General features: G+C 38.9%; 1 protein-coding gene and 1 long non-coding RNA gene across 5 annotated transcripts; one reads left to right on the forward strand and one right to left on the reverse strand.

Moving 5' to 3' along the window:
- Window positions 1-27,420: 27,420 nt before the first annotated feature.
- LOC122422749 lies at window positions 27,421-39,627 on the reverse strand. Its single transcript, XR_006263947.1, has 3 exons — window positions 39,015-39,627; window positions 31,738-31,854; window positions 27,421-27,611 (listed from the first exon to the last, which is right to left on the reverse strand). It is a non-coding gene; the product is annotated as an uncharacterized LOC122422749 (long non-coding RNA).
- Window positions 39,628-39,763: 136 nt separating this feature from the next.
- PTP4A1 (protein tyrosine phosphatase 4A1) lies at window positions 39,764-48,104 on the forward strand. Of its 4 annotated transcripts, none has more exons than XM_043439375.1 (6): window positions 39,764-39,965; window positions 42,832-43,380; window positions 44,586-44,678; window positions 44,969-45,099; window positions 45,935-46,009; window positions 46,736-48,104. In XM_043439375.1, exons 2-6 carry the CDS (start codon window positions 43,276-43,278, stop codon window positions 46,914-46,916), a joined length of 585 nt encoding a protein of 194 aa, XP_043295310.1. In that variant the 5' UTR covers window positions 39,764-39,965; window positions 42,832-43,275; the 3' UTR covers window positions 46,917-48,104. The 4 variants fall into 4 exon arrangements, with proteins under 4 accessions (XP_043295310.1, XP_043295307.1, XP_043295309.1 ...); XM_043439372.1 differs by having other exon boundaries at window positions 39,767-39,965; window positions 46,732-48,104; XM_043439374.1 differs by having other exon boundaries at window positions 39,767-39,965; window positions 42,835-43,380; window positions 46,732-48,104.
- Window positions 48,105-57,308: the final 9,204 nt, after the last annotated feature.

The raw sequence follows: 57,308 nt of genomic DNA on the forward strand, positions 1-57,308 counted from the left end.
ATATTAGAAATTATAAAGAATTTTATTTTATACAATATACATCATAGGTGTTGATGGAGAATTTAAAAAATCAGGGGTAGCATCCCTTCATCCTCAGTCATAGACTATGTCCAAAATTATGTCATAAAAAGAAGTCTATTTATGCAAGCTGATGGTTTTTAAAGAATTCATTGAGATGATTTTCACAAATCTACAGATTAAATTAATTAAATTAATCAAATATTCTGTTTTCTACAAATCTATTGCTGCCAGAACAATCTTAGATTGCAATTTTACTTTTCTTAATAAAAGCAATACCAATTTTGTTGACTTTATTTACTTTCATAGTTACTTGTACCTAAACTCACAGCCTAGGTATCTTGAGGCTCTGACAGAAAAGGCATGAATAAGATCTATAATTGCTAGGTACAAATTTACCTTCTTAGGCATCTCACCTGCAAAGAAAGAATTAGCAAGGGAATCTTGTAGTGGTAAAAGATAAAGACCATATTCACTCCACCAGGATACATTTTTGAGATTGAGTATGTAGGAATCAGCATTAAAATTTTACAAGTAAACAAAGGTAATGCTCGGAGATGTCAAATAACTTGACCAAGGTCACACAGTTTGTGAGCAGCTAAACTAGAATCTGATTTCAGATCTAACTCTGTGACTGGGCTCTTTCCAGCAAGACACCCAACCTCTAGCATGTACTCAAAACAGGGAGCGTGAAAGCAGGACTTTACCTTTAAGTCCTGCCAACATTTGCCAACATTGAGAAATTCTCATTAAGAAATTTCAGCTCCAAGAAAACATATTCAGTATCATTCAGATTTGAGAAGAAAAGAGAGCATGTGTCTACTATGACAGACTTCCTGTAGGAGCTGGGCAGCACTCCCGTTATTAAACACATTAGTATTTCTATAGCGAAGCGTATGAATATTCACACTAAGAAGGATAAAGACTATAAAAGCCATGCATCAGCTCAGTGGTTTTCATTGCTAAATGAGTTCCGGTCAGGTTAGGTCTTTAATTTCTGAAATACTTCCTCCTTTCATAGCTTTTTGGATTTCACGATTGAAAGTAAAGGATAGAGACCTTTACTGTGTCCTGTCTTACCAGGTGAGGGAAATACTAATGATCCCAGAACTGACTTTCCGCTAACAGAGTGAAGATACTGTTTGTGCCAAGTGTGTTCCACATACTTGGCACAAGTTTGTTTCCTGCTTTGTGACTCAATTACAGCTCATTATGCTATCAGTTGAATTAAAAGTAGGCCATGAAAATGAAATACAGGTCAGTCTACTAAAACCCAGGTAAGCTATTAAGTAATTCATGTGTGACAGTCCTAATTCAATGTTAAAACTATAGTTAACTTCCAACTTTCATGCTTAACTTACAAATAAACAATTGAGAAAACTAGAAGTCATTATAGATTATTTGTCCCTGAAAGTCAATCATCAGTGTATTATCAAAGTTCACTCTATTCAGATTAAAAACATTTGCTACCATACTTTGCTTTGAAAAATAGACTTTAAATAAAAATTTAGCCCATTAAAATTCAGCAGACAATTATTTCTACCCTATACTATATAAACCTATGGGGTGATTTAATGTGTCACCATCTGTCATCTATTGAGGAGCCTCTATATCTGGATCCAACATACTTTAAAACTATAAATAAATTTGCAAGTAAGCATATAGGCATATAGCTATCAAATAAAATTTACATCATTACACTTATATCATTATATTCTAATATTCATTGATACTCTTTTCTTCTTTTATGTGTGTATCTGTTTACTTCAGTCTTCCTTGATTCTACAACTAGGAATATTTTCCCATGTAATTCTTATTTTTAGATATTTAAAATAGGTTGAGCGTAGCATTTAGATTTATCAATTAATATTGCTAAAGACTAGGAAAAATAGTAAAACACAAAAAATGAAAGTAGACATCTGAAAAAGATTTTGGCACAACAGTTATTCCCCTTTCTTAATGAGACCTGTGTTTATCAAAGTCCAGGTGACAATAGTTATTCACTTCTAGTTTTTCTCTTATAAAGGGGTAAGGAAGCAAAATGAGTGCAATTATCTCAGAAAATTAATTAGTGGAGTGGAGTGTTTCACAATCTCTTGTTCTAACTTGATTCAGGGATTTATCTTAGAAAAACTAGAGCAACATTTCTGACAGTGCAATTTGAAGATTCCCTGAATCAGTGTCTCCCTGTTAGGTTCTGCAAATAGAGGGCACAAGAGAGAGAATGGAAATGGAGGAAATGGAGGAAGGAGAGAGGTCGGATTATTTGCTGTTCCTGTCAGTGTCCCCCCACTAAGGCTCTTCATCCCAGATGTGGTTGACTTGAATAACAGAGGGTTCCAGTTTCCACTTCATTTCCATCTCATAAAACCAGCCCCACGGTGCTCCCTCAGAGCACCAGCATCTGCTGCAATCTGGGACCACTCCTCGGGCTCTCGCCTACACTCCTGAGGCCTCAGGACTCCTCCACCCTCCTTATTTCCCCCTACCATCCCCAAGGAGCTCCTCACATCAGAGGTCTGCATTCCTCCTCCAAATTCCAGGTTCTAATGACCCACCTGTGATCCTTTGCTCTCTCAGGCCCAGGGGTGGTATCTGCTTCCTGCAGTTACTCTCTTTGTGTTGAGTTTGTTCCTTTTCAGTCCTCCAATACCTATATCTCCAATTCCCCATATAAATGATCTCTTAAAATAGTGGTTTTGGCTTCTTTTTTCCTGACTGGGACCCTGACTGATACAAATGTTTGAATGCTTGAGTTCTAGTTACCTGGAGGGTTAAGAAGACAAGCAATCCCCTAGCCAGTGAATCACTCACAATTTTCACACTCCTGTTTTGGCCCCAGTAAATAAAACACTCAACTACTACATTGTATTGCTTAAGAAATTTCAGGACATGTACACACCAGAACTGAAATTCTGTTATCACACATGAAAAGTGCTTATATAATCTTCCCACGTTCATAGCTAGTCCAGTTCTCCACAGGACTGACCCACAATGAGCCTATGAGTGGAACAAACTTTTTTTTTTCAAAAACGTTTTTTATCCTTATTAAGGCCTTCCATAGGAAGCATTACTTGCATTATCTGCAAAACAAAGATTAAACCTTGACCTTGTATTTGAATCATCCATCGGGTTACACCTACACAATTCTTGAAACTCATTTCCTCCTGAGCTAGTTGTTTCCTGCCACACTTTATGTATGAATTCTTGCCTCCCTACCTTGGTTCAGGCAGTTTTCTCTGCCTGGGAGTCCTCATGGAATATACAGAGACATAGAGCAGTGCACATAGTTGGAACTTAACACATGTTGAAACTGGCTTCCATTGCCTTTCTCTAGATTATTCTGATTTGAACTGCCATAGCAGTTACTTTGTGGGCTTCCCTGGTAGCTCAGTTGGTAAAGAATCCACCTGCAATGTGGGAGACCTGGGTTCGATCCCTGGGTTGGGAAGATCCCCTGGAGGAGGGTATGGCAACCCACTCTAGTATTCTTGCCTGGAGAATCCCCATGGACTGAGGAGCCTGGTGGGCTACAGTTATTGGGGTTGCAAGGAGCCAGTCACAAATCAAGCCCCACAGTGCCTCACAGACCTTGCATAGAATAGTGACAAGTGTGTGTTTGTTGAGTGAATAAATGATCTGTGAATGGCCATCTACTTTTTTTTGTCATTCCTTTCTTCTCCACTGTATTGTAGATATCTCATATTTTTTGGCAAATGTAGATGATATAAATAATACCTATATGCTTTATACTATTTCCACAGTGATATAAAATAATTTTTTGTCTAGATATGCATAATACTTCCCATATATTACCTGTTTCAATTTGGGTGCCAAATCTGTGGAACCACTTTCCATTTTAACTAAAGAAAGTAAGGGTCTAAGAGTGGGTAACATTGAGTCAGTGCTATTCCCGGAATTTGACAAGGGCTTCTTTCAAACATATTACAAGTCTCTGGGGAAGTCAATAGCAGACAGTGATGATGCTGGTGCTGAGCTCACCTGACAGATTGTCCTTCTTCCTTTCCAGAGAATTGCTTCAACTCCAGGACCCACCTGAGAGTGGTGACTCAGGATTCCAAGCAACAGTGCAGACCATGTGCTAGGATTCTGACCACAAGTGTCATGCATGGTCAGGCCACAGAGCCAGACTTCTGCTGGAGTTAGACAAGCATCCATGTGTTCAAGAAAGGAACCTAATGGGCCCTTGGAGTACTCCCCAGCCAGGAGGATGACTTTGGGAAGAGGAAGGTAGGCAGCAGAGAGGTAAGTGTGGCTTCCCCATGTTCCCCTCCTTCCTACCTTAAAGCTGAGTAGTCGCTGGGCAACCCAGTCTTTTATATTGGTTCACAAGGTCTAGCGAGTCACTGACATTCTAACTGGCCTGCAAGATTTCAAACACACTGGCCACATAGAGGGTACAGATGACTTGAACACATTGAATGCATTTTCTCTTCCTGTTAAGCTCTCTGAAAAATAGAATTCATATATGCCTTTGCTGGCACCCTCCACAGAGATTTGTAGTGAAGAACACATCATTATAAAAATATATTTTAATAACTTTATGGAGTACTCAAATAATTTCAACAGGTACCAAGGTTCTCTGGTCTCAAAAAATATTATAATTAATATCTACTTTCTCCCTGGAAAATATTTGATTCACAAGATGTCCATATTGTGAAACAAATATTAGACTGAAACAAAGATCAAACCTGGTAAAACTTAATTTCCTACATCAATTCAAGTAGATAATGTCTCTCAAACTTTTAAGCAAAAAAGTTGCCAACATTGTATGATGTTTTCACCCATCTGGCCTCACCTGTCTTTTCCTAACCATCTGGTCTTCCCTTTCTACCTCTCTCCCTTCTAATTCTTCCTCCTTCCTTTCCTTTTGTGGACTAGGGGCTTAACCTTTAAGAAACTGCTTTATTTGCTGCACTTTCCCTGAAGCCTGATCTGAGCAGTCAATTCTGTTTGAATAAAATAAAAGAAAATGAAGTTTCACAGACAAAGGATGGTGGGGAGAATTACGAATTGTATTGCACAGTTCATGGTCCCCGAATTTATGCAGTCAGCAGATAACAAAGAACAGTTTTTTTTTAGTTATCTATCATCCACCCATATCCTATACTGATAAAATATGTGCATCAGAAGGCTAAAATGATAAATTAAGTGTAAAAATATGTCTGCAGTTATGATAAATTCACATTTTCACTGTTAGAGAAACATGACATTTTGACACTATAAATAATTATGTAATTTGGCTTTTCACCATTATAGGTGTTTTTATAGGACTATGAGCAATGTTTTACTTTCTGATAAAAACAAAATTAGAATCGTGAAGATTAACAGTTGTTGGAGATAGGGCAAGGATAAGAAGAGTATTAATTCTTGAAAATGAGCAGACAAAAAAAATCAATGCAAACAAACTGGCAGAAGGAAGTCAAACTGGAACCATGCAAAATGATGTAATGATGAAATGCAATTGTTAAAATAGCCCTAAGGTTCATTTACTCTTTCACCAGAGTCAGCAGACCCTCTCAAGGGAAGAAAAAATACAGGTATAACCCTGTAAGAGAGTGGTGGACACCACTATGGAGAAATCTAGTCTACGAAAGTGGCACAAAGGTTAACACCTAAATATTAATATATTTGATGTTTGCAGCCAGGGTTGGTTTGCACTGCCTTTTAGTCCCAAGTTATAGTTTAAGTAGATGGCCCAAGGAGATGTTTCAGATTGCCTTGAAGACTCAGGCACCCAAATACAAATGTTGCCTCAAACAGCCGCATAGACAGTTTACTGTACACCACCAGGGGTGCCATTCACATAGATTGTAACATGAAAGGGCAACCTGATTTTGCAAGGTGAGGCAGTCCTTCAGGGTAAACTGCTGGGGTTACTTAGAATAAGAGAAGAAAGCAGGATATAAATTTGAGTATAAAGTATAACTTTTTTTTTTCAAATAAAACAGAAAAATGACCAGAAGGAACTACACACAAATAATAAAATGTCTAGAATTATGCCTGAATTCACTTTTCCTTATTCCTAGTTTTCTGTATTTTCACATTGAATAAATTGGCAGCTTTTAAACAAATTAACAGCATTTAATAAATTAGTAGCTGAAAACATCCAAATTAATACTATTTATAACTTCAATGTTACAACATGTCAAAGATGTAATGGTTAGAATGGCTTTTATGCAGATGGAAAATCTGTTAAAAATTTGGCACTATTTTCCTACGTGTATTTACATTTCAAACTAACTAGTTTTGTATTTTAAATTATTCGGTAAAACGTAAGGGTTGATTGGCTTTGCTTTTGAAAGCTGCGACTGTATTATAAATGCAGGGAACTTGCAGCCATGCCTCCAGAGGCAGACCATGTTTCAAGCACAGTTCCCTTCACGCTGGGGTTCTGTCCGTGCTGCCAGCCTCTTGGGCTGGCATCTGTCTAGATCTCATATCCGCCAGCAGGAGCTGTAACCGCGCGATTTTTGGTCATAGCCAAAGGAGAGAGGAATTATCCATCCCTAAACCAATCACAGGCAAGAGGAGATTAATCAGAACTGAGCCTGGACCAGGGATCACTACAATCACTGCTATACACTGAGAAAAGGGCAAGTACAGGTTTTGTGAAGCCTGGAGTTATACAATCTGGGGATTCTCTTTAAGTGATACAGTTTTAAAAATACAAATTTGCTAAGAAAGTAAACATTTATTTAGAATGAAAGGAACAGAGTATGAATATATAAAAGATGACAAATGCCATAGACATCACAAAATTTGAAAAGAGCATAACATTTTTGTTAATTTACCTCTTAGCATGTCTCTTCATACCTTTATCTACAATGTTTTGGCCACATTTTCTTGAATTGCCTCTTCATGTGATAATTGTATAGTCAATAAAGGAAACATAAAGAAATACAATTATCTTTCCTCTAGTATATATAATTTGAAATTGTCATCATTATTATCATTTCAAAAACTTTCTTTTAGCATCACAATTTGCTGTCAGTGATGTCATATAAATTTTCAGGAATATTATCAAATTTTGGTAGAACTCTATCAATTATTTTCTTCACATATAATCATAATAGAATTTTCTACAGCTTCTGGATCCATACCTCTCAAATATAAAATCTCCTCCACTGTTCACATACTACCAGCCCCAGGCACTACATGACTTGCTCACAGCTTCATACAGCCTATGCCTGGGTTGGCACAGCACAATGGAAGTTGGGACTATTTCTGGAAGCCACTTCTACACCAGGGCAGCTAACTGTACATGAGAGCTGGAAAACCAGGTAAATACATGCCATTAAATCCAAACAAAAATATTCCCTATACACCGTCCTGTTAATTAGATCCCAGAATTACACCTAGGCACATCACCCAGTTGAAGTATAAGAGTGTAACGGAGGTATAAGACAGTGAAACAAGATCAGTCTTAGCTGACCAGAGTTAAAATATCCCATTGATACGAATTTTACAAAAGCATATGACCATGTCTAATCGGTATTCAAGTTCCATAAAATTGTATTCTACTTGGGAACAGGATATGGGAAAAGGTAAGATAATGCACAATAGATTTTCTGTTATGATGGTCAAATTATATCTATTCATTAATTAGATATTAATTTGTTAATGTATTACATTCCTAATGTCTATATCCTATGGCATGAGGGAGAAGGAGTAGACACAGAAATATATCACCAGGCCCTGCCTTTGAAGAACTACTGACCTGATAGGGGAATCACAATCTATCGGCATTAATTTTCTGCTTTAAAATACTTGATAGAGTAAAAGAAAACAATAAAATAAATATATCTTGGCATTAATAATATCTTAATTTCACATTATACACATTAATTGCATGAGATAATAAAGGCTAGTGTATAGCTATTTGAAAAATAATTTGGTTGGTGAATCATACTGACATTATGCAAGGTATACTGCCCACCAAGTTATGGCATTCATTGTTTCATCATGTATACAAACTTGTTTAGCAATTCCATCTGTTGTGTGGTTGACAGATTGGAGCATATGATGATTATCTACATATGATAGTGAATTGGAATAAATAGCTATTATTAATACTTTGGAAGACAAGATTAGAATTTTAAATAAACTTGCAAAGCTGAAAAGGTGTCATAAAAAGACTGATAAATGATTGTATTGAGAAATGTGTGGTAAAGTACAATTAGAATATTTTTTAACTACACAAACAAAATGTAGCAAATTCTTTAACTTTTGCAGAAATCACCATCTATCACAAATTGAATGCACTTCAGTAAGTATAGCAATTACATTTTTTAAATGTTTTGTTTTGGAGGTAGTTTAACAACAGTGTAATTGAAAGGCTGACACCACACTTGTGGCAGAAAGTGAAAAAGAACTAAAGAGCATCTTGATGAAAGTGAAAGAGGAGAGTGAAAAAGTTGGCTTAAAGCTCAACATTCAGAAAACTAAGATCATGGCATCTGGTCCCATCACATCACTTCATGGCAAATAGATGGGGAAACAGTGGAAACAGTGACAAACTTTATTTTGGGGGGCTTCAAAAATCACTGCAGATGGTAACTGCAGCCATGAAATTAAAAGATGCTTGCCCCTTGGAAGAAAAGTTATGACCAACCCTAGACAGCATATTAAAAAGCAGAGACATTACTTTGCCAGGAAAGGTCCTTCTAGTCAAAGCTATGGTTTTTCCAATAGTCATGTATGGATGTGAGAGCCGGACCATAGTGAAAGCTGAGCACCAAAGAATTCATGCTTTTGAACTGTGGTGTTGGAGAAGACTTGAGAGTCCCCTGGACTGCAAGGAGATGCAACCAGTCCATCCTAAAGGAAATTAGTCCTGAATATTCATTGGAAGGTCTGATGCTGAAGCTGATACTTTGGCCACCTGATGTGAAGAGCTGACTCATTTGCAAAGACCCTGATGCTCGGAAAGATTGAAGGCAGGAGAAGAAGGGGACAACAGAGGATGAGATGGTTGGATGGCATCACTGACTCAATGGATTTGAGTTTGAGTAAACTCTGGGAGTTGGTGATGGACAGGGAGGCCTGGCATGCTGCAGTCCAGGGTAGTAAAGAGTCAGACACGACTGAATGACTGAACTGAACTGAACTGAATTGAAAGGAAACTGAACTGAACTGAATTGAAAGGAAACTGAAAATATTTTCACACTACATTTGGTACCGTGCAATCTCTCCTGGATCTCCAAAAAAATTCTGGAGAATTTCTTTCTTTTTTTTTTTTTTTTTTTTGGCTATACCAAACACTCGGCCCCTGCAGTGGAAGGACAGAGTCTTAACCACTGGACTGTCAGGAAATCTCTGAGGGAATGGCTTTTTGAGGGTCTTTGGCTAGAGTTTCTGCATCTGACAGATTTCTATCATATTTTTTCCCAAGTGGAAGAAATGTCAGAGCAGTGACATGGGGGGCTTAAAATTGGGGTCTTTTGAAGTCAGTTTAACCAGTACTTATAAAACATTTATATATAACATTGCACTAAATACTATAGGCAGTAAGATACATATTTTATGTATCTGTGGGTAAAAGAGGATTTGGAGAGATTAAAAACACAAAAACATGCATTTTCGTTCTTAATTGAATAGTAACAAATTTCACTTATTCCAAAACTACAGCTAGCGACATTAGTCAATTATATATGTCATTATGATTTCTCTAAGGGCAATATTATGAGATAATTTGAGGTTAATACAAATATAGAAAGTGCTATAAAAATAAGTGTGCTACCCAGAGCAATATCACAGACAGAGTAGCTGGCTTCTCTAGTTTTCAGTGGCAAAGAATCTGGCTGCCAGTGCAGGAGACACAGGTTTGATCTCTGTGTCAGTAAGATCCCCTGGAGGAGGAAATGGCAACCTACCCAGTTTCTTGCCTGGGAAATCCCATGGACAGAGAAGACTGGAAGGCTACAGTCTATGGGGTCACAAAGAGTCGGACACAACTTAGCAACTAAACAACAACAATGATGAGTTAGTTACAAGTACTGTGCCCCATGTATACCAAAGGATCAGACAGCCTTCCAGAACACCATAACTAGTTAAAAGTCAATACATATATTTATTTTTTGCACAAGACATTTAATTACTCTGCTGCTTTGCTGGTATTTGAAAGTCAATCATAATGGCTTAAGGGTCTCCCCTTTCTGCAAGTGGGAAATATATTAAAGAATTGGATAAAAACAATAAGATTAGAAAACATCTGAACCCAAGAATTCCATGGGAAACAAATTACCATTTATATTTTATCCACATGATTTTATGTAATTTTAAAGATAACATAGGAATGATTTATAATGTTTTCCCAGATGCATTAGCCATATTTTATCAAGGATATTAAATACTCTTAAAAAATTTCCTACTCTATAGAAAATAAGTATCATGACAGGGAAATCAATCTTAATCATTATTTACTAGGCAAGGTTTTAATAGATTATCTCTTTTAAAAAATACAGCCACTGTGGAGAACAGTGTGGAGATTCCTTTAAAAACTGGAGATAGAACTGCCATATGACCCAGCAATCCCACTGCTGGGCATACACATTGAGGAAACCAGAATTGAAAGAGACACATGTACCCTAATGTTCATCACAGCACTATTTATAATAGCCAGGACATGGAAGCAACCTAGATCTCCATCAGCAGATGAATGGATAAGAAAGCTGTGGTACATATACACAATGGAATATTACTCAGCCATTAAAAAGAATACATTTGAGTCAGTTCTAATGAGGTGGATGAAACTGGAGCCTATTATACAGAGTGAAGTAAGCCAGAAAGAAAAACACCAATACAGTATACTAATGCATATATGTGGAATTTAGAAAGATGGTAATGATAACCCTGTATGTGAGACAGCAAAAGAGACACAGATGTATAGAACAGTCTTTTGGACTGTGTGGGAGAGGGCGAGGGTGGGATGATATGGGAGAATGGCACTGAAACATGTAAATTATCATATGTGAAACGAATCGCCAGTCCAGGCTCGATGCATGATACAGGGTGCTCGGGGCTGGTGCACTGGGATGACCCAGAGGGATGGGATGGGGAGGGAGGTGGGAGGGTGGTTCAGGATGGGGAACACATGTACATCTATGGAGGATTCATGTCAATGTATGGAAAAATCAATACAATATTGTAACGTAAAAAAATAAATAAATAAATCAGATCCTGAAAAAAATAAATAAAATAAAACAAAATAATAATAAATTTAAGGTTTAAGGGTATAAAGTCTTAGCAGTACAGGGCCTTTTTGTACCTTGAAGTTTCTTCAAAAGCACTCCAGATATTAAATTCTCTGAGAAAACTCTCTGTGACTGTAACTCTCAGATTAATGTCACTACTTCAGATGGGATTTTTTAAATTATATAATTATAAAAGTCCACAAATCAAATGAGTGTGAAATGTTTACTGCTCTATCAGTAAACAAGGATGTCATAGTCATCAGTGATTTCAGCCCTCCAAATGTGAAGTTCTGAGTCCTAAGGATGACCAGACAGGAGAAAAATATGTGTTATCCAGCAGCCATCAGGCTGCAGCCACTCCCTACAGTGAACACTGAGGAAACTCAAGATGTAAAAACGCAGGATACTGGCCTCAGATAACTGAGATGCAAATGAAAGGAATGATTTCAGTGAGTCCAAACTCTTGCATCTTCCCATACATAAAAAAGTGCTAAGTTCCTTAACTTGAGATATCTGGTTTCTTTAATTCACAATTTTTTTATGTTCAGACTATCTGCCTTTTGTTGCAAACTTCTATATAACCTGACTACCCCTTCCCCCAACTGCCTCCTCAGAGCAGCTCTCTCTGAGTTATTTGAGATGCTCTCGGGATTGAAATCCTAAAAATTCCAACTGAATAAAAATTAACTCTCAACTTTTAGGTTGTGACTGCTTTTTTTAAGTCAACATGAGTTAGCAGGGAAGAGTTGGAGAGGACAGAATGGGAGTAGGGGCTTAGAGGTAAGGTTAAAATGTTTTTTTAAAAAAAGACTAAAACAAGGGTTTTCTAATGACAAACTAATGATAACAAAATGGAATGAATTTAGGGAGAATAAAGTTCTTAATCATTCTGAAATCTAAAAATTATTTTTTAATGGGAAAGTGTCAGTATTTTCTGGATGGGACAAAATTTACCTAACAGTGATTTTCGAGTGTTCACTAGAGCAGTGCAGTGGTTCTGAAAATGTGGTCACTGGGCCAGCAGCTTCAGCATCCCCCGGGCACTTGTTAGAAATGCAAATTATCAGGCCAGATCCCAGACCTACTGAATAAGAAACTCTGGGTGGGGCCCAGTAATCAAATGTTAACAAAGTCCAAAGGTGATTCTAATGCTCCAAAGTGGTAGAGAACCAAATTAGTAACACTTGGGAACTTATAGAACTACCAATGCCCAAGCTGGTCTGTAGCAATTAAATCAAAATCTCTGAGGCTGTGGCCTTGGCATCATTATGGTTTTCAACACTCCTCAGGCACTTCCATGTTGGTTACAGAATCACTTCCTTAGAAAGCCTTCATCAACCCAAGAGAGAGAAAAGAGCCAACTGACAAGAGCTCCAAATTTAACCCTCCTCAACAGGATTAATTAAATCTTGAACTGGTTTGTTTTACTTCTTTTTCAATGAAAGATTTTCTTGAAAGAAGTGTGAAACCACAAGCAGAATACAGTCAGGACTGATTAATTCTATTTAAATTTATTAACACGTTTGTCAGTATGTTGTAGGGAGAAGTCAATTCTGATTCCATGTTGAAACTGTTTCTTTGACTTGATTTTCATTGAATTGTTATCATAATCATTCATAATGTCCTGCCTCATAGAATCCTGCCCCTCTTCCTGATTGTTAAGCTAAAGTGCCTTTGTTCATAAACCTGTCCACCTGTAGGTTGCAGGAAGAAAGAAATTAACACACCCACCTGTGTGAGGCTTGCCATTCTAGGATATATCTGCAAGATTAATGGCCTTTTTAATTTTGTTTCCTCACCTCTCCCCCATTTTTGATCCATAAAAGAACTTGGCTTCCAGACCCTGACAAGATGGTTATATTGAGACATTAATCTGCCATCTTCTTGGTCTGCTGATTTTCCAAATAAAGTCTAATTCCTTACCTCCACATCTAGTCCCTCAGATTTATTGATTTCTTGTGCAGCAAACAGTGAGCTTAAACTCAGTAACAAGTATATCCAAACTCTGAAGAAATAGGGACCCTAGGTTTAATTTTTGTATGTGCAGAAATGAGAGGTGGGTGGTGACCATCCTGGTCCACGGGGTACAGTGAGGACACCTCAACAGCTGAGAATATGGAGAAAGGGCCAGGGCTCCAGTGAAGGGGAGGGTAGAAGAGTTGTACTATTAGAATTCAGACTGGCCCAAACAAGGGTTTAAAACAACAAAAACCTGCTATGGCTGCATCAGTGAGAATTTACCTGAGGCTACCCTTGTACAGCCAAATGGAGATTAGTTAGACATAAAAATTAGTTATCTGTGAAATTATTCTGCAAAATCACGGGGAACCTTTTAAAAATTTGCTGATGTTGAATATACATACAAATTTCCAGGCACTTACCTCAGCAGATGGTACCCAATCATCCCCACTAAAGGTTCTCTGGAATGTGAAATGCAGTGTTTATCAGTAAATTATTCAAGAGACGTTGCTTTTAGGTGTTCCCTGGGAGCTAACCTGAAGAGAAACAGACAGAAATCCAAGACTCTTCTATTATTTTCTCTTCACCAAGATTTCGAGAAATTTTATTGAAACTGTAGCAAACATTGCTATAAGGATTTCCATTCTTCATAAGAAAATTAACAACCAAAAACTGAGGCTAATTCACCGATGGGTTTATTAAACATAAATTTTTAATATTCTGATTTAAAAGAAATTAGACAGAAATTAGTTTCACTTTCAAGTGAAGATACCAAGTGATGTAGTTACATGACCCAGTATTTTTCTGTAGCATTATACCAAATAATAAGATTTGATTTGGAGATTTGATTTACACATAAAAAATCCTGCAAATACAAAGAATTAGCATCAAAAAAAAAAAAATGAAAAAGTATAGTTGGGAATCTCAAACGCATGATTTCTTATTTTTAAGATAGCATCAAAATGTGTTTTAGTTTTTCCCTGGAGCAATAGTTCAAAAGCTTTATCTGCACCGCAGTCACCAGAGACATAGGTCACTGAGCCCTACTCCTGGAGTTTGTGAGTACAGCGATCTAGAGTGCAGACAAATATTGCATTTATAACAAATTCAATGGTGATGTTAAGGCTCTTGTACTAGGGACCACACTTGGAGAAGCACAGATTTAGAGCACTAAGGATATTCCAGCATGTAAAATTTGTTTAAAATTGCATGCCATATAAGATTCACAGAGATAAAGCATAAGTAAATAAATGTACTTGACCTACCACCTAACCTAAGAAATTAAACATTACAATGACACTTTGCGACTTCATGTACAGTATGTGCCAGGCTTCCCAGTTCTTCACTATCTCCCAGAGTTTGCTCAGACTAATGTCCATCCAGTTGGTAATGCCATACAACCATATATCATCCTCTGTCACTTCCTTTTCCTCCTGCCCTCAATCTTTCCCAAGGTCAATATCTTTTCCAATGAGTCAGCTCTTCTGATCAGATGGCCAAAATACTGGAGCTTCAGCATCAGTTCCTACCAATGAATTATTCAGGGTAGATTTCCTTTAAATTGACTGGTTTAAATCTCCTTGTCCAAGAGATCTCAAGAGTTTTCTCCAGTAACACAATTCGAAAACGTCAGTTCTTTGGCAATCAGTCTTCTTTATGGTTCAAATCTCACATCTAAACATGACTGCTGGAAAAACCATACAGACCATACAGACCTTTGCAGCAAAGTGATGACTCTGCTTTTTATTACTCTGTCTAGGTCTTTCATAGCTTTCTTTCCAAGGAGCAAGTGTCTTTTAATTTTGTGGCTGCAGTCACCACCTGCAGTGATTTTGGAAACAAAGAAAATAAAATCTGTCGCTGTTTCCACTTTTCCCCCTTCTATTTGCTGTTAAGTGATGGGACCAGGTGCCATAATCTTCGATTTTTGAATGTTGAATTTAAATCCAGTTTTCTCACTCTTCTCTTTAACCCTCATCAAGAGGCTCCATTAAAGTTGTACCATCTGCATATCGGAGGTTATTGATATTTCTCCCAGAAATCTTGATTCCAGCTTCTGCTTCATCCAGCCCAGCATTTTGCATGATGTACTCTGCATATAAGTTAAATAAATAGGGTAACAATATACAGCCTTGACATCCTCCTTTCCCAATTTTGAACCAGTCCATTGTTCCAAGTCTGTTTCTAACTATTGCTTCTTACTTGCATACAGGTTTCTCCAGAGACAGATAAAGTAGTCAAGTAGTCCCACCTCTTTAAGAATTTTTCAGTCTGTTGTGATCCACTAAGTCAAAGATTTTTTGCATAGTCAGTGGAGCAGAAGTTGATGTTTCTCTGGATTCCCTTGCTTTGTCTATTATTCAATGAATGCTGGAAAGTTGGTATCTGCTTCCTCTGCCTTTTCTAAATCCAACTTGTACATCTGGAAGTTCTCAGTTCACACACTATTGAAGCCTAGCCAAAAGGATTTTGAACATTACCTGTGAGCACTGCTGAGTTTTTGTAACTTGCTGGCATTTTGAGCACAGAACTTCAACAGCATCATCTTTTAGGATCTGAAATAGTTCATCTGGAATTCTATCACCTCCACTAGCTGTGTTCATAGGAATGCTTCCTAAAGCCCACTTGACTTCACACTCCAAGATGTCTGGCTCTAGGTGAGTGATCACAACATCATGGTTACCTGAGTCACTAAGACTTTCTTGGTATAGGTCTTCTGTGTATTCTTGCCATCTCTTTTTAATCTCCTCTACTTCTGTTAGGCCCTGCCATTTATATCCTTTATTTTGCCCATCTCTGCATGACATATTCTCTGGATATCTCTAATTGTCTTAAAGAGATCTCCAGTCTTTCCCATTCTATTGTTTTCCTCTATTTCATTGCACTGTTCACTTGGGATGGCATTCTTATCTCTCTTTATTATTCTCTGGGATCCTGCATTCAGCTGAGTATATCTTTCCCTTTCTCCTTTACCTTTCACTTCTCTTCTTTTCTCAGCTATTTGAAAGGCCTCCTCAGAAAATATCATGAACAGTATGAAAAGGCAAAAAGATAAGACACTGAAAGATGAACTCCCCAACATGCTAGTGGAGAAGTCAGGAGAAAAAGCTCCAGAAGGAATAAAGAGGCTAAGCCAAAGCGGAAACAATGCCCAGTTGTGGATATGTCTGGTGGTAAAAGCAAAGTCCAGTGATGTAAAGAACAATATTTCATAGGAACCTGGAATGTTAGGTCCATGAATCAAGGTAAATTGGAAGTGGTCAAACAGGAGATGGCAAGAGTGAACATCAACATTTTAGGAATCAATGAACTAAAATGGACCAGAATGGGTTGATTTAATTCAGATGACCATTATATCTCCTACTGTGAGCAAGAATCCCTTAGAAGAAATGGAGTAGCCCTTATAGTCAACAAGAGTCTAAAATGCAGCACTTGGGTGCAATCTCAAAAATGAAAGAATGATCTTGGTTTGTTTCCAAGGCAAACCATTCAGTATCATCATAATACAAGTCTATGCCCCAACCACTAATGCCAAAAGGTGAAGCTGAATGATTCTATGAAGACATACAAGACCTACTATAACACCAAAAAAAAAAAAGTCCTTTTTATCATAGGGAACTGGAATGCAAAACTAGGAGATCAAGAGATACCTGGAGTAACAGGAAAGTTTGGCCTAGGAGTACAAAATGAAGCAGGGCAAAGGCTAACAGTTTTGCCAAGAGAACCTATTGGACTTGTAAACACCCTCTTTCAACAACACAAAAGATGACTCTAAACATGGACATGATCAGATAGTCAACACCGAAATCAGATTGATTATATTCTTTGCACCCAAAGATGGAGAAGCTCTATACAGTCAGCAAAAACAACATGTGGATCTGCCTGTGGCTCAGATAATGAACTCCTCATTGCCAAATTCAGACTTAAATTGAATAAAGTAGGGAAAACCACTAGATCATGCAGGTATGCACTAAATCAAATCCTTTATGATTATACAGTGGGAGTGACAAATAGATTCAAGGGATTAGATCTGACAGAGTGCCTGAAGAACTATGGACAGAGGTTTGTGACATCATACAGTAGGATATGATCAAAACCATCCCCAAGAAAAAGAAATGCAGCAAGGCAAAATGACTGTCTGAGGAGGCCTTACAAATAGCTGAGAAAGGAAGAGATGTGAAAGGCAAAGGAGAAAATGAACGATATACTTATCTGAATGCAGAGTTCCAAAAAATACGAAGGAGAGATAAGAAACCCTTCCTAAGTAAACAATGCAAAGAAATAGAGGAAGACAATAGAATGAAAAAGACTAGAGATCTCTTCAAGAAAATCAGAGATACCAAAGAACATTCCATGCAAAGATGAGCACAAGAAAGGAGAAAAATGGTACGGACCTAACAGAAGCAGAAGATATTAAGAGGTGACAAGAATACACAGAAAATGAGAGTGAAAGTGAAGTCGCTCAGTCATGTCCGACTCTTTGCAACCCGTGGACTGTAGCCCACCAGGCTCCTCCATCCATGGGATTCTCCAGGCAAGAATACTGGGGTGAGTTGCCATTTCCTTCTCCAGGGGATCTTCCTGACCCAGGGGTCGATCCCAGGTCTCCCACATTACAGGCAGATGCTTTAACCTCTGAGCCACCAGGGAAGAATACAGAAGAACTATACAGAAAGATTTTTATGACCAGATAACCACCATGGTATGATCCCTCACCTACAGCCAGACATCTTGGATGCAAAATCAAATGGGCCTTAGGAAGCATCACTATGAACAAAGCTAGTGAAGTTGATGAAATTCCAGCTGAGCTATTTCATATCCTAAAAGTGATGCTGTTAAAGTCCTGCACTCAATATGCTAGCAAATTAAGAAAACTCAGCAGTGGCCACAGGACTGGAAAAGTTCAGTTATCATTCCAATCCCAAAGAAGGGCAATGCCAAAAAGATGTTCAAATTAATGCACAATTGCCCTCATTTCACATGCTAGCAAAGTAATGCTTAAAATTCTTGAAGCTAGGCTTCAATAGTACATGAATGGAGAACTTTCAGTGTATGAGCTGGATTTAGAAAAGGTGGAGGAACCAGAGATCATATTGCCAAAATCCACTGGATCATAGAAAAAGCAAGAGAATTCCAGGAAAACACCTACTTCTGCTTCATTGACTACGCTAAAGCCTTTGAGTGTGTGGATCACAACAAACTGTGGAAAATTCATCAAGAGATGGGAATACCAGAGCACCTTACCTGCCTCCTGTGTAAACCTGTATGCAGGTCAAGAAGCAACAGTTAGAACTGGATGTAGAACAACGGGCTGATTCCAAATTGGGAAAGGAGTATGTCAAAGCTGTTTATTGTCACCCTGCTTATTTAACTTATTTGCAGAGTACATCATGCAAAATGCTGGGCTGGATGAAGCAGAAGCTGTAATCAAGATTCCTGGAGAACGATCAATAACCTCAGATAATGCAGATGATAGCACCCTTATGGCAGAAAGTGAAGAGGAACTAAAGAGCCTCTTGATGAATGTGAAAGAGGAGAGTGAAACAGCTGGCTTAAAACTCAACAATCAAAAAACAAAGATCAGGATATCAGGTCCCATCACTTCATGGCAAATAGCAGAGACATTACTTTGCCAACAAAGGTCCATCTAGTCAAGGCTATGGTTTTTCCAGTAGTCATGTATGGATGTGAAAGTTGGACTGTGAAGAAAGCTGAGCACTGAAAAATTGATGCTTTTGAACTGTGATGTTGGAGAAGACTCTTGAGAGTCCCTTGGACTGCAAGGAGATCCAACAAGTCCATCCTAAAGGAGATCAGTCCTGGGTGTCCATTGGAAGGACTGATGCTGAAGTTGAAACTCCAGTACTTTGGCTACCTCATGCGAAGAGTTGACTCATTGGAAAAGACCCTGATGCTGGGAGGGATTGGGGGCAGGAGGAGAAGGGGACGACAGAGGATGAGATGGCTGGATGGCATCACTGACTCGATGGGCATGAGTTTGAGTAAACTCAGGGAGTTGGTGATGGATAGGGAGGCCTGGCGTGCTGCGATTCATGGGGTATCAAAGAGTTGGACACGACTGAGTGACTGAACTGAACTGAACTGAACTGAACTGAACTAAAGGGACTCTCAAGAGTCTTCTCCAGCACCACAGTTCAAAAGCATCAATTCTTTGGCGCTCAGCTTTCTTCGCCGTCCAACTCTCACATCCATACACGACTACTGGAAAAACCACAGCCTTGACTAGACAGACCTTTGTTGGCAAAGTACTGTCTCTGCTTTTAAATATGCTATCTAGGTTGGTCAAAACTTTCCTTCCAAGGAGTAAGCGCCTTTTAATTTCATGGCTGCAATCACCATCTGCAGTGATTTTGGAGCCCAAAACAATAAAGTCTGAAACTGTTTCCACTGTTTCCCCATCTATTTCCTATGAAGTGATGGGACCAGATGCCATGATGGCCATCATCAAAAAGTCTACAAACAATAAATGCTGGAGAGGTTGTGGAGAAAAGGGAACTCTCTTGCACTGTTGGTGGGAATGTAAATTGATATAGCCACTATGAAAGACAGTATGGAGATTCCTTTAAAAACTAGGAATAAAAGTACCATATGACCCAGCAATCCCACTCCTAGATATATACCCTGAGGAAACCAAAATTAAAAGAGACACCTGTATCCCATTGTTCATTGCAGCACTATTTACAATAGCTAGAACATGGAAGCAACTTAGATGTCCATCGACAGATGAAAGGATAAAGAAGTTGTGGTACATATACACAATGGAATATTATTCAACCATAAAAGGGAATACATTTGAGAAAGTTCTGATGAGGTGGATGAACCTAGAATGTATTTTACAGGCTGAAGTGAGTCAGAAAGAGAAAAATAAATACCATATTGTAACACATATATTGGAATCTAGAAAAATGATACTGAAGAATTTATTTACAGGACAGCAATGGAGAAAGACATAGAGATTAGACATATGGATATGGGGTGAGGGGAGGAGAGGGTGAGATGTGTGGAAAGAGTAATATGGAAATCTACATTACCACATGTAAAATAGATAGCCAATGGGAATTTGCTGTATGGCTCAGGAAATTCAAACAGGGGTTCAGTATCAATCTAGAGTGGTGGGATAGGGCAGGAAATGGGAGGTTCAAAAGGGAGGAGATATATGGATACCTATGGCTGATTCACGTTGAGGTTTGACAGAAAACAACAAAATTCTGTAAATCAATTATCCTTCAATTAAAAAGTAAATTAAAAAAATATTGCACAGAAAAAAAAAACACCTATGATGCAGATGAGTGCATGGTATATAAACCAATATTTTAGATTTAATAGATCTAAAGTAAAAAATAAAAAAAATAAATTAAAAAAAAAAGAACAGACCTTTCTTGGGATAACCAAACCTACACCAAGAGAACAGACTGGAGGGAAGGTGAGTAGACCATACCAATGTTTGTGAAAGCATTCTCAAGTCTTAGAAACTGTCAATAATCATTCTCTCCAAGGAGATTTGGGGTGCAGATGTGGATGGGGAGTTTGCTTTTGAATATATGTACAGCATTTGACTATTAGAATTATGTGCATAGTTTGTTTTTCTGTTAAAAAATGCTTCATTTTGTTAAGAAGTAATTTGAATCCTTCATCACCAAATTACATGTGATCATATTTCTATAGCCCAAATATCAATAGAACAAATATTTGACATCAGACATATTCCATATAATTGGGGGAACTATGATCAAAAAATTTATGTTTTGATTATCAAAGGATTATCAAAGTTTGAAGCCAGGTCCGATAAGAGCTTTGCAATGCTTGCTCTGTCACTCAGTCTTGTCTGACTCCATGGACTATAGCTTGACAGGCTCCTCTTTCCTTGGGATTTTCCAGGCAAGAATACTGGAGTGGATTTCTGTTTCCTCCTCCAAGGGATCTTCCTGACCCAGGGATCAAACCTGAGTTTCTTGGGCCTCTTGCACTGACAGATGGATTATTTACCAACTATGCCACCTGAGTTGTAATGTCTGGTCACTGGCAAGTTTAAAAATCAGTGCTTCTCATAATTTAAAAAAAAATCAACCTGATAATTAAAAGGTTAACCATAATTTATTTTCTTAATAATCTGAAATTATCTTTGCTCTGGGAATATAATTATATTAAAACAATACTTGATTACGATTACCTGGGTCTTTTTTGTTTTTGCCATACTGCTTGACTTACAGAATCTCAGTTCCTCGACCAGGTATTGAACCCCAGCCATTGGCATTGAAAGCAGAGTCTTAACCACTGGACCACCAGAGAACTCCCAACCTTAGTTTTCTTCTTCTTTTTTCTTTTTACATATGGATAGAGTTTTTCTCATATATGAAAGCAATACAAGGCACTGTGGATAATTTGAAATATAAAAGTATACAATATAGAATGTCCAAAACCTATACTATTTCAGAAATAGCCATTATATGCAGTTTGATGTTTTCCTTTAGACTTTTTCTTTGAATGTACTACAAATATTGTTTCAAAATTAGGATTATGTCATAAAGTTATAATATACATTTAACATTGCCTCAGGACCATATCTCTTTTCAGTATTCTTGGGAAATGATATATCATACATATAAATATGATTTTGTTGTTGTTGTTTAGTCACTAAGTTGTATCTGACTCTTTGCGACCCATGGACTGTAGCATGCCAGGTTCCTCTGTTCATGGAATTTACCAGGCAGGAATACTAGAGTGGGTTGCCATTTTCTTCTCCAGGGCATCTTCCTGACCCAGAGATGGAACATAAGTCTTCTGCACTGGCAAGCAGATTCTTTACTGCTGAGCTACCTGAGAAGCCCATGATATATGATAGCTGCATAGGATTCTTCATACAAACTTACCCGATTGTATTTAACTGGTCCTCAAAGCTCAAAGGAAATGTTTGATTAAATTCAAACCATCTTTTTTCATAAGAGATACTATTCAACTTCAAACAATAGTTGACCCTTGAGCAATGCAGAGGTTAGGGATACTGACCCTCCTCACAGTTGAAAATCCACCCATAACTTATGTTCAGCACTATGTACAGAGGATGAGATGGTTGGATGGACATGAGATTGAGTAGGCTCTGGGAGTTGGTGATGGACAGGGAAGCCTGGGGTGCTGCAGTCCATGGGGTCACAAAGAGTCAGACATGACTGAGTGACTGAACTGATGTACCTGTGGTTTTCCTCAATATTTGCAGCTCCAAATCCAGTTTCAACCAACCTGAGACTGAGTGGTACTATTAGTATTTACTATTTTTAAAAATCCACATTTAAGTGGACCCACACAGTTCAAATCTGTGTTGTTTAAGGTTTTTTGCTAAATCAAGTAAGTCTCCAGTAATCATATTATAAGACATTGAATGGAGCCTTTTGAAGATACCAATGCCACTCTTGGTTACTCAAGTTTGAACAGAATCTGCTCTGGTAACTGAATGCTGATGTGCTCAGTCATGGCCAACTCTTTGCGACTCCATGGACTGTATAGCCTGTCGGGTTCCTCTGTCCATGGAATTTTCCAGGCAGGAATACTGCAGTAGGTTGCCATTTCCTTCTCCAAGGTTATTGAATGGTGGTGTGTAAAATGCAGTGTGTTGGCCTCCATGCTCCATAGTGAAAGCCAAAGGTCAATATACTTCCTATTTATGAATAACCAATTACATGGGTAGTCTAAAGAGAGAATTCTTATTGGCTAAGACAAGTTAATGAGACTTGACTTGGAATCTTATCATGTAGTATAGCTACTTTAGTGCTACAGTGTAGCTAGATCTTCTCTGGCCATTACACATATTTTGATCTTAATGCCCCCAACAAAAGCATCTCACCTAAGGAATATGTCTTTATTGGTGACTGATTGCATTATCTCTGATTACATCATGGGATAGGAATTCAGTGTCTTGGTGTATAAGAGCAAGATTCATGTCAATGTATGCAAAAACCACTACAATATTGTAAAGTAATTAGCCTCCAACTAATAAAAATAAATGAAAAAATAAAAAAAAATAAAGAGGGATATTGAATGAACCTAAAAAAAAAAAGAGCAAGAAGTGTGATTTAAAATTCATACAGCAGTTGTAGGGAAGGAAATGATGGTGTGAACAGTTAAAACTTTTGCCTAGTTAGAGAATATAATTGTAATGGGGAAATTAACTTATTTGATTCGGATTGTTTAAAAGGTAATTGTTACAATTGTTTAAAGCAGAAAATAAGAAAGTATAATAGTAGGGCCTTAAAGTTAGTGATATCGTATCAGTAGACATTATTTTAAGAAACTTACAAGTCCATTTGGAAGTTCCCAGTTATCAATCTAGAAATGTTCATAGACATAAACTGTACTTTTTTTTTTCTTTTCTTTTTTTTTTTTTGGTAATTCATTAATATTAAAAAAGCAAAATACTAGAAGCACAAATATTCATATTAACAGATGACAGACTCCTCTCAGCAGAGACAACAAAAAAGACTTTACAATTCTTCTCACCAGAAGTGTAGTTACAATTCAGTCTTGCAGTCTTTTTTTGTTTTCAAGCACACTTCATTACAATAGAATTTTTCTCTATTCTTGCCAAGTTTTTGATCCCTCTACAAAAATTCAACCAATATGAAAAGTGTTCATGTTCTTTTCATCCAATTATCATAATACTAGTATTTGATTCAAAATCTGGGACCAGAAATTCTTATACTCCGTCTTCCAGACTCTAGTCCGGTCTTAAGAAGACTCTTTGCTTTCACTCCCACATTTCAACCCTGGCAGTATTAGGCATCACTTCTTCTTATATACATATACAATATATACAAGTATTTATTTGGCTGTGCCAGGTCTTAGAATCTTTAGTTGCAGCATGTGGGATCTAGTTTGCTGAGGGATTGAACCCAGGTCCCCTGTTTTGAGAGCGCAGAGTCCCACTGGGGAAGTCCCACTTCCCCATCAGGGAAGTCCTAGGCATCACTTCTCAGGGTTCCCATAGTGCCCAGCAGAAAACATGTTATATATTTTATCTTGCCATACTGTAATTGTTTACACAGGGGTCACTTTTGAGGACAGCATTTTTTCACAGTTGTATTACTCCCCCCGCCCCCCGACCCCCGGCCGCCCAACCCCGATCTCCATCCCTTAGATCAGTGCATAGTAAATGCTCACAGAAACTTTTGTCAGATCCATCCAAGACTGTTCTTAGAGGCAATACAGGCAGTTCTGAAACATATGGTATGGTTTCTGCTAAAGATGTTAACATGTGGCTGATATCAGAACAGAGCCAATCAAAGCAGTAATTGTTCCAGGTATTTGTAGAAAACTCAGACCTCCATTTCTTTTCATCTTTCCATTCCCGGAACAATTGCTGTTCATTTCTAGTAATACAAAGTTAGTGCTAACTGACCCTTCCTTCTTCAATGGAGAACACAGTTGTCTCAGCAAAGAAAATGGGCTGCATAGAGCTCAGTACATCTTTGTGTTTGTGTGTGTGTGTGTGTGTGTGTGTGTGTGTGTGTGTGTGTGTGTGTGTGTTGGGACTTTATGCCATGATCTTAGTTTTTTGTTGTTTTTTTTTTTTTCATTTATTTTTATTAGTTGGAGTACTAATACTACTACAATACTTTACAGTATTGTAGTGGTTTTTGTCATACATTGACATGAATCAGCCATGGATTTACATGTGGTCCCCATCCCGATCCCCCCTCCCGCCTCCCTCTCCATCCCATCCCTCTGGGTCTTCCCAGTGCACCAGCTCTGAGCACTTGTCTCATGCATCCAACCTGGGCTGGTGATCTGTTTCACCCTTGATAGTATACTTGTTTCAATGCTGTTCTCTCTGAACATCCCACCCTCGCCTTCTCCCACAGAGTCTAAAAGTCTGTTCTGTGCATATGTGCCTCTTTTTCTATTTTGCATATAGGGTTATCATTATCATCTTTTTAAATTCCATATATATGCATTAGTATACTGTATTGGTCTTTATCTTTCTGGCTTACTTCACTCTGTATAATGGGCTCCAGTTTCATCCATCTCATTAGAACTGATTCAAACGAATTATTTTTAATGGCTGAGTAATAGTCCATGGTGTATACGTACCACAGCTTCCTTATCCATTCGTCTGCTGATGGGCATCTAGGTTGCTTCCATGTCCTGGATATTATAAACAGTGCTGCGATGAACATTGGGGTAAACAAGTCTCTTTCAGATCTGGTTTCCTCACTGTGTATGCCCAGGAGTGGGATTGCTGGGTCATATGGCAGTTCTATTTCCAGTTTTTTAAGGAATCTTGAGAAGAAACTGCCCTGAGACAGGTGAAGACACAGGTGTGACTCATCATAGCAACCATCTCCACCATTAGAGGATTGAGTCAGATTTTCACAGTAAAAATAAGGACATTGGAGAGTTCATTGGAAATCAGAGCATTTAAGAATTCAATCTTCATGCCATTAAAGCACATTTAGACCTATAGGAGGTAAAATCCTTAAAATTGTGTCCCCCTCTCTCCTGTCTCTTCAGATATCAATTTGTATAAGTGTCATGGGCCTCAGTTACCAGAAGTATTATTACACCTGCTAAGTTGCTTCTGCAATCACAACTCTTGGAACCACAGGGAGTTTTGTGTGCCCCAATGCACTAGAAATAGGTGATTTTGTCTTCCTGTGTGACAGACTACCAAAGGCATGCTTTCACTCTGCCTAATGATGAGCTACCCTAGAGCAGCAGCATGTGGGACCTTTTAGCATTCACAGATCCCAACTTGTGAATCAGAATCCCAGGTGCCTCTAAAGAGTTTGATATCCACAGCCTCAGAGGAGATTTCAGCATTTGTTTAACCTGTGGATCCTGGTTTTCTGAGAAAAATAATGAGTCTGGGAGCAGGTTTCAGTTTTGACTAGCTTAGTTATAAGTGTTTCAACCTTTTTTTATGGAAGATGGGGTAGCCAACTCTCCTTCCAATACCTTATTAGAATTAGTAATAAATGCAATTAGATAATATAAAGGAAATCATTTGTGAGTTAACTTGCATGGAGATACAAATTATGTTCCTGTTAGGACTTCCCCTTGGCTCTGATATGACTTTACCACATTCTGTGAGCATTTGGTGAGTCACTTATTCTCTCTAGGGCTCTGTTCCCTGAGTTATAATTGGATAATCTTCTATGCCTTTCAAGTTCCATCTTGATATGGCTCTAAAATTCTCTCATCTTCTTATATTTGGAAAAACACCATCCTTCATCCCCTGAGTGTATTTGCTGCCTCTCATCATTCTAACAGCTTCTGAATCTCAGCTGCTTCAAAAAGGCACACAGATAAAAACACTTTACAATAACCTTATGCAATAACCATGGGAGACAGACAGGCTGGGCCACATAGAGTGATTTGAAAAGATAAAAAGCCCCTATAAAAATGAAACATTTTGTTACGTAGAATCAAGGGATCCAAGAATTAAAACAAACAAACAAGCAAACCTTGAAGAGCCATGTTTAATGATTTCATAATCATAAATTGTGTGCATGATTGTAGGATAAAATCCTAAATAGGATACAACTACCACAAGATGTTAGCCATTCTGAATGAAGTCTTACATGTCCAGTAGCCAGAATTTTCCCCTCTCAAAAAGTATTTAAGGAAAACTATTATAAATATTATAAAATCTGTTCTTAAATAACTATCATTACCAATGATTCGTCAGCACCTTCAGTATATGTAGCAATTCCTCACCAGTCAACAGAACACATGCCACATTCTTTTCAAACTTTAATACTAATTAACATCCTTTGGTAAAATAGGCAAGACAAAGGAAAACTTTCCTTAAATTTTTAAAAAGTTAACCCCATCTTCAAGTACACATTTTGGCAAATCTAAAATCTTAATCACACTAATAGAACAACTAAAAATTATTATAAAGAATTTGCTTTAGGTGCCATGTTAAGTTTTTTCTCAGACCATAACTCCTCTCTGCCTTACAGTGCACCAAAGGGAGGATGGCGCCAATGGGGAAGTCAAGTCTAGAATTCTCTGTGCAAATTCAGTCAGTTCAGCTGCGCAGTCGTGTCCGACTCTGTGACGCCATGGACTGCAGGACGCCAGGCTTCACTGTTCATCAGCAACTCCTGGAGCTTACTCAAACTCATGTCCATCGAGTCGGTGATGCCATTCAACCATCTCATCCTCTGTCGTCCCCTTCTCCTCCCTTTAATCTTTTCCAGCATCAAGGTTTTTTACAATGAGTCAGTTCTTCTAATCAGTTCTTCGAATCAGTTCTTCAAAACTCGAAAGTATTGGAGTTTCAGCCATCAGTCCTTCCAATGAATATTCAGGACTGATTTCAGGACTGATTTCCTGAATCTGTACTCAATAATTTATTTCTGAGTCACTGATACTACTTGTGAGTTCTTTTGTCTTGTTATTCTTTATAAGGAATAAAAAGTAAGATTATTCTAAACAGTCATGTAAAACTAAGATATTAATAATCTTTTAGGAAAAATACTCAAATATATCAATAACAATCAAAAAAGATAGTAAACAATCTGTCTTTGATACTATCCAAGATAAGCCAGCCTGCTATCATGACTTTCTTGATTTCACATTCTAACCTCATTATCTGCTGCTAGATCCTATTTTTTGGGTTCTGTGTCCTCCCAACCACCAGCAATGTCATCTAAACATCTTTAAATCAAGCATGAAGCAATACCACAAAATATGGAATTGTTTATTAAATATTATGTGCCAAGTAATGTGTTAGGCACAGGGAAATTAATAGGACCTAGCTTCTGCCTTGGAAAGTTTCATGGGGTATGAGACAGACAGATGGAGTTTACAAAATTGGCTATCATAATGCAATGAATGCTTCAATAGAGGTATGCACAAGATACCGTGGAAGCACAGGGAAGGGGGTACCTACATCGATATGCAACCAGGAAAACTTCATAAGCTAATTAATTGTAGAGTTTTAGGGGACGTGGAAAGAGAACATTTCAGGTAAAAGGAACTGCAGACCATGCCATGAGAAAGCATGGCAAACATTTTGGAAACCACAATTTATTTCAAAGACTAGAGAGGAACAGTAGAGAAGGAAGTAGCACTGGGAAGTCAAAGGCATAATTTAGAGAGTCTTAAGTGTCAGCTAATTTGGACTTTCTCTATAAGTTAATAGAGGGCCACTGAAAAATTCTAAGTAGGAGAAAGACAAGATCAGATTAGCTTTTCTTAAAAAGACATTGAATTTTTTAAAAATACAGGATGGATCAGATGGAGACAAGACTAGCAGTCATTGAATCAAGCTATTTCAGTACATCTTAGCATAAATTGTTAAAGGGATGAATGAAGGAAGGGAGAACAAATGAAGGAAGCTTGACAGTAAAAAGTGGAGGGAGAGGACCACTTTCTGAGATTTTTAGTAGACAGACGCTATAGAAATCGGCAGCCAATTATAATTGAAGTAATCCTTCAGCAATCCAAGTCTCTGCCCCAACTAGTAATGCTGAAGAAGCTGAAGTTGATTGGCTCTATGAAGACCTACAAGACCTTCTAAAACCAACACCAAAAAATGATGTCCTTTTCATCATAGGGGACTAGAATGCAAAAGTAGGAAGTCAAGAGACACCTGGAGTAACAGACAAATCTGGCTTTGGAGTACAGAATGAAGCAGGGAAAAGGCTAAAAGAGTTTTGCCAGGAGAACGCACTGGTCATACCAAACACCCTCTTCCAACAACACAAGAAAACAACTCTACACATGGACATCACCAGATGATCAATACCAAAATCAGATTGATTATATTCTTTGCATCCAAAGATGGAAAAGCTCTATACAGTCAGCAAAAACAAGACTGGAAGCTGACTGTGGCTCAGATCATAAACTCCTTATTGCCAAATTCAGACTTAAATTGAAGAAAGTAGGGAAAACCACTAGACCATTCAGGTATGACCTAAATCAAATCCCTTATGATTATACAGTGGAAGTGACAGATTCGAGTGATTAGATCTGATAGACAGAATGCCTGAAGAACTGTGGACAGAGGTTCGTGACATCATACAGTAGGATATGATCAAAACCATCCCCAAGAAAAGAAATGCAAAAAGGCAAAATGGTTGTCTGAGGAGGCCTTAAAAATAGCTGAAAAAAGAGAAGCTAAAGGCAAAGGATAAAAGGAAAGATATACCCACTTAAATGCAGAGTTCCAAAGAATTGCAAGGAGGGATAAGAAAGCCTTCCTCAGTGATCAATGCAAAGAAATAGAGGAAAACAATAGGATGGGAAAGACTAGAGACCTTCAAAGAAAATTAGAGATAGCAAGGGAATATTTCATGCAAAGATGGGCACAATAAAGGACAGAAATGGTATGGACCTAAAAGGAACAGATGATATTAAAAAGAGGTGGCAAGAATACATAGAAAAACTAAACAAAAAAGATCTTCATGACCCAGATAATCATGATGGTGTGATCTCTCACCTTGAGCCAGACATGCTAGAATGGGCAGTCAAGTGGACCTTAGGAAGCATCACTACCAACAATGCTGGTGGAGGTGATAAAATTCCAGTTAAGCTATTTCAAATTCTAAAAGATGACTCTATGAAAGTACTGCACTCAATATGCCAGCAAATTAGGAAAACTCAGCAGTGGCCACAGAACTGGAAAAGTTTAGTTATCACTCCAGTTCCAAAGAAGGGCAATGCCAAAGAATGTTCAAACTGCCTCACAATTGCACTCATCTCACATGCTAGCAAAGTAATGATCAAAATTCTCCAAACCAGGCATTAACAATACATGAACTGTGCACTTCCAGATGTTCAAGCTGGATTTAGAACAGGCAGAGGAACCAGAGATCAAATTGCCAACATCCATTGCATCATAGAAAAAGCAAGAGAATTCCAGAAAAACATCTACTTTTGCTTTACTGATTATGCCAAAGCCTTTGACTGTGTGGATCACAACAAACTGCGGGAAATTCGAGAGATGGGAATACACCTTACCTGCCTCCTGAGAAATCTGTATACATGTAAAGAAGCAACAGTTAGAATCAGACATGGAACAACAGACTGGTTCAGAATTGGCAAAGGAGTACAGCAAGGCTGTATATTGTCACCCTGCTCATTTAACTTATATGCAGAGTACATCATGCGAAATGCCAGGATGGATGAAGCAGAAGCTGGAATAAAGATTGCTGGGAGAAATATCCATAACCTCAGATATGCAGATGCCACCACCTTTGTGGCAGAAAGCAAAGAAGAGCTAAAGAACCTCTTGATGAAAGTGAAAGAGGAGAGTGAAAAAGTTGGCTTAAAGCTCAACATTCAAAAAGCAAAGGTCTTGGCACCCGGTCCCATCACTCTATAGCAAATAGATGGGGAAATAGTAGAAACAGTGGCTGACTTTATTTTGGGGGGCTCCAAAATCACTGCAGATGGTGACTGTAGCCGTGAAATTAAAAGACACCTACTCCATGGGAGAAAAGTTATGACCAACCTAGACAGCATATTAAAAACCAGAGACAATACTTTGCTGACGAAGTTCTGTCTAGTCAAAGGTATGGCTTTTCCAGTAGCCATATATAGATATAAGAGTTGGATTATAAAGAAGCCTGAGCACTGAAGAATTGATGCTTTTAACTGTGGTGTTGGAGAAGACGCTTGAGAAACTCACAGACTGCAAGATCAAACCAGTCAATCCTAAAGGAAATCAGTCCTGAATATTCATTGGAAAGTCTGATGCTGAAGCTGAAACTCCCAACAGTTTGGCCACCTTCATCAGATGCAAAGAACTGATTCCTTGGAAAAGACCCTGATGCTGGGAAAGATTGAAGGCAGGACGAGAAGGGGACAACAGAGGATGAGATGGTAGGATAGGCTGATTTGATGGACATGCATTCCAGGAGTTAGTGATGGACAGGGAAGCCTGGTGTGCTGCAGTCCATGGTGTCGCAAAGAGTCAGACACGACTGAGCGACTGAACTGAACTATAAGTGAATAGAAGGAAGGAGGCTAGCATGACTGCCAGGTTTCTGGCTGGGGCATCTGATGGCCTGAGACAAAAGTCACTGGTATCAAGACAACAAAACAAAAACAACTGTCTCATAGGGAAGGGAGATTATTGACTCAGCTTTGGCCATGAATTATGAGGTACTTGGAGTTCATACCATGAAAATATGTATATGGTACTCAAGACAGAAGTCTACTGGAAGCACAGGTAATGTTTGGAAGTTGAAACCAAAGAAATCTTCTAAATGACTCTGAGACTGTAGAGTATAAGAGTATACCAGAGAAAAAATAATAAATATCCTTAAACATATCAACACTTGGAAATTAGGAAGACAGGGAGAGATAAACCAGGATCCCCCAGAGTGGTAGATGAAACAAGAGGGTTTCAAAAAAAAATAAAGAATGTGTTTTCTCATCTGCCAAGTAGGTTGTCAGATAATGCTCATAAAGTGTTTATCACAAAGCCTGTCCATAGAGCAGGATGATGGGCTTTGGACAAGACATATCCAAGATAGTAAGACTCTATGGCAATGTGAGGTTAGATGGTTTTGCTCACCTCTGTTCCCTTTCTCATTGGCAAGAACACTGGAGAGAAGAGACGTTGATCATTGATATTCACAATGTCCATCAGTGAGGAATTAACCAGTGGAATTTCATCAAAATCAATTCAGGTCTACAAATAACATGTTAATGAAGAAAAATATATTTTATTAATTTACTCATTTTAATTGGAGGCTAATTACTTCTTATAACTATAAATACTCCTCTGTAACAACTTTTCGAAGCCATTTAAAATTAATTGAAAGGATCATATGACATGTAAACATCAGGAACTTGTATAGAGTTATTTGGGGAAGCAACAGTGCATAAAACTATTCAACAGAATTCCATTTCCATCATTACTTGTGAAAAATAGTGAACTTACTTTACACAATGAATACTAAATATAAGCAGAAGGGCTTAAATAGCAGTAGAAAGTTAATCTGGGTTAAAGAATACATTTCCCGAAGACTATAAGTCTGTAAGTTTGTTGTTGACATACTTTTCCTCGCTGTCATCTGATGCTGTAAATATTAATAACATTTTCAGTTTCCTTTTTAACTCTATGGAAGTGTGCTGCAGTAACTCTAAGATGTCCTGACTGGCACAGACCCATATATCCCTAAACATATTTATATATTTGTAAAACCACAATCATAGTTCTTAAAGCTTATTAAAGGAATCTGAGAAATAGTATGAATGGTTTCTTTCCTCTTGATGACAGCAACCCAGGATGGACAGACGAGGAATAAATAATATTGTCAGGTATCAGTCACCAATCATTTTGGTACCAGGGATTGATTCCATGGAAGGCAATTTTCTGCCAGAGAGTAGAGGGGTGGTGGTGGTGTGGGGATGATTCAAGTGCATACATTTATTGATTTTGTTGAGCAGGATGCAGAGTTCAGGCAGTAATGTGAATGATATAGAGTGGTTATAAATACAGACGAGGCTTCACTTGCTTGTCTGCCAATTGCCTCCTGCTGCGCAGCCTGGTTACTGGCCCTGCTGTGCAGAACTGGTACTGATCTGTGGTCTTGGGGTTGGGGCACCTGAGATCATGGAGCAGCCTCATGCATCAAAGACTAAAGGAAGGTACCCATAGCAATTATTTTCATTAAATAATCAATTTCCAAAGTTTTCAGCAGTATTTCTTAATAAGTGAATTAAAAATGAAAATTTCAAATACTTAAAAGTACCAGCTTAATTTATAAAATTCAATTCAATAGACATAAAGTTACCCTATCAAGTTGCTATAAAAGTTTTAAATATCTTTATACTTATCTTTTCTCAGACCAGCAACAAAGAGTGTGTAGGTTGGTTGGTTCTAGATTACCGACCAAACTTTGAGTAGGATTGGTCTAGAAAACAATTTCTCTTGAAATATTCATGAGAATGAGAAGAGGATGGAATTTCAGTAACTTATTACATAATCATATTTTGTGACTCCCTTTCACCAAACTCATAGAAGATAACGTATAGACCAGAACACAAACCAGCATGTTCACTGTATACAGATTTAGCGCCTCTTCCCTAGATAGTGTTGGATAAATACTGACAACCCTCAAATCTTTAGGCTCTACTGTTCTATATACCTGGTTATCATCTTGCTTCAGTTCTCATAATCTTCCTCCAGATGGATATAATAAAACTGATTTAATTTCTGCTTACAGTCACATTCCAATTTGACTTCTTACATAATACAAAAACTACCTTTGACTCAAGTTCTAGATGTTTCCAAATGTCAATCATACATTTACAAGTAATCTTTTGGTTTATAACCACAGATATGGTATATAGACACCCTCATTGTGGCAGAGTTTCTGGTGCAATTTTCTAAAGAATTTTTTAAGCAAAAAAGGGAAAAGGAAATGGAAAATTTCTTTTTATTTAAATTCTCAGGGATTTTCTCACTGGTTGGACATTATATTCCTACAAGTGATGGCAAATAAGTTCACCTTAAAAGTAAATTATAATGGGATTAATTCCCTGGGAACATGGATTCAGAAAAAGATGGTTGTTATATTTTGACAACTGGAGTCAGATTAGGATAACCTGGTGCCTCCATCTCTACTGCAGAGATTATAACAAGGCTACAGATCTATCAGAACAACCTCTTCTGGGACAAATTCTAGCTCCGTTTCAAATTGCCACACAAATGTCCCTTCCTCTCTTTCTTTTTTTGTAATGACTATTTATTAATACATGTATCACATATGTTCACAATAGCAATGCATCTTGTTGGCATATGAGACAGAGGCATTATTTTTTAAGATCTTTTTAAAATATTTTGACTTTTGTTCCCCCTTCAGTAGTCATCATATAATGAAATGTTCCAGATTTCTTCCACGTAAATAACATTTCAGACATTCATTTTCTGAAAATAGTCCCTGAGATTCAGAAAATATTAAGAATATTGGCTATGACTTAAATCCGCTAAGTGTTCATTTGCTATTCCCCACCCCCAACAATAAGTGGTTGTAACACTGCTGACATTTATTTCTAAACTTGTATTTTTACAATGTTGTAGTTTTGTAGTTGTACCAATTATAACTTGTACCCTTTTTTCATTTAATATTACCAAGTATTTTCTTCATTAATTAAACTGGTTAATTCCTAACAGACATTGTGAAAAAATATGTCAAATATAGATATCTCAAGTGATATCACCTACTATATGTTCATTTTTTTTAACCAATTCTTATCTCAGAGCCTGATTTTTTTCTAAGTTCAAGAAAAAATGCAAATGTGTCTAGCACAGATTGGAAAACAATGAGCACAATACATTTTAGCTTTTCTAATATAGTTATCAGGACTTCGTTCTATGAATACTTAAAATATACAACTTTTGGGCATTTCCACATATCTATATCCCTGAAATATTCAGAAATAGTGCCTTTCTCCAAGCATAATTTGAGGATCTTTCTTTTATGCTTATTATTTACTCTTTACAAAGTTGCCAGTGAAAATGGACATGTGAATTATGAAACATGTCAGTGTGCCTACAAAGTTCAGCACCATAGGATAAAGTAAAATAGACTTTTACTGGTCTTATATTGGAGAAAGTGAAAGTGTTAGTCGTTCAGTCATGCCGACTCTTCACGACCCCATGGACTGCTGCCCATCAGGCTCCTCTGTCCATGGGATTTTCCAGGCAAGGATACTGGAGTGGGTAGTTATTTCCTTCTCCAGGGGACCTTCCCGACCCAGGGGTCAAACTCAGGTCTCCTACACTGCAGGCAGATTCTTTACCGACTGAGCTACCAGGAAGCCCAAAGAAATGGCAACCCGTATATATTATTCACTTAGTAACTTTTTTTCTCTTTCCTCATTTGTATATAAATTCCATTGGAGGTAGATATAATGTTTATATTGTCCATCATAAGATAGCAGAGTGCCTGGCATAGGCTAGGCATTTTAACAAGTGAAGAGGAGGAAGGGAGGCCAAAGCTATGAGGGTAAGGGTGCATGCAGTGAAAACCCCAGGCAGCCAAGGACAAAAACCCAGTGAACACCATCATTAAAGGGACTGAGAAAAAAGTAGAAGCCTGCATAGAAAATTTAGGAAGACAGGGAATGGGATACCCAAAAGGATTTCTGGAGGGAAAGTAACCTAATCATATCCAGATAAATTGGATATCTACTGTATTAATGTGTCAGAGGACTCCAGAAATACATTACACGATAACTATCTTAAGTAGAAGAAACTTTCCTTCTTACATAAGGTTGACCCTAGTAATGCTGCTTGAGTCACTGTCTGCCTGGATTATCTGCACTCTAAATGCCAACTCTTTAAATTAAGCCTGTCAAGGGACAATTTTGCCATAACATGCATAACAAACCTTTAAAATTTATTTACACTCCATTCCTTTTCTCTGGCCAAATTAAATTCTCCTTTTCTAAGCTATTTTTGCCTCACTTCAGACTGTGGCATAATTCAACATGTCCTAAACAGTTACATGGAGACTGTGGTCCTCCTGATTTCCAAAAATTCTCAAATGATCTAAACATAAGAAGAATTTTCTTAGGTTAGTCCAGATACCAGTATGTGAATCAGTCATAAGAATGACACGGTATGAAAATGCTATGAAGAGTTATAGGTTCACAGTAAGTCCTTTATTCAGTATCCCAAGGAAACACTTCCTTCCAGTAGGGAAATAGAAATATTCTTTTTGTTAATCTGTCACATCAGAATATGCATGCTGAACCTCCACAGGAGTAAATATTCATTACATTAAGAGGCAGGGTTTCAAATGTGAAAACAGTTTCATCTGATTTGAAGACTTACCTAAGTAACTTGAGTGTCTGTACTCAAGCTGATTAAAGTTAGACATAAAAGGGCAGAATATGGACATAATAGAGATCTACTAAAGAGAACTATTTCTTAAAATAGTTTTAAGAGGTTTTTTGAAAACTGCCTTAAGTCAATTTTACAGAGAAAAAAATACCTCTAATGATTGGCCTTGATGACTTAATAAAACATTCATTTCTGATCCAGCAGGATTCTTTTATCTAAACATATTTATATTTTTAGCAATCACCTGACAGTTTCCATGTCTGACTGGGTCAAAATATAATAGCCGAAGTATAGGAACTAGCCTATACAGACTTTGAACTTGAAAGGCTTGTAATAAGCTTAATTGCTTGCTGGAAATTTCTGTGACTAAAAATTGCATAGAAATCATGATGCATCACTGTTGTTTGGTTATTATTTATCTAGCATATTTAAAAGACTTGAAATCCTCATCCCAAGAAAAATCATACTTTAAATATGAGACTTATTTTGTGAAATACAAATATTGAATCATTTCATATACTTGAAGCTAATATAATGTTATATGTCAATCATACCTCAATTAAAAATAATAAACACACAAAATATATAGCTATTAAAAAGACAACAAAACTTTAAGTCAATAACTTAGGGGAAGAAGACTGTCATTTTCTAACACAGAGCATGCTTTAAACAACATTCACACACTGAAAATTATATGTTCACAGAAATTTAAGTATACTATCCATTTTTAACATTTTTTAAAACGAATCACACAAGAAGATTCATTTTACATATAAAACAGGCTGTTCCATAACAGAAAAAAAGAAAATAAACTGTTACAATGTTAACAGGAGCCATGGTTGTATCCCTGAACTTTTAGGACACTTCTTTTAAGTTTGAGGATATACTTAAGACTGCCATCTTTACTGGTATCCAGACATCCACAGGGATATTTGCCTCTATTAAATACACTTGGTACATCATACCTTTCAATATAGTAATTTTTCTAGGTTGTTGTCATCACATTTGATCTATCATTGCAATGGCAATACTCTTGCTTTTTTTTTTTTTAAATCAGACTTCATTACAGCCTCAATCTACCATTCAAGGCCCTAATAAATCCAAGAAGAAAGAAGAGTTGAAATCCTCCAATTTTTATATATCTGGTATAAGTGGAATCAATGATTCCTTTCCAGGAGATCTGCCACCCTGTAAACAACTCCCTGCTCTTCTTCTTGTTTTTGCTCATTTGTAGTCTTTTGCAGTGTTTCATCTTCCATAAGGCTTTTCCTCAATGCTCTTATAGTCTCCTTTACCTCCCAAATGTTGGCGTTTGCATTTTAGACATGCTAAAGAAGTCCTACCTACCATGATGAGTTCAAGGACACATGTTTTGCTGAGAAAAGTATTAGTAACTGCTACATGGGCATTCTGTTCAGCTGGAGAAGTCCTCCTCCATCTTAGGGCTTCTTTCTGGAGCATTGCCTTTTCAGAGGTATTACCTTACTTCTGGATGTCTGGACCACTATTTGCAAGCCTGTTCGCTCAGTCTGAACACTGCTTTAACAAGTTCGGGTGCTGATGTTCCAAGTGCAAATCTATAGTGGTAGGTGAGAAGTACTCTGACCACAGGAGCCTCCTAAGCAATGACAGGATGGACCACTGGTCTCTAAGTAGTTTTAATCAGCAGCTTAAAACTACTGGGCTCAGTATAGCGCACATGCTTAGCAGTGAACCGTAACACCACAGGACACATATAACCATGGCAGCTGCCAAAGTGGCAGGCCCATGACTACTCTGAGAAAACTCAGTGAGCTGGTGAGCAAGATCACATTTATTAATATATCTTGTTTCAAGTTTTGTTTTTTTCTTAAGGGCAAAAACATCTAGTTTCTCATCTGTGTCTTTTCCAAGTAGAACAAGATGGCACCGCATAGGAGAGGCCAAGACCACACACTCACTGATCCCCCCCCAAAGCTGATTAGTCCACTTGTGAGTCTGAGCCCAGCTTTTAGAGCTTGATGAGCAACAGCTAACTGGATATTTCGTGTCAGCACTGCTTGTGATAATTAATTACAGGATCTGGCTCACAAGGCTCAACTTGTATCACAAGTTCTACAAGAAAACTGGTTAATACTGATTTGGCTCTGCTTGGCTAAATTTATGTATCATCCCACCAAATTCAGTTGTTTAAAAGCTCTCACTCTTCCAAGTAGCGTCACTGTGCGGACAAACTTTTGGATGGAGAGTCGCCGACTGACCGTGTTTTTTTAACCACACTCTTGGAAATGTCGCTTAAGTATTTTAATCACTATGGTGTTAACTCTGCCCATGATACATCGCCAATACTTTCAGTGGGCCATTAAATAATTTACATTTGTCAAATGCCTTTTACCATATAAAAGTTTTAAATTTTTATGAAACTAAAGGGCATTATTGCCTCAAGGTCTTTGATTTTTCCTGACTTAGATGGAGTCAAAAGTTTCCAAGGCAGGCAATTTCTTTAAAATGAAGACAATTTGATTTTGGTTCTTCTAAAACCTTGCCTGACCCAAATCTCTTTATTGAAAGCACTTACTTTATTTATAGAGTATATGTTTATTAAAAAGTTGAATAACTATGCAAGCACAGTTTCTAAGTAGACGCTCTAATAAATCCTAAAATGCGTCTGTACACTGACTAAGAAAAAATGTGATCCCTAAAATCGCTCCAATCTACGCTCAATGAAAACAGCAAACAAAAGGCCTCAATGTTAGTAGAAAACCAAGTTCTTCGGAGCAGGTAAAACTCCGGTTTACTTCTAGAAAGCAGAGGAAAAAGTTTTCAGATTATAAGTGACAGAGCTGCCCTTGTGTAATAGAACAATGGTGACAAGGCTTTACTTCTTAATGGGTCTCAGTTAGGAAGAGAGTGAAAGAGTTCTGAAAACGAACAAAAAGGAAAGCTTTAGCTTTGACGCAAACAATTATATCAATCCTTAACCAAACCGAAAGTTGATTTTTAGAACGCTGCCTAACCTTTCATGATCCGTGACAACACGTCAAATGAGCAGAGGTACAAAGGACGCGTGCGATTTCCAAATGCCACGCTCGAGCCAACAGCAGTTGCCCGCATGCGTCGTGTGAACGCGCGACTAAAGAAGCCTGTGGGGAGCAGGAGCGTTTATGTGCATCCAAGGCATTCTCCAGTCTCCTGTGGGTTGCTCGCTGAATCACGCCTGTCCTGCTCGAGAGCGCCCGCTCCGGCTCACCCGCGGTCAGGGCCGCGGAGCCAGCAGAACCATTGTCTCGCGATGGGGGTCTCGGGGCGCGGTGCCCGGGAAAACCGCAGGCAGAGCGAACTGTGGTCTGACTCTCAGCAAAAGGAGCCCGGGCCGGGACTGCGGCTCGGTGCCGGCCCCGCGGGCACTGCGTGCTGAGCCGAGGCCAGCTTCAGGCCTGCTCCGGTGACGAGGCTGTCCTCATCCCTCTGGGGTTTTAGTGAGGCGGTTGAGCGTCTCCTCCCGCTCCCGGCCTCCCCTCCAGCTCCCAGTCTCCCTCCCGCGCCCTTCCCGGACCTCTCCGCCCAACCCCTGCCGGCCAGCGCTCCGCCAGCGGCCGCCACCATTCACCAACCGGCTCACGCCGGTAGCCGCCGCCGCGCCGTGACGTCCCCGGGACCGGACTTCCGCCCTTGTCGCCGGCGCTCGGCCTGGAGCCTGGCTGCGATTGGTCACCGGTGCGCGCACGTCACGCCACGTATATGACGCAAGGGCGCCGCGGCGCGCACATTGGCTGCCTGGGCTGCGGGCGGCGAGGCTGCGCGCTCTTCCCCGGGCCGCTCACTGCAGAGCCGACTCCGGTGCCGCCGCCGCCCGCGAAGCCGCCGCCGCCGCACGACGCCCGCCACCGCCCCTGCCCCGCCGCCGCCTCCGCCTCGGGACCGGCTGTATGGTTAGGCCACAATCTTCAATGAGTAGACATATTCCTGTGAGTACGCACGCCCCGCGCCGCCGCCTTTGTTAACAGCCCGGCGCCCGCCCGCGTCCCGGCCCGAGGCCCGGCGGCGGGCGGGGCGCCCGGCGGCACAGAAGCCGCTTTGTGACTGCCGCCGGCCCTGACGTCCGGCGGGCCGGTCGGCGCCCCAGGCCCCTTTGTTTGCCGCGGGGCCCGGCAGCGGGGACGTGGCCCGGGCGGGGCGCGGGCTGCGCGTCAGTGCTGCGGGCGCGCCCCCGGACCCGGCGGGCGGGCGAAGCGGCGCTCGCGGACCGGGCCGGGACTCCGGCGCGGGCCGGCGGGACTCGGCCTGTGCGGCCATCCTGCGCTCCGCGGCCGCGACCGGCGCTCGGACAAAATGGCCTCGGCGCCGGCGCCGGACTGAAGGCGCGGCGCGGACCCGTGATCCAGGCCGCGCGGCCCCGCCAGGTGAGCCGCCCGCCCCGCCCGTGCGGCGGGAGCAAGTCCGGGCTTGTCGCCGCCCCGAAGCGGGGCGGGCCGGCCGGAGAGGAGCGGCCAGCCTTAGAGCCTTGGGAGCGGCTGGCACGCTCCGCTCCGGCCTCGAGCGACTCACGGCGCTGTAATCTGGGCCCTTCGGGTTGTTCTTGAAACTCGTCTTGTTGCTTCTGGTCGTCTTGTGGTACCGTGGCCAACCAGACCATAATGAGGTTGAGCTCCCGCCCGTGGAAGTCTCTAGTATTACACGAGTACAAAGGTGTTTGCACGGTGGTCTGGCACCGTTGATTTCTTGAGATTCAGATTATGAGCCTTCTTTTTTTTGGCTTTAAGGAGATCCTTGTGGGATCTTAGTTTCCCGATCAGGGGTTGAACCCTTGGCAGTGAGAGCGCAGAGCTTCCCTGGTAACTCAGCTAGTAAAGAATCCTCCTGCAACGCGTATCCTCGGTTCGATTCTTGGGTCGGGAAGATCCCCTGGAGAAGGATAGGTTACCCACTCCAGTATTTTCGGGCTTCCCTGGTGGCTCGGACTGTAAAGAATCCGCCTGCAATGTGGGAGACCTGGGTTGGGAAGTTACCCTGGAGGTGGAGGGCATGGCAACCCACTCCGGTGTTTTTGCTTGGAGAATCCCCATGGATGGAGGAACATGGCGGGCAAATGGTCCGTGGAGTCGCAAAGAGTCGGACACAACAGAGCGGCTAAACACACAGCACAGTGAGAGCGCGTAGTCCTAACCACTTGAAGCGCTAGGAAATTCCCATCCTGTGACCCTTTTTATATGAATTTTTGTGTGATGGCAGTGAAAAAGTTGAAGACAAGAATGCTAGATCATTTTCAGGAGTAAGCAGCATTTTATACATGCATTATTCCAGGGGCATTATATAAAGTTGTGGCACAAACTCTCCAATTAACCATTTGTCAAATAGTTAGAGATGTATTGCTTTGACTCTGCAATATGACAAATTTCTGCGCAGACATTGCTGCCATTTCTTTCTGTGATTTCTCCTTAAACAGCCTACTTGGAAAAGATATGGCCAGACTCAGCAGGAACGGGAATTTTAGCTGTTAAATATGGAAATCAGTGGTGTGCAATACTGTCTCTATAAAACAGCTTTCAATTGAAAGAGGGTAGCACTTGGAAATCAGAATACTGAGATAAGAGCCCTTGACCTTAACAGCTTTGCAGATTACTTTAATTCACTGTCATTGGAAAGGTGCCAGAATAAACTGTTCATTCTAAGGAAGTAGTATAAAGATTTTATTAGGTAATTTATCCCCGAGAATACCTGTAAAGTGTTTGAGGAAGTGACTGGCTCTTAGTCCTCTTGTTAACCTGCTACTAATATTTTTTCAGTCCTGTTTACTTTCCACCACACAAGTTCCTTATAAACCACTTGGAAGAAGATTAATGTCAACATCAGTGCTTTTCCTGTATATATTCTGAAAATATCTTGTGAACATTCATATTATGTTTGATGCTAGCATAAAATTCATTTAGGTCTTTAAGGGGAACTTGGGAAAAGTATAATTGGTAACAGTTAACTTGCTTTTTGAGACCTGGGGACAAAATGTAAGGTAATTCACACCACCCCACGACCAGTTCCCCTTGACACCAGTTCCCCTTGATTACCACCCCAGGAAGTGGCAACACACACTGGTATTCTTGTCTGTAAAATCACATGGAGAGAGGAGCCTGAAGAACTAGTCAATGGGGCTGCAGAGTCAGACACAATTTAGTGACTAAACAACACTTTTCTTTGGATTGGATTTCAGTTTAAGATGGGATTAGTGAAATTTTAATTTTAAAATACAAGAGTATTGCAATTATGAACATCATTTTTATAGTTATAAATGGAAGTTCTATGTATGTGTATGTAGTGTGCTTATATTTCAACTTCCAGAGACTCAGATGAGGGGTAACTGTTAAAGGGAAACACTAAGTTAATAGGTTGTGAAGGAATGAATGGGGCAGTATATATGGTAGCATTTTGAAAACCAGTTTCTTTTCTTTTAATGTATTGACCAATATAGTGAATTTTTGTAATATGTAAAAATATTTTGGCAGTTGGAAAAATCAATATAGAAAGTTGTGCACAATAGTTTATAACAGTGTAAAGCAAATAGCCAAGGAGTAGTTAATAGAAGAATGTATATAAGGGATATTCACCAACTGTAACAGTGATACTCTTTGAGCGGTATTTGTATTGGATCAGTAATTTCAATTTAAAGTAATCTTTGCTTATTGACTTAATCTGTAGTCACCCTTGTATTTTTGTGGTTCAAGGGAAAGTTAAAAAATTAGCTTGGGCCTGAATTTGAAAAGATAGCTATGCACTTAAATACTGTAAAAACATAACATGTTCCTTTTGAATTGAAAACAGTGTTTTCTCTCTTTTAAACAGCAGTTCTGTGGTGTTCTCGGTCACACATTTATGGAGTTTCTGAAGGGCAGTGGAGATTACTGCCAGGCACAGCACGACCTCTATGCAGACAAGTGAACTGCAGAAATTCATTACTGCTCAACCAAGAAGCCCCCGTAAGACTGGTTAACCTGGACACAGAAGAGTTGAATTGAAATCCACAGAGCATTTTTTTTACAAGAGTTCTGATCTGGATGGGGTAAACCTCAGTGCACTTCCTTTCTATTGCCTCAGTATTACTGGATTGAAGAATTGCTGCTTCTTGTTAAGAGGTTCATTCATTCATTACTCCCAACTTCATACTTAAAAGCACTGAGAATTTCAAGTGGAGTATATTGAAGTTGACTGCGTTTCTTTGCATCATTTCTGTATTCAATTTTTTAAATTCTTTCATATCCCTATTGAGTGTTTTTTAACTAAATTAACATGGCTCGAATGAACCGCCCAGCTCCTGTGGAAGTTACGTACAGGAACATGAGATTTCTTATTACACACAACCCAACTAATGCAACGTTAAGCAAATTTATAGAGGTAAGTTTTGATGCTTTTTAATAGCTTAAACTGATTGTAGTTTAATAGTGGAGCTTTTATATAGCAGTATTTTGAAAATTGTGAGGTGGTCGATGACTATAGCTTCAACTCCCAGAAATATCAGTCTTCTCTAGGTTAGAGGTGAATTTTATACGTTTTTGAGAAGGCCATGTACTTGAAATAGATTAGGTTTATAAGTTAATATCTAATTCTTCATGCCTCACAGTTTTCTTAATTTAAATTTATATGTGGACTGTTACCTGTGGCTGTTGCTTATAAAGTTGTTGGAAGGAGGCCCACTTTGTGTGTTTTTTACGTTTTCTAAGCATAATGGCTGACAACTATAAACCAAAGTTAGTTTATGTCTTGGCCCTCTTTTGATGCTTAGGATACAATTTTCAGCTACTGATTTAATTCTGTTTCTGGTGGTTGCTAGATAGTCAAAACTGTCTCACTGCTTAACCTCTTTGAATGACAGAAAGGATTGTAATGCTGAATAATTCATTTGTATGCATATATGCATTTTATTTTATAAATATCTATAGATAATCAGAAATAAAAAATAGACCTCCCAGATCATAGAAGTACTTTTAATTTTTATTATCATCTATGTATTTTTTAAATGCCAAGTGTTATAATTAGTAATAATACATTGAGTTTTAACACCTGTAATCTTAAATGGTGGGAGGTTTAACACTGCATTTTTGAGATTTTAGATTCTTTAAATATATTTTTAAGGCTCTAAACTATACACTATATGCTGCAAATGAGAAGAAGTTTAAAGAATTAATATATGTGAAGTCAGATGACTTTGTCATAAGTGATTCCTTTGGTTCCTCAGTGGCTTCTGATCCTCTTGTCAGTGCCTCAGCCAGCCAGTGTTGCCATGACTGTAAACAACTTCAGTATATGAAGGGTCATGGACTTTTTTTAACTTAAAATTTATTAAAAATATGTGGTTTAACATTCCTGTTCAGTACTATTTCAGTATAGTCATTTAAAGCAAAAGACTGCTTCTCTTTTAAACATATATGATTTTCTATTAACCAACAATACCTATTAGAGAGATGATCAAAATGACAAACTGTGAGCAAGAATAATATGATTATTTTACCATCCCATCCTCTAGAGCCCATTAAAAATAAGAACAAAACAAAAGAATAACATTTATATAAACCCTTTGCTGTTTCCATGTTTTTATCCAGGAACTTAAGAAGTATGGAGTTACCACAATCGTAAGAGTATGTGAAGCAACTTATGACACTACTCTTGTGGAGAAAGAAGGCATCCATGTTCTCGTAAGTGTTTAATGGTTCCTCTGTGTCTATAGTACCATGCTGCAAGTTTAAGTTGTTATAAAATTATAGTCTTAGTTTCCAAATAAAGGTGAAAGCTGACCAGAGATTTGAAGTAATAAAAGATTTTCGTAAAGATTCAGCATTTATTTGCATTTCATTGACTGTGGGGTTTCATAAAGAAGCACTTATTAAAGATAAAATGCTTTTGGAAACATTTCGGTATTAGAATTTTAGAATTATTAATGTGGTATTTATATTAAAAATCTAAAATGTATATTCTTTTGTCTTAGGATTGGCCTTTTGATGATGGCGCACCACCATCTAACCAAATTGTTGATGATTGGTTAAGTCTTGTGAAGATTAAGTTTCGTGAAGACCCTGGTTGTTGTATTGCTGTTCATTGTGTTGCAGGCCTTGGCAGGTAAGAGAATTTCTTAAACTCATTTAATGATGTCAATCTTAATTCTCAGTGAAAGCTTCATTTTTGACTCCTGTAAAGACACTCACGAGTTTGTGAATCAATTTGCTTTGTTGGCTTACTGAAAATAGGTGAGTGTAACAGAGTAACTATTCCAGTACATTTGAAACTGACGAGTGCTATTGCTAAAATTTATACTTGCTTCTGTGGGCAGAATTGCTTAATTATGTGTTCTAAGCTGTACCTACAGTCACTGTCCAAGCTTACTGGGAAAATCACTAAGATGGTTTTGCATTGAATGTGGTATATTTTTGCATCCTGATGCAGTAGGAACTCATTACCCAGTAGTGCCAAAATACATGTGTCCATATTATTACCAATGCCCTCGGCCCCTGCTGCCCCCAGAAAGTCCTAGTGGAGGAGGGTGAAATGAAACAACATGGCCCTGCAGAGGTGGGCATGCAGCTGTGTCTCAGTCTAATTGATCATGAAACAAAGCAAATTTTTCTAGAAGATCTTTAAGTGGAAAGTATTTTTCACTGCTAGGAACTTAAGAAAATATTGTCAGCATTTATCAAGATACTGCTCTCCAGTAATGTAAGTTTTAATTTCTAGACTTATTTGTGTTAGTTTATATAGTTACTAGTTTTCTTTTTGGTTATAGATGAAAACCTGGATTTGATGTGAAAGTGATATTTTATTAATGTCCAACGTTTTCTATAAATACTAAAAGGAAGTGTGGCATAAATAAATAGTGGCTTTGGATTGGGGAATGTTTGGAGTATTGAATTTTCCAGGATTTGACTTTGAAAAATAATATATCAAAAATTCTTCCTAGAGCTCCAGTGCTTGTTGCCCTAGCATTAATTGAAGGTGGAATGAAATATGAAGATGCAGTACAGTTCATAAGACAGTATGTATTTAATAAGTTCTTTTCATTTGCACTTTCTATTTCCTCATTGAATGTTGATGAATTTAAATATATTAATACTATGAGAGCAATTTGTTTCTAAGAGCCTATTTGGCCATTTTGTTCATTCTTGAGATAGTATTAACACCAGGAAATACCTTTCCCGTTCATATAGATGTTCATATTATAAAAATTCTAATCCAGTAATCTGTGAATTACTGATTTACTTTAAATTCTTGATGAGGTGGTTTATTTGCCTTTTTATTGAGGTGTAATTTATATAGAGTAAAATGCATAGATCTCAGAGATAGATGAATTGACCATAACAGCCAAATAAAATAGCTACTCAATGCAGTGTAGAGAATATTTTGGTGATTCTAGAAAATGCCCTCATGCTCTTTGTAGTCACCTTCGCAGCCACCAGAGGCAATCTCTTTCAGCCGCCTATTACAGTAAACTAGTTTTGCCTTTTCTTGGACTTTATATGAATGGATTCTTAAGTTTTGACTATTTTAATCACCACCACCCCAAACATTTAGCAAATTAACTTTTTACAGCTCTTTTCCCCTTTACACATGTTGCCAGTCCATGTTTCTCCATTAAGTCACAATTTAATAATCAGAAGGTAAATTGCTACAAAAAAGGTGATAATTGCCTTCTATGGAACAGTAAATGTTAATATGCTCAAGGACTTTGCTTTAATTACTTCCTTTGTTTTCCTCTAGAAAGCGACGAGGAGCTTTTAACAGCAAGCAACTTTTGTATTTGGAGAAGTATCGTCCTAAAATGCGGCTGCGCTTCAAAGACTCCAATGGGCATAGAAACAACTGTTGCGTTCAGTAAAACCAGGGTGCATGATGCCATTGCTTGGAAGTGGAACCTGAGACACGATGGAATTTGTCATACATAGCAGATAGCCCAGTTGACTTGGTGAATAAGTCTGATGAAGCTTCCATAGGAGTGTTGAAAAGCAGTTTTACCAGGCCACAGGCCTGGCAGAATTGCAGTCTCTGTTCAGGTTATGATCAACCTATTTGAATACTAGTAAAGAATTCTTGCTGTTCAGCATTAATATGTGCTTATAATTTGTACCAGTTGACCTTTCCTGAAATCATGCAGTATCGAGTCATGTCATTAAATCTGTTTCCATGCCAGAATCTTACCAATACGTAAGAAATTTAGAAAGACTAGGTGCCAAAATACCCAGCACAATACTTGTATATTTTTAGTATCATATAGAACAAATCCCAGGAACTATGAACACTCTGGACCTTATGTGGTTTATTCCTTGCATCATTTCAAACATAGTAGGGCCTATGAGGTTTGTTTGCTCACAATATGTTTACATCTCCCACATTCATACCAGTATGCATCAGATTTGCTCCCTTTTTAATTAACCAAGTCTTACAGTGATTATTTAATATCTTTCTATAAATCTCATTTTATGTTGTAGAAGGCCTCCATTTTGAAAATCTACATTGTACAGAAGCACATGTCTTTAATGTCTCCAGACAAAAGCCTTACAGTTCATTTTAATGTTTGCACTTTGGGGTGCAACTTACAGGGAGGGCCTGAAAAAAGAATGGGAGGGGGCTATTAAGTATTTTTAGTAAAATGTTGCCTTTGTCTTGTGCAGAACATGTAGAATATGCGCTTTAATTTAGTAAATATTTTTTTAAAAGGTAGAAATACTTTGTTACTGTAACTAAAATAATTCTTAATCAAAATTTCTGAAATTCTTGTAATTTTTTTTCATACTTACTGAAGTTGTTTACCGACTTAGTTTTGTTTGAAGTGTGATTCCCAGCCTCTCGGAAAAAAAAAAGTGGGTTTCTGCTAATGAATTGAGCAGACATTTAATATTTTATATACCTTTTGAGCTGTGTAACTTAATATTTGGATACTTGACAATTTGTTTTATTATGTAATTGATAAAATGGTGATGTGTATTAACGTTAGCTCAACCATATATTTATACTGTCCGGGAACAAGTGGTTATAGTTCTGTGGGAGAAATAATTTGTCAGTGTTCACCAGCTTGTAAGAATCTAGTGCAAGAGCTTAAACATTAAATAAATGATGATATGCGTTTATCGTCACTGAAGTTGTTTTGCTTCTCATTAACTTACTTTGTAGGACACCATGTGAAAGAATTGCTCTTAGTGCCATTTGAAGTGTGGATTTTGTTTAACAAATGAAGGATTAAACGAAGTTGACATGATAAGTTCCTTGCAGACACAATTAGGGAACTTTAATGAAAGTGCTTTCCATTATACACTTTTTAAGGTTTAGATAACTTTGGACCAATGACCCAATTCTGTACTGAGGAGAAACGAGTAGAGGAAGGCCATGATTTGAAGCGCAGTTCCATCAACCAAGTGGTTTTGTGCAGCTTACCTTCTGGGCATTTGTTCTCATTGCGTATCAATAATTGCATACCTTTTTAAGTTTTGAGTTAAGTCTAACTTTTGGAACGTGAGGTGTTAGTTTCAGCCATCTGAAAAGCTTTTGTATATAGTTCAGTGTTAATCTGAAAGAGACATGTCTGATTTTTTTTTTTAATAAAACTGTGTAGAAGCCTCAAAATTTGAGTGAGCAACAATGCTTCACCTTATGTTTTAAAGAATTTGATTCCATCTCTTCATATACCAATTTAGCATTTAATATACTCCATTCTTGAAACTTGGAGCCAAAACAAAAGGGGGTCCTGGGGGCCATTGCTTCTTTAAATCTTCAATCTTTAGTGACTGTGGCTAGTAACTTGACCTGGGTGGTTTTGTTTTGCAGCCTGCTCTTGGGAAGTACGATTGATCACTACATGATAATTAGTATTATCACACAACGCATAAAATAGCATTTGTGTTTATTGAGAAGTCCTTCATGATTAGTGAAAAACATTTTGAGTTTGAAACGTTTAGTTTGCAGTGTTGGATTGTCAGTTTACTTTGTAAACCTCATCTCTGCAGTATTCAGCATGATGAGATTTAGTTTTTAACTATTTAGTATTTTGTAAATAAGACTACAGAAATCCTCATAATATATCCTGGTAGATTCCATGTATCTAATAGTTGAAATATAAATTGAGGTCTTGAATACATGAAGTTATCAGATGGTGTTCAAAAATTCAGTATGTTGTTAATCATAAGAGAAAATACAGTCTAGTTGGAGTAGAAATAAATGTCAGGTCATTTTGCATTGCATAGAAACTTTGTTATTCCTTCTAATGCCCCCTTTTCCTAAAACAATGCTCTTATTCCCACAGCTCCATGCCTAGAAGCGTTCAACCCAGGCATGCAACCACATCTGGTCATCCCTCTTCAACCAGAGCACTTAAAAATTATATTGTGGTTCCCCAACTTAGCTTCAGAATCTTAATCTCTGGAATCTTTTTAACTGCCATTCTGTTCTTCTTAAATACTATTTGATAAGCATTTAAGAGTATCATGGAGAAAATGAAAGACAGTGGTGTCAGGTTTTGGTCACTAAAATGAGCACCCCAAATTGTCAAATTTTGACTGTCCCAGTCCTTAGAATGCTTTCTGTTGGAGTTTAAAGCCATGTAGTTTCAAAGGAAAGGGAAAGCATGAGTAATGCTTTTTTTTTTCATGTGTAGACAAACTCTTTTAAAGTACAGTTTTGAAGAAACAGTAGTGTTTTCAGTATATGTTTACATATTCCCTGATTCCTTGAGTAAATTGTGTGTGTGTTCCTTGAGTAAGGGGTGTGTGTGTGTGTGTGTGTGTATACACCACCCTACACCTGAGTTGAATATGTTAGAGACAAGTTTAAAAAGTGGGGGCTTCACTGGCAGTCCAATGGTTAAGACTCCATACTCCAAATGGTAGGGGGCAAGGGTTTGATCCCTGGTCAGAAAACAGATCCTGCATGCCATGGAGTCAAAAAAGTGTCTGACACAGTGTTTCTGCATTATGTTTGGGGTAACTAGCCTAGGAAAGGAAAGGAAAAAATACATATTTACCTTCAATGGATTAGGCCAGTTGTATGCATTAAATTGTGAATGGAAGATTTAGTAATTACACAGATTGACAAATATTGTCAAACTAATCAGTTGATTGATGTACCTTTTTTGATAGCTACCACATATTAAGGGTCTTATGAAGTTTTCATAATTTGATTACCTTATAACCCTATGTTGGTTTTCACAAACTTGACACATTAAGGGATATGAGCCTCTAGTTAGGTGACTAGCTGATACGTGGTAAAAAAAAAAAAACTCAAGGAATGAGATCTGTGTGACTATCCACTATACCACAAAAGTATGACTATACATGTATGCTTGGCCATTTTTCTGTTACCAGTTGTTAAAGAATTTTATATGACTTTTGAATTACAGAATTTTGTTTTCTGTCAAACATCAACATAAGGATAATTGCTTAACAGAATTTTGTTTTCTGTCAAACATCAACATAAATCAGCCATAGTATACGACTTCTTAAACTCTTGCCTGTGGAACTCATTTTGTTTAAGAACCAAGTGTTCTTCGTAAATGCTGTGATTTTGTAAATTTCTTTATTTAGATTGAAACCTTTTTTACTTTTGCAGGAAAAAAGCTTTTTTAATTAAGTCAGGATAGTAGAGGAGCCTGGCAGGCTATAGTCCATGGGGTCCCAAAGAGTCAGACACCACTGAGTGACTTTCACTTTTCACTTCAGGCTAAGATAATGCTGCAGAAGCAACCACCCTGAGAGTAACTTGGCTTTATTTCTCATTTAAACTTCATACCTACCAGAAGGACCCAAGCTGTTGGAGCATCTACTCTGGGACAGTGGTAGCTGTGAAAGAAGGCAAAAAAGGCTTTGGAGTGTCAAATTTCTTGACTAAGAAATCATTCTTCTATTCAACTCATTGGACAAAACTGGCCGCCCAGAACGTAAAATGTACTGAAAAAGACAAAAGTAGCATTAATCACTACCACATCAGCTTATAAAGTGGATATCTTAAGCAACGTCCTACATAACTGGGATAAACATTAGGGGACAATGTTTCTCAACAACCAAAATAGAGGCCATGAAGTTTATTAAAGTGTGTGCATATTAGGGAATCATAGGTGCTTATTTAAACCTATAATTTTAAATAAAACTTTAGCTGTGGTCATTTGGCTTACTAGTTAGTGTCATATATGTATATATATTTGTGTGTGTGTGTGTGTGTGTGTGTGTGTGTGTATGACTTGTTACATTTGCTAGGATTTACTCAAGTATTAAATGCCAAATTATCAGATGTGTTTTTGTAACTCCAATACATATATATCCATCTTAGGAAAAAAGTTTTTCATTATGAAAGTACTAATAATAGTCTCTGTGGTTTGTTGGTAGGGCTGGGGCAAATAGAGAAGCAAAATTCTAACCCTGAAAGAGCTACTGAGTTTTTCAATTGACTAGAATCAGGAAATTGTGCAAGTTTCATAGATGTTCACTGAGTGAACATTATGTACCATGTGTTTGGCACTGAAGACAAAGTGATTAGCACAATCTTGACCCCTGACTTCATGAAATTTAGACTAGCAGTTTGTCTTCATGGAATTTAAACTGCTGGGTATAGCATAACAAAACCTGTGTATCTAAACTAACACAACCTTTTCCCAAAGGTTCTGGCTTGCAAAAGAAGTATGTTAAAATGCCCCTGCTACAAAAGTATATTCAAATAATTTTCATGGGTAGCTATCAGACAAATGCCATCAGCACACAGATTCAAAGAAAGCAAATATTTGGTGGCTCAAATGGTAAAGAATCCCCCTGCAATGCAGGAGACCTGGGTTTGATGCCTGGGTTGGGAAGATCCCCTGGAGGAGGGCACGGCAACCCATTCCAATATTATTGCCTGGAGAATCCCCATGAACTGTAGCCCACCAGGCTTCTCTGTCCATGGGGTCACAAAGAGTTGGACAGGACTGAGCAACTAAGCACAGCATAGACATTAATTAAATGATCATTGTAGTTATGCCTGCTACATATGCTGTGCATGAAAATACTACCAGATTTTAGTAAGGCTCATGGATACATCAAACTAAACCCATCACAGAAATGTAGCTCAAACAGCAAAAATTGACATGATGAACTTGGCAATGAGTTGTTTGACTGGTCACGCATACAAATGGGCTTCCCTGGTGGCTCAGATGGTAAAGCATCTGCCTGTAGTGTGGGAGACCCGGGTTCAATTCCTGGGTTGGGAAGATCTGCTGGAGAAGGAAATGGCAACCCACTCCAGTACTCTTGCCTGGAAAATTCTGTGAACAGAGGAGCCTTGTAGACTACAGTCCATGGGGTCACAAAGAGTCAGACATGACTGAGCAACTTCACTTCACTTCTTCATGTACAAATCAGGTTGTTCTTGTGGAAGATCTAAAGTGACCAAAAATTTTTACTTGGAAAAGTATTCTGCCCACTAATTCTACCTCCTGATGGATGGAAAAAAGGCTCTCATGACTGTTCCAACAACCCTGACAGGGAAACAATGAAAACTGCTTCTCTCATCTACCATTTTTCTTCCTTTCTTTTTCTTTTATTTATTTATTTTAATTGAAGGCTAATTACTTTACAATATTGTAGTGGTTTTTCCCATACATTGACATGAATCAGCTATGGGTGTACATATGTTCCCCATCCTGAACCCCCCCTCCCACCTCCCTCCCCATCCCATCCCTCAGAGTTATCCCAGTGCACAAGCCCTGAGCACCCTGTCTCATGCATCAAACCTGGACTGGTGATCTGTTTCATATATGATAACATACGTGTTTCAATACTACACTCTCAACTCATCCCACCCTCGCCTTCTCCCACAGAGTCTAAAAGACTGTTCTATACATCTGTGTCTCCCTTGCTGTCTCGCATGTCGGGTTATCGTTACCATTTTTCTAAACTCCATATATATGTGTTAGTATACTGTATTGGTGTTTTTCTTTCTGGCTGACTTCACTCTGTATAATGGGCTCCAGTTTCATCCACCTCATTAGAACTGATTCAAATGTATTCTTTTTAATGGCTGAGTAATATTCCATTGTGTATATGTGCCAAAGCTTTCTTATCCATTCATCTGCTGATGGACATCTAGGTTGCTTCCATGTCCCGGCTATTATAAACAGTGCTGGGATGAATATTGGGTACACATGTCTCTTTCAATTGGTTTCCTCAAGTGTATATGCCCAGCAGTGGGATTGCTGAGTCATATGGCAGTTCTATTTCCAATTTTTAAAGGAATCTCCACACTGTCCTCCATAGTGGCTGTACTAGTTTGCATTCCCACCAACAGTGTAAGAGGGTTCCCTTTTCTCCACACCCTCTCCAGCATTTATTGCTTGTTGACTTTTGGATAGCAGCCATTCTGACCAGCGTGAGATGGTACCTCATTGTGGTTTTGATTTGCATTTCTCTGATAATGAGTGATGTTGAGCATCTTTCCATGTGTTTGTTGGCCATCTGTATGTCTTCTTTGGAGAAATGTCTGTTTAGTTCTTTGGCCCATTTTTTGATTAGGTTGTTTATTTTTCTGGAATTGAGCTTCAGGGGTTGCTTTTATATTTTTGAGATTCTTTGTCAGTTGCTTCGTTTGCTATTATTTTCTCCCATTCTGAAGGCTGTCTTTTCACCTTGCTTATAGTTTCCTTTGTTGTGCAAAAGCTTTTAAGTTTCATTAGGCCCCATTTGTTTATTTTTACTTTTATTTCCATTACTCTGGGAGGTGGGTCATAGAGGAGCCTTCTGTGATTTATGTCAGAGAGTGTTTGCCTATGTTTTCCTCTAAGAGTTTTATAGTTTCTGGTCTTACATTTAGATCTTTAATCCATTCTGAGTTTATTTTTGTGTATGGTGTTAGAAAGTGTTCTAGTTTCATTCTTTTACAAGTGGTTGACCAGTTTTCCCAGCACCACTTGTTAAAGAGGTTGTCTTTTTTCCATTGTATTACCTTGTCTCCTTTGTCGTAGATAAGCTGTCCATAGGTTCGTGGATTTATCTCTGGGCTTTCTATTCTGTTCCATTGATCTATATTTCTGTCTTTGTTCTTGCATCTTCTTAATCCATGTCTCTAGTCTCCCCTTTTCCCCAAGATTTTGGATCAACTTTACTATCATTATTCTGAATTCTTTTTCAGATAGACTCCCTATCTCCTTCTCTTTTGTTTGGTTTTGTGGGGTTTTATCATGTTCCTTTACTTGCTGGATATTTCTCTGCCTTTACATTTTGTTTAGTATTCTGTGTTAGGGGTCCTCTTTCTGCAGGCTAGAGGGTCACAGTTCCTCTTAATTTTGGAGTCTGCTCCCTGTGGATGGGGTTGGACCAGTGGCTTGTGACGGTTCCCTGGTTGGGAAACTTCTGTCTGTGTTCTGGTGGATGGATCTATGTCTCCTCTCTCTGGAGGGCAATGCAGTGTCCAGTAATGAGTTTGGGGTTTCTATGAATTTTGTATGACTTTGGGCAGCCTGTCTTTCAATGTCCAGTGTTGTGCTCCTGCTTTGCTGGAGGATTAGCGTGGGGTGTCTTGCACTGGAGCTTGCTAGCTCTTGGGTGGAGGTTGGTCTCAATGTAGGATGAAGGCTTTCGGGTGGACTCTCATCTATTAATGTTCCCTGGGGTCAGGAGTTTTATGATGGGCCAAAGTTCTGCTGTTGAGCCTCATGCCTCTAGGTTTTGGTCCCCCTCTTACAATAGCATCAAAACTTCCCCATCCACACAGCATAGAAGACAAAACCCCTAAATGCTGAAATAACTCTCCACAAGCAGGAACATCCAAAGAGATTCAAAGAGTTATATAGGGAAGAGAAGAGGGAGGAGGGAGATAGAGCTGACCTGGAGGAGATAAGGGAGGGTTCAAAAGGGAAGAGAGTAATCAAGCCAGTAATCAAATCCATAAGTGAAAATGGATACTAAAAATTAGACTCTTAAAGGTACAAATTTAATAAATATCAGAAAGCAAAAATTAAAAAACTAAAATAAAGATTAGACTCTCAAAAGTATAATAAAAAATAGCACACAAAAATTTTTTAAATATATATTGTGGGATCAGTTCAGTGTCAGATAATCCCTTGTTCTGGCTTGTACTTATTCTACAATCCATGGGGTTGCAAAGAGTGGGATATGACTTCACTTTCACTTTATTCTCATAGTCTACAGTGTCCCTCAGATGCACAGTCTCAGCCTAACTGCAGAATTTTAATCTGCTGTATCTGCCACTTCTGAGATGGTTCTCCCTTCTTCTCTGTTTGGCTCCCCTGCTTGCAAGTCTCTTCAGTGTCTAATCTCCACCCTGACACGACAGGGTAAGAGTGGCCATTTATTCAGGCTGATTTGCTCAGTTGTGCTGTGGCGAGAGGGGGACAAGTACCACCGGCATGTGTGGGCACACTCACAGTGGATGCACTACATGAGGGTTTCCGCAGCCCCAGGTGGCACGCACATCCCTGGCCCAAGCTGCTGAGGCTCCTGGGTGCTGCACGGACACGGTCCCAGCTGGGCCGGGCCTCTCCTTGGGGGAGCTGGTCTCCGGCTGTGACACTGTTGGCAGATAGGAGCCCCCCAGGATCCCAGGAAGCTGTGTGTGAGGAAGCTACTAAGATGGTGCCAGTCGGGCTGTCTCACCCCACACTCTCAGCCCTCATGCCCCATGCTCTGTAAACAATGATGATGCATTGTTATGTAACAATTGAGATCACTTGTAGCACTGCACACGTGTGTCATGAGGTGCTTGCTTGGTCACGGGCTACTTTGTGCAGTATGCCTGTGTGAACTTCACCATGAAAGCCCTGGAATCTGCTGCATTGGGATTGCACTGGAGCAACATCGCGGCTATGCTCTGTGAGATTTTGTTACGGCTACATTACGATTATGTTGTGGCTGCTGCTATGGCTGTGGCATCAGCCAGGAAAGAGGCTGTGTTATGGCCACCATCACATGGTTTATTCTCTGGAGAGCAGAAACTGTGTCTTCAGTTCCTACAGCTCCTCACGTCTTCTTCCAGCCTCTTAGCTTGAGCCTTGCCTACTCTGGGTTCAGCAAACAGTGAGCACAGTGTGAACAGCAGGACAATTGGCATTACATACAGGGTCAGCAATACAATGAGGTTAGGGACTCGTCAGCCTGCTCACAGCTGGGTAGGAGATGCAGTTTCTGGGGCCAAGATTGAAGTGGCCCTTTGCCTCCCATCTCTGGCTGTTGTGCACTGGCCTCTCTGCCTCCAGGGAGGGAGGACCTTAAATGCCAGCTGACTCTCTCTCCTTTGGTATTCCCTAGGGTGCAATCTTTTGTTCTATAGCGTGCCAGGGGTCACAGTGTGGTGTTAGAGCCTTTCTGCAGGAAAGGTCCTTTGCTTTTCTTTGTCTCCCTGGCATTCCCACAGTTTGGGTTGCTCTGTCACTCAAGTCCCCTCAGAGTGTACTCAGGGTATTCAACCCCAGTCCTTACCCTAAGGACCTAGCGGCTCCACACCCAGCCCCTACTCGCTGTGGGCGGACAGGAGTGTGTGAACCACTTCCCTGCTGGTAATTGCCTGTGGTGTGAATTCTGTGGTGATTTTATTTTATTTTTTTTATTATGCTGCCCTCTGAGATTCCACAGTTCCCCACTGACCCTGCTTGTGAAAGGGTTTCCTATTGTAGTGGAAACTTCTCCTCCTTCAGGATTCCCTCCCCAGGACAGGTATCTGTCCCTAAATCCTTTGTCTCTCTTTTTGTCTTTATCTTTTGTCCTACCTCATTTTGAAGAGATTGGTTTGCTTCTCTGGGTATCTGGGGTCCTCTGCCAGTGTTCAGAAGTTGTTTTGTGGAAGATACTCCAAATGTTGATATTCTTTTGATGTATTTGTGGGGTAGAAAGTGGTCTCCTCGATTTCTTAAAAAACTGGAAATAGAACTGCCATATGACCCAGCAATCCCACTTCTGGGCATACACACCGAGGAAACCAGATCTGAAAGAGACACGTGCACCCCAATGTTCATCGCAGCACTGTTTATAATAGCCAGGACATGGAAGCAACCTAGATGACCATCAGCAGACGAATGGATAAGGAAGCTGTGGTACATATACACCATGGAATATTACTCTGCCATTAAAAAGAATTCATTTGAATCAGTTCTAATGAGATGGATGAAACTGGAGCCCATTATACAGAGTGAAGTAAGCCAGAAAGATAAAGAACATTACAGCATACTAACACATATATATGGGATTTAGAAAGATGGTAATGATAACCCTATATGCAAAACAGAAAAAGAGACACAGATGTACAGAACAGACTTTTGGACTCTGTGGGAGAAGGCGAGGGTGGGACGTTTCGAGAGAACAGCATCAAAA

This window comes from Cervus canadensis, chromosome 20 (assembly GCF_019320065.1).
Source record: "Cervus canadensis isolate Bull #8, Minnesota chromosome 20, ASM1932006v1, whole genome shotgun sequence".
Taxonomy (NCBI): Eukaryota; Metazoa; Chordata; class Mammalia; order Artiodactyla; family Cervidae; genus Cervus; species Cervus canadensis.

Bases quoted from the DNA above. Each gene is read 5' to 3' on its own strand.
- PTP4A1 (XM_043439375.1), top strand. From the start codon at position 43,276: ATGGCTCGAATGAACCGCCCAGCTCCTGTGGAAGTTACGTACAGGAAC. The intron at 44,679-44,968 runs GTAAGTGTTTAA...CTTTTGTCTTAG, and splicing joins AAGAAGGCATCCATGTTCTC to GATTGGCCTTTTGATGATGG. The intron at 45,100-45,934 runs GTAAGAGAATTT...AATTCTTCCTAG, and splicing joins TGTGTTGCAGGCCTTGGCAG to AGCTCCAGTGCTTGTTGCCC.